General features: G+C 44.8%; 3 protein-coding genes across 4 annotated transcripts; 1 reads left to right on the forward strand and 2 right to left on the reverse strand.

Annotated features, from left to right (window-relative positions):
* Nucleotides 1–668: 668 nt before the first annotated feature.
* CUNH15orf48 (chromosome unknown C15orf48 homolog) lies at nt 669–3898 on the reverse strand. Of its 2 annotated transcripts, XM_055603648.1 has the most exons (5): nt 3834–3898; nt 3653–3714; nt 3403–3488; nt 2539–2599; nt 669–1056 (listed from the first exon to the last, which is right to left on the reverse strand). In XM_055603648.1, the coding sequence occupies exons 2-5, from the start codon at nt 3686–3688 to the stop codon at nt 988–990; spliced, it is 252 nt and encodes an 83-aa protein (XP_055459623.1). In that variant the 5' UTR covers nt 3689–3714; nt 3834–3898; the 3' UTR covers nt 669–987. The 2 variants fall into 2 exon arrangements, with proteins under 2 accessions (XP_055459623.1, XP_055459631.1); XM_055603656.1 differs by lacking the exon at nt 3834–3898 and having other exon boundaries at nt 3653–3827.
* Nucleotides 3899–7535: 3637 nt separating this feature from the next.
* On the reverse strand, nt 7536–19739 carry Afg2b (AFG2 AAA ATPase homolog B). Its single transcript, XM_055622893.1, has 8 exons — nt 18588–19739; nt 17575–17760; nt 14977–15135; nt 12808–13017; nt 11845–12037; nt 10260–10390; nt 9543–9668; nt 7536–8831 (listed from the first exon to the last, which is right to left on the reverse strand). The coding sequence occupies exons 1-8, from the start codon at nt 19737–19739 to the stop codon at nt 8667–8669; spliced, it is 2322 nt and encodes a 773-aa protein (XP_055478868.1). The 3' UTR covers nt 7536–8666.
* A 21238-nt stretch (nt 19740–40977) lies between these two features.
* Nucleotides 40978–56679, forward strand: Gatm (glycine amidinotransferase). The gene is made up of 9 exons (XM_055622997.1): nt 40978–41115; nt 42256–42474; nt 48319–48514; nt 49389–49579; nt 51278–51415; nt 51554–51718; nt 53070–53133; nt 53794–53910; nt 55606–56679. Exons 1-9 carry the CDS (start codon nt 41047–41049, stop codon nt 55716–55718), a joined length of 1272 nt encoding a protein of 423 aa, XP_055478972.1. The 5' UTR covers nt 40978–41046; the 3' UTR covers nt 55719–56679.
* Nucleotides 56680–70624: the final 13945 nt, after the last annotated feature.

Here is a 70624-nt window from a genome sequence, read left to right on the forward strand (position 1 = left end):
GGTGATTGCTCAAAGGGGCCCATGGCTCCTTTGAGAACAACGCAAACGCTCTAGAATTAGATGGAGGTGATTACACAACTGTGTAAACATAATAAAAAACACTGAGGTTCAATTTAGGAGGGTGACTACTATAGGGTGTGAATTAGATCTCTATTTTACGTGCAATTTTTCACATAAAAATTCTCAACCCCCTACTTGATCCCATTTTTAAGGGCAGTCAAGAGACAGTGCTGGGGAGTGGGCAGCAATGCTGGATACAATCAAACCATCACTGTCAAGTCTCTGTTTAGACAGACTCTACAGGATGCTGGCCAGGGCTCCCAGTCTCCCTTCTCCATCCTCCAGGGAGCAGCGGAGTTCCCGCTGGCTTCTGCAGGGCAGATCTCCTGAAAGCCTGGGATCCCTGCTCACCGGCCATCCTCATGCAACTCTCTCACCTGTCTCCACTTCCCCTTTCTCCCGAACTTACCGTGCTCACATCCTTCCAAATTTTGCACTTGTTCTTTGCTTTACTGTGAATGATACATGCTCAAGAAGCTTCTGGGGTAAGTGACCTTGGAAGTAAAACTTAGGAAAATCTGCACTTGACGATGTTTAAAAGATGACGTTTTATGCTTTCAAAATGTGTTTTTTTTTCCCCATAAAAAAGATGTTTTCCATTTGTTAAGTAATTTTTTGAGATTGCAAAAATATTTTATTACAGGTAGTAATCTAATTTATACATGTTTATACATTTTAAGGGATAAATCCATGCATCACAAACATAAATTTTCAAATGTGAAAATTAAAATTTACACCACTGAACACAGAAAACTATTGTCAGACTATGGGTTACCTCCAATTGCTCATGCAGGACCCAAAGAATGTAGGCAAACCCTAAAAATGTAGCAGAAGCATTTCCGCACACTGGCTCCAAACTCTAGTTTGTGCAGAAGTGTTTCCACTAGATTTATAGAGTGTTCTTTGGAAGAACAGGGAGGAGAGCAATCATCGCGTCGCCCTTCGGACTTTCTGCAGCTCCTCAATGGGCTTCCATTGCTGGTTGATGGTAATGAGCTTTGAAAACAAAGTAAGACACTGTGTTAGCCGCAGGCTCTCCGTCCTCGCCCTTCTTTGGGGATCTGTCCATACTCCCGAAGGAAAAATATTACCATAGTAATAAAAGAATCACCTCTCCTTATCTCTGAAACAAGCACAGACTCTCAGACTGGGCCTATTTCTACTACTCTATCCCCTAAAACCCTTGGGTATGTAGATGCCATGGAATCAGGGGGAGCAGACACACACTTATACCCTATTTTCATTAGCAGTTTCAAGAATTTTCCTTCTTTGGTTTGGTTTGGTTTTGGTTTTTGGTTTTGGTCTTGTTTTTGTTTTTTTGAGACAGGGTTTCTCTGTATAGCCTTGGCTGTCCTGGACTCGCTTTGTAGACCAGGCTGGCCTCAAACTTACACAGATCCACCTGCGTCTGCCTCCCTGAGCGCTGGGGTTAGAGGTGTGCACCACTGCGCCTGATTTTAATTTGCTAAGATCGTGTTTGAATGCAAGAGGTACATTCAGTCCTTGTGAGTGGACGTACAATGTTCCTAGCACAGGGCAAGGCACACGGTAGGCTCTTAAAAAAATCCCTTCATTGTAATTGCTTCATGAAGGCACAAATGATTCAATCAGTTCTCAGTCAGACATGCCCGTTGGTCTTCACCAGTGAAAGTTACAAAGATCCTGAGCAGCCCTAGTTGGCTTAAGTGTTATCAGGGGTTTGCTCTGTGTGGCTTTGCTGGCCTCCTAACAGGTGTTCACTCTGAGCCCACCCTTCTAGCTTTAAGAATATTTAAATTACAAAGACTAAAACCTAGGTTAGTGAGATGGCAAGACGGCTCAGTGGGTAAATGTGCTTGCCACCAAGGCTGACAACCTGAATTCGATTGCTGAGAGCCACGTGGTGGGAGAGGAGAACTGATGTCCTCAGTCGTCCTCTGACCTCCACACACGAGCCATGGCACAGGCTTAACCACCCCCTACAAGTAATTAAAAATAAATGCTTAAAAAGTAAAGCCTTTGGAACAGTCTTTTAAAAGTAAATGACAGCTAATTCCACTGGGAAAGAACCCACTCCCATTTTCAGGAACTCTTATTGTTTATCAAACCTTATAGCAGGTAAGTAATATGTAAACAAGGTCATATATTTCGATAATGAAAAAGGTTTATATCTGGGTGCTAAACATGGCCTGGGCACAATGCTAAAAGGCTCTGTAGGTTCGGAGCGCTGTACACCCATTTACAAGGAAGGAATGAACCTCTTGAATTTAAATGCTATCAGGGCAAGGTTTATTATCGTGCCCTTTTCACAGATTCGGGAAGCCAAGGCACCCAGAGTCCTCTCTGCAGAGCAAAGCAAGGACCTGAGCTAGGTCTCTAGAACACTGTTTGCGAGGGACGGGGCGCTGAATGTCATTCTGAAAGGGCAAGGACTGTCATCTGCCTGGCTGAACAAGGTTTGGACTGGATGCCAATCACACATTGTAAATGCAGCGATACCTTTTGGGGTTGAGTAGGATCCACCATTTCCCAAGGTTCTGGGTTTTTATTTCGATCAAGTCTAAAAGTAAAAGAAGATTAGTTAAATGAAGGTCAATTCATCAACGAAGGCCCTGAAAAGACACTGGGTCTATAAACTTTCTGGAGACAGACTCTGTCTCCACACCAGAACTGTCAACTTCAGTCACCTGGTGCTAACAGCTGAAGTTAGAGAAGCAGCCACTGAAAAGGCAGTTTGTTTCGCTCTTTAAGGCTCCCTTCCTCCACAGGGCACGGTGAGAGGTCTGTTTGCTTTGTTGGGCAGGACTAAAAGGCTACTCCCACAAACAGGCAGCAATGGAGGTGAAAGGATAATCAGGAAGAGCTATCAGGGGTTCGGTAAGGGATGGGGGCGGGGCGGAGGGCTAGGCTTGAACGGGGTAGGGCAGGCTCCAGGCACCAGCAGTGACTGTTAGAGTCACTGCGCTCGCTAACCCTGGACAAGGCTTTTTTTAATTTTCCTTCAGCTAAAGCTGAGACTGGAGTTTATTGCAGACAGCTGAATGTATCAACGCCACCACTCAGGGACAGAACTTTCTAACAAGTTGAACTCTTGAAACCTAAAATGATCCTGCGCGGTGGTACTTCAATTTCATAGCTTAAATTTAAAAAGAAATCAGATCTGACTTCACTGCAGGAGAGTAGAAGGTTCAGACACAAGAAACAAAACACTACCGTCAGTCTTTCTGGTACCAGCATTGTTTTCAGTCCCCACTTTGATGCTCTTATTCGCGGGAAAAACCCAGACACTGACAGCATGTGTTTCAGAATCTGGGGGTCGGAGAAAAGCTCCCCAGAAGAGCCACAGGAGGCGGCAATACTTACACCACATCGGTTTTTTTCAAAGCATATAAACCAAAAGAGAGGGCTCCAGTGGCAGCCGCAGATATGAAAAACGCCAGAGGAATGAGCTGAGAGAAAACAAGTGAGAGAGAAATTCAACGGGAAACTGAAATATAACAAAATAGTATAAAAGTTCAAAAGTCTTCCCCATCTTTTCCCTCTCCTCTCTAAAGAAAACAAACAAAAACAACTCTCAGAAGTCAAGATGTACTTATTGCTTTAAAACACTTACTTCCTTATTTTTCATCAGTGTCTGGAAAATGCCCATGATGACTTTAGCGTAGAATTCCAAATCTAGAAGAGGGAAAAATCCAAGATACCGGTCAAAACCATCTTCCCCTGGACCCCGGTACCCAGTCACGGAAGGCCCGGCGAGGGCCCGCTCCGCAGAACTTTCCGGAGAGGAGACGCACCTGGGGCGGCGGCGGCCAGGAGATGTTAACGCCCAGCAGCGAGCCGGCCTTATAAGCAGCCAACCGCTCGCGAAGGGCCGCGTTCTGGTCACGCGGGGACCAGTTCCAGCGCACCGCGCCGAGCCAGCTCACGGGCGCCCCCTACAGGACAACAGCGCAGCGCGGCCGCTGACCGCGGTCCTTAACCTGCGCTCCTCTCTCATGGTCCCCATCCATCACCTTCTGACCCAGTCCTGTGCCTCCAAAAATCTGGGAGGTTCAGGTTCCGGTGTGATGGCCAAGGCCTGGGTGAGAGACGCCCAGCCCTTCTAAAGTGGAGGGGTGGAGGGAGGGCTGAGGAAGGGCAGGGGCCCCAGCGTGGCTGCCCCCTTCACCCTGAGTACCAGGAGAGCTTGCCAGAGGCAGAGCAAATTTGGACAAATTCGACCACGTAAAAGCTCCAAAACGCGACACGTCGCACACACGGAGATTATTTAAAAAATAAATAAATAAATTGTAAAGCTCAGATGAACTCCAACAGTGTCCTGGAAAAAAAAAAAAAAAAAAAAAAAAAAAAAAAAAAAAAAAAAAGCTCCAAGCTAAGGGAAACAAAACAAACTTCCACTGCAAAAGATCCCAAGTGCCCATTGCTGCAGACTCCGACTGTTGGCTTCTGTCTTTGGGTCCCTCCTAACTCAGCAGCTTTGGCTCTCCGTTTCTTTGGAAGCAATTCCGCTAGGCCAGCGGCTGTGCACCAGACGCTGAGATGGATTCCTTGGATGGGGTGGACAGGGGTGTGGTGGGGGCGGGGATGGTCCCTCTTTAGACACAGAGCTGTTCGAGGCTCACAGCTAGGGAGTGTAAAGATGAAGTCGGAAAGGAAGCCTGGCTCCTAACACCAGAACTCTTAGGGCACCCTTCTCTTTAAGTCAAAACAAGGCTTGTTTCTTTACTTAAAAACACACTGAAGGGCTGAAGTTGTATCTTAGTGGGAAAACCCTAGCCTAGCGCGTGCTGATGTGTACAGCCTATGGCAAAGTTGGATGATCCTGCGACGGGGGTCAAATTTCCAGTACAAAACCCCTTTTGCAGTTATGAAACTTTTTTTGGAGTGTATGTGGGGGCCTGGGGGAGCAGCATCTTACTACACCATAGCTGGCCTCAAACTTAAGGTTCTTTCATTCAGCTGATGAAGTGTTGGGATGATAAATGGGCACAACTATAGAGAGCAAAAAAGAGAACATCTTTTAAAAAGTTGTTTTACTAATTCTTTGAGAATCCCATTTAAGGTATGTCGGTCATATTCCCCTCCACCTCCTCCTCCAACTCCTCCGAGATCCACTCCTACCTCCTTACCCTCCCAATTAACTAGTTTTGTGTGTGTGCTTCCCCTCTGACCTGGGGTGTGGGCTCATCCGTTGAAGCATGGCCACCTGCTGAGGGCCACAATCTTAGAGAAAGCCAATTCTCCCTCCCAGGAGTACCATCAGCTGTCCAAGGCTCTCAGTCAAGGGTCCAGGTTCATGGGCTCCCTCCCCTCCCATGCTAAACTGTTGGCTGGTTTGATCCTCAGGTCCTTTGCAGGCAACCAACTCATGCAGCCGTGAGTTCATGAGTGCTGTGATCCTGTCATGTCCAGAAGACACCGCTTAGATCCAGTCCTCCCGCAGCCCCTGGTCCTTATAATCGCCCCCTTACATGGGGATCTTTGAACGCTGGGGGCAGGTGTTATGACATAGATGGCCCGTTTGTGGCCGAGTACTCAAACTGACAATTTAGTGTCTGCGTTTTAGCTGGTTGTGGATTTGGGCACTGGCCGTTATCCACTGCACGAAAAACTCCGCTGAGGTGCTGAGGTCTGGGAGTTGCACTAGTCTACCAGTAGAGAGAGAGAGATGGATTTAACGGGCAGCGATGTCTGTTTCGAATAGATATCATAGTAGGCTCACCCCTGGGGCCTGTGAACCTCCCAGCTCTAGGCTCTTGGCCAGAGTTACAATATCAGACGTGGGTTTCCTTCTGTGGAGAGGGTCTTAAATCCAATCTGTTTTCTAATGATTGGCTAATTCCATAGCCACTACTGCACCTATGGGGGCTGGGGAGCAGGATCTTACTACAACACAGCCCAGGCTGGCCTCACCCATTGGTCATTCTTGTAGTTCACAGATGGGTAAGGCCGTTCATGACCCCCACCCCTGTCCCTCGGCAGCCTACATAGTCCCCTCCATTCAGGACACATCTGGGCACATGTCCATAGGACTCCTTTTTTCTCCTCCAGAGACACGTGGTCAACCATGTTCATAACTGCTCTAGTCACAACAGCCAGCAAATTTACCTTGATAATCACTCAGAATAGGTGCCAGAGAGTGAGAGTTGTTATTCTACTTTTGTACCCAAGCTTTCAGAATAAAACGTTAAATGAATTGAAAAGATATATGTACATTTAGAATGTGCTCATATAACCTGTAAAATGCGATTTTTTTTTTTTAACTTAGAGCAATGACAGATCTAGAAAGCCACTCCTTGTCCTTTTACATTAACTCCCAGGTGTGCTGAGTTCTGGAAGATGTAGGAGTAACCCCTTAGATTCAAGGAATTACAGCAATTTGGGGTGGTTTTTATTTAACAGCTAATCTCACTATCTCACTTAGTAAAGCAAACGCAGCAATGTAAATAGTAAACTATTTGCTCAGTAGTTACAAGTCAGGAAAATGACTAAAGAACTATCATGTCATTTGCTCTTCTGTCTGAGGTTGCTGTGGGCTGAACCATCCAGAGCTTCTCATCACCTAGTTCCTCAGAATATAAACACTTCCCCACAGCCTCAGGGTCACACTAGCTGGAGCACAGATGTCCCCTTCACTCAAGCACTGGGTACTGACATCCACGTGAGGCACCAGGCCACTGCTGTCTGGGAGACTGGGGTGAGAAGCGGGTGTCAGAGCTCCCACTAGGCACTAGCCAGTATCGCTGTACTCTTGCCAGTTCTCTGAGGGAAGCTTTGTCTCCCCAACTTCAATGCCAGACACTTTTAGGGCCTTCCCTAGCTACTGTGACCTGACTTACAGGCACATCAAGCCATGGTTGTTTGGCTCTCACCCTCGGCATGTAAACTTCATCAGCCCTGCCCAGGCCTCATGAGAAAAATAGAACATTCTCATTACTGTTTGAGATTCTTTCTGACCAACCTGGGCAGTGGGCTACGTTGAACCTGTGATCTCATCCTTCAGTGGCTGCTTTACCAGGTTTGACAATGGGACTCCCAGGCATTCTATATGCTCGGATCAACTACTAAGGCTGGAGAGCAGTCTGAGCTCAGCACAGGGGGGAAATACACACTGCCAACTCACCCATGTCTTTGCAGGCCAAGTATTTGTTTTTCACAAAGGTTCTGGCATGAAACGGGAATGGGGTCTGTTTGACCATTGAGAAAGAAGGGGTGGAAGAAGGCAATATGAACAGGGCACATGTGTGTGGGAATGTCATGACAACCAGTTTAGTACACCATAAAACATAACTGAAAATTAAAAATATGGTCTTGGAAGCTGTCCAGAGCGGTCTTTTGATTATGGAAACCGGGTCAGACCCTGCCATCTCCCGGGCATTTCGGTGGCAGGCACGTAGACGCTGCCCTGAGTGAGGGATGGCCGTACACTGCTACAGTCAACAGCGTCTGCGCTACTATTACTATTTTGGGGTTAAAAGAAATCAAGGACTGGAAGGTTCAATACCAAACAGGTTTTTTTAATTCTTAATTGCTTCTATAAAAATACAAACACAGACAAATCTATTGCCTCAAGTTACTTATACTTACAAAAGGGAAAAGATAAGGGTACAACAAAGAAACCAAACAATACGGAATGAAAAGAATGAGCATCACCAACAATGCGGAGAGCCCACGCCTCCAGCCCGAGATACGGAGAATGGAGCCACCCACATTGACAAACACAAACCCTGGGGCTGACCGTTCTACAAAACAAAACAAAACAAAACAAAACAAAAACTGGTCTGTTTTTCAAAGATATTGAGGCCAAGAAACACTGACAACTGTTCCCAAGTTAAAACATGTTGACAACTAAACTCAATGTGTAGATCACCTGACAGAAAAAGATGCCCACACAGGACATAACTGGGACAAAGAGAAATCCACTGAATACATTAAAATACTGTTGACGATGCTAAACTTCCCGAGCTTGTGAGCGACTTGTCGAACCAAGGCAATGTTATTTGTGAGCACGCACACTCAACCCTAGCTATACCGGAGCACTGAGTACAGACAACCACGCACCATATGCTGTTTGAGAGGCATGTATGACAGTGAACTCCCAAGATTTTCTTACCTGGTAGTGCTGTCACTGTCTTGCTGGAAAAACAACACTAATACGTGATGACATCCACAACAGAGCTAATGTCACACTTCTCAGTGTCGTATCCAACACTGAGCGGTGAATGCATGACTGCATTCTAGTCTCAAACAGTTCAGAAAACAATGTGTGTGTGAGCAACCGCATGCAGGGAGGGGGGAAACAAATGAGACAAAATGCTAGAGTGGAGAATCTGGGCCAGGGAAAGCCGAAGTCCCCTCTTCTATCCTGCAACTTTTCTGCCATCGTGACAGACTTCAAAGTCACAAAAAGCGATCAACCAAAAGTAATTACCTAACAAAGTCACAGCCACGCTTTTCATTATGGTGTTTAGAAGTAAGATGGTCCTTATCAGGCCAAGTTTATCAGTCTCTCTGTCTCTCTCTCCCTTCTTCTCTTCCTCCCTCCCTCCATCTCATGAAAGTATGAAGTTGCAACCACAGTCAGGTTCACATCCCAATTCATGTAAAAAACTGATTAAAATAAAAATTTAATGATTTTCCAAGTTGGGAAGTCGTTTCTTAAATAAGTTTTCATAGAAAGTCAGGTCCTTCACACTTAAGGATGGCTTCACGGCCTTGAGTGACCGCACGAAGTGCTCCCGTTTCACTGTGGTGGCTTCCAGTCCGTTTTCTTGCAGAGCCAACAAGGCAGCCTGCAGGGGACAAGCAGCAGGGAACAGTTAATCTGCTTCATATTAAAACTACCAGTAATGACATGTCAACACTACGGTCTGGTGACAAATCCCCAGTCTCACATCAAAGGAGTTCAGTGCCATCAGAAACACTAAGTGAAGGTGACCAAAAATCCACCACAGATCATAACTTCTTGTATCTTAAAAACCTGGCCTTAAATGGGTAAACTTCAGAATAACATACACATTTGGAGTCCACATACAGTTTAAGATGAGAGGAATCTTGACCCCAAGGTAGAAAAATATACACAGCACTGTTCATAAAAGAAAAAAAAAAAAAAAAAAAAAAAAGACATGTTTTATGACCCAGCAATTCTCCTTGTGGCCATGTACATATATGGAAGAAGCAACTCCACACTATTTACGACAGGCAAACTGTTCATGGCAGAATGCAGACACTCAGAGCTCAAAAGCTGCAAAACTCATCTCCAGTGGGCAGAGTGGCTACCTTTGAGGGGCAGCAGGGTCAGGGAGTAGGAGGGGTCCAAGGAAGATTCGGGGATGCCAACAATCTCTTCCTGGCACAAGTGGTGGTTCTAAAAGTGTGGCCACTTCACAGTCCATCAATATTATACCCCTAAGATCAACGCCTTCTTCTCAACGTTACATTCAGTGAAGCTTACAGAAAAAGAAAGACCTGCACAGACTCAGAATACAGCAGTGCACACTCACTTCTTTGCAGAGGTTTCTAAGGTCAGCTCCAGAGAAAAAACAGGTTTCTGCTGCTAGGTTTTCCAGTGAAACATCAGGTCCTACAGGCATGTTGTTTGTACAGACTTTTAAAATAGAAAGCCTACCCTGGAACAAAAGCAAAACCAAAATGTTTATCATCTTCACATTTATGTTCAACGCGGACACGATAAGCACCTTAAGTTCCAGTTTTCTTATCATTATTACAAAGTGTGTGTGGTGTGTGTGGCACGTGGTATATATTGGTGTGTGTTTGTGTATGTGTGCTCTATGTGTATTTGTGGTGTGTGTATTTGTGTGTGGTGTGTGGATAGTGTGTGTGTGTGTGGTATATTAATATTCAAACAATTAAAATCACTCTTGCTTCTGAAAGAGACTGAGTCATCCATGATCCACACAGCAATGATAAAACCAGTGTCATAAAAAACAAGTTTTTTCCTAATAAATTTTGGAGTAGCCGATCATAACCATTTCTCCTTATGAGACAAGATGATTCTTTTGGGAACAGAGAGTGCTATGAAAAGTTTTAGAAACAAATGCATGAACTATCTGATACATTTAGAAACAGACATTTACTTTAAAAAAAAAAAAAAAAACCTCTTTAAAACATGATTTAAAAAAAAGGAAGAAAAAATTAATTGTGAGAGTCCTTCGCCATTTGCCGGTTGCCTGGGTGCCGAGGAAACACGCGGGGTTTACCTGTTGATCGGGAGGGGGCACATAAATCATGGCGTCTAATCTTCCAGGTCGTAGCAGGGCATCATCCAGCACCTCCGGCCTATTTGTTGCCACAACAATCATGACGCTTCGATTGAGAATTTCTTGACACTCTGAGGGAAAGCAGGTGGCACAAGGTACTGTCAACAAACCACTGCTTATTAAAAATCAAGTTAAGTCACGCATGGGAAAGTGCTGTGCCTGAACAGGGACAACCTTCCCTTGGAACCAGGATGCTTGTGCCCCATCCCAGCCACCGTCTTGGTTATCAGGCCACCCCACAGATAACTCGTTAATCAAAAAGCTACCCTGTGTGTCTGAAAGGCTAGTCCTGCTGGGCGTTTCTCCATGTGAGAACTGATGAAAGGCCAATGGAAGAACACCCGGCCGTGCCCAAATCCACCCAGACACTCAACTCTCAACGCTCACTGACTGACAGCGTCAAACGGGCTGCTTGCATGGGCAGAATGCATGACTAATGAGAGACAGGTATTGTTTTACCAACTCTGGCTTCCAATATCCCCAAAGATGGAAATTTACTTTTCAGTCTTCTTTGCAGAGGCAGAAATAATGACAATCAACCTGACCTGTGGTTAGGCAGACCCTGGATGAGAAGCAACATTTGTTCCAGTTTGAGGCAGGGTCCCCTGTACCCTAAGCTGTACCAAAACTCTTTACCCAACAAAACTGACCTTAAAATTCTACTCCCCTGCTCACACCTCCCAAGTCCTGGGCACACCAGCACACCTGGCTTATACGGGACAGAACCCAGGCTTTGTGCATGCCAGACAGTTGCTTTGCCACTGAGCAATCCCCAGCCCAAGGGAGGAAACATTTAAAAGCCAGACAGGGAGAGGCCTAAAAGTCATTGAGTTGAATAAGCCAAGCAGCTCTCCAGTGGTCACCCCTCAAAGCAGCAAGCTTCCCCACAAGCTAACGGGCTGCTGTATACTGAATCCCTACATCCTGAGATCAGGTTGTTGTGGTTCCCTTCTAACCGTAGCATATTTTCGTTCTACTGAGCGGCTAAACCGCTCCTTCTGGTTTTAAAAACATAAAACAAACGAGAATATGATTATAATAAAAAGAAATCAGAAATGGCCTGCTCAGGAAAACAACAAGAAGCCACCCTCTCTGAAGAAGAGGCTCACAGAGGCAGGTGACCCCAAAAGCCACCCTTTACTTGCTTTCAACCACCAAAGTGACCGAAGGGCTAATTTGTTCTGTAATGTCTCACACACACAAAATGAAGATGGGTAAGTCCTTCTTCAGAACATACACACGAGAATAAATTCTCTACTAAGTAAAATATATTTCTCATTCTTAGGAAAAACAAAATTCACATCTAAGATAATTAGAGAACTTTTCCCTTTTCTGCCCAAATTCATAATTTTTATTAGTCCTGTAAAAGTCCCAAGAATTCAAATGGAATCATATAAATCCCTCTGTAATATGAATCCAGCCCAGGAGAAGCAGACGTGCAGAAATGCTTTTTAACCCTGGCCAGCGGTTCTGGGGCACCCTGGCCAGCAAGCAGGGCTCCGTGGTCCCAGCGCCTGGTATTTACCCTGTTGGTTTGATTTACTCCCTCTTCTCTCTACCGTCCTAACTCCCACACCATCGAGTTCATTCAGCAGAGCTGAGAGAACCCGCTCCCGAGCATCACATCCCAAGGTGCCGACTGAGCGAGACCCCAACACTGAGTCAATTTCATCCAAAAACACAAGCGCTGGAGTATTGGCTCTTGCTTGTCGAAATACCTTAGTGAGGGAAGAAAAACATAACGTCACACGCCGCTCCGGTGACTATTTTCACTTTGCTATTTTTAATCGTTAAAACAGAGAAGCGAAGATTCTAAGTGCTTAGGAACTGGGGAATAAATAAATAAAACAAGGGCCAAAGATAGACAGTCGTTTAAAAGATGGTCTTCTCAAAAGATATTTAACAAGCATGGTGTTTCAGAAGCGACAATGCTAACTGTTTTCTTGTAAGGCAGGATTTCATCATGTAGCCCAGGCTGGCCTGAAACTCAGAGATCTGCCTGTCCCTGTCTCCTGAGCATAGAATTAAAGGCATATGCCACCACACCCATCTTGTGACAATGTTTAGCTTTAAAAACCAAGATAAAAAAGGCTGGAGAGACGGCTCAGAGGTTAAGCGTGCTTAACTGCTCTTACAGAGGCCCTGAGTTCAGGTCCTAGTACCCACCCTGGGGGACCCTTAATCTCCTGCAACTCCAACTCTAGGGAACCCAGTACCCTCTTCTGGTCTACGTGAGCACCAGCACGCAGGCGCATACACTCTACACAAACACACACATACGTGATCAGTAAAAATGAACGAGAAAAAATAAAGATATTATCGCAGACTGATAAAAACCTCACTTCTGCCTTACTCAAAATCAGAGAGAGGAAATTTACCAAACAGTAGCAGCAGGTGGAAGGATTACGGGGGAAGAGAGTTCTTGTTTTAAACGTAAATATGTATGATTTTCACGACAGGAAAAGAGAATACTTAAAAATAAACAGACCTGAGACAAGACTTTCTCTGAATCTCCAACAAACGGTGAAAAGAGGTCAGCTCCGCTCACTGACACGAAGGAACAGTGGCAGCTGGTGGCCAGGGCCCTCACCAGGGTGGTTTTAGCACACCCAGGAGGACCGTAGAGGAGAAGGCCCTTTGGCTGTGTCAGACCCATCCTAATGAACTCCTGAGGGAACTTCAGGGGCCACTCAACACACTGTAAGCAAGCAGAGAGACAGAGAGGCGTCAGCGTGCGAGGCACGCCTCCCTCACCTGGCACCGCCCAGAGCCTGCTGAGCTGAAATAGCCTCGGTGGTGCCTCGGGTCCTCACCACAGCCCGGCAACCCTGCTCCCACTCACTTGCTTCATGCGCTTTCACTTGTGTAACCATGCTGGGCCTGGTCACTCTCCCAACATCTCTCTGTGGCTATTCTTTTAAAAATTTTAATTATCTTTCAATTTTTCTGTTTGGGTGCTTTGCCTGCATGTATGTACGAGTACCATGTACATGCCTAGTCCCTGCACAGGTCAGAAGTCACTGGATCCCTTAGAACTGGAGTTATGGATGCCTGTGAGCCGCCATCTGGGTGCGGAGAACTGAACCCGGTCCTCTGCAAGAGCAACAAGAGCTCTTAACTGCTGAGCCATGTCTCCCGCCCCATGTGGCTATCTTACCTCTCCAGCCTCAGCTCAAATGCGCCTGCCCTAAGGACACCCCCGCACAGGGTAGAGGCCTTTCTGCCAGCCGCAGCTGGCACTGACCTCAGCCTTACTTAGTTCATTGACGGTTCATCACTGTTCCTCTTCCACGCTGGTGGGACACTCAGCAGCGTTCATGCCTAAACTCTCAATACCCAGAATAACACCTGCCTAAGGCAGGCGCTCAGCAGAAGTCACTGAACAGTGAGGAAGTCCTGACCACCTCTAGGCTAGACGGCTTCACCATGGTTTTATAGACTCAGAAGCTCAGGCCTAGAAAAGTTAGACTCGGACCTGTCCACCTTACTGCTGGAGAGGTGGCAGGACCAACACGGGCCTCAGGAAAGAAAGAAACCAGTGTAAGGTGGGGAGCTCTGTTCTGGAGGAGAGAGACTTTCATGCTAACAGCCAGGCGGGAACAGGCACTCTGAGGAGAAAGGATGCTACAAAGAGATGCATGAAATAGCGAGCGGAAGCATTGGGGGTGAAATGGAGACAGACCACAATAGCCCTCAAAGTTCTACCTGACCATGCAAAAATTCGTGGAATGCCCTGGAAGGAAACTGAAGGCAGGGGGATCAGTCAAGGAAGATGGCAAGGGCAGCCTGGCCACCCAAACATAAGGAACGGTATCCCACAAAGTTCTGCTGCCGCACTTCTCACAGGGAACCGTTGGCTGACTGCACTCCCGAGACAGGGAATTCGGCGGAGCCCATTAGCTGCACTCCATTTTTTGTTTTGTTTTGTTTCATTTTTTCAAAACAGGATCTCACTCTGTGGCCCTGGCTGCCGGGGAACTCAGAGATCCACCGCCTGTGCCCCCCAAATACTGGGATTAAAGGCGTGCGCCCTACACCTGGCATTAGTGACCCCGCATTTGACAAAGGCTCCCCATAGCTTCAAACCCCAGCACTGTGGGGGGATAGCATAGTGTCTACATATAACCTATATGTCTGTTGTAAATTATCTTTATCGTTTATAATACCTAAATTATGTAGATGACATGTACACAGTTGGCACACTGCATTGTTTAGGGGAAAATAACAACAACAACAAAAAATGTCAGTGCAGACAGTATTTTGTGCAGCTGGTTGAGTCTACAGATTCAACCACGGACAACAAAGGCCAAATGTTCTCATTTACTGTCTCTCGAACTATGGTGGCAAATAAATAGCTGTGACAACCTGCATGTCTCAAAAATTAAAGCATTTACTATCCAGCTCATCACAGGAATTCTGCTGCTCTCTGTGCTATACTATAATAGAGTCTTCAAAGCAAAAAATTTAAAAGAGGATTAAGATGGGGGAAAAACGAAAACTAGTTTTGATGTCTACAGAAGACTCGCTAAATAAAGACTAAACCACATGACCAGGAATTTGGTAGGACGAGAGTCAGAATTTGATAGCAGCATTTTCATTATAGACGCAGAATGCCACTCTGCGATTCTGCAGGGGTAAGCTGATCCATAACTGTTACCTGCTTTAACTTCAGCTTTACATCTTCAAGTCCACCTATCTGTTCCCAGCCAACAGGCTTGACGTCCATCCGTCCAATGGAACTTCGAAATGATGAGGGCTGAATCTTTTTAAAAGCCTCAAGAAAGTCTGTTTCCTCAATCTTGGGGCTGTTTTGGTTCTGAAGAAATATAATCCAAAAAGAAAAACAGAGCCAAAAATTAGGTAGGCCTTTTCTATCGGATACATGCACAACAAACACTTAAAAAAAAAAAATCTTCTTTTGAACTTACAAATCCAATCATCACTACTCTCATGTTCAAGCATCTTAGCCAATCACATCCTCAAAGCAGAAGCACTGAGCTTACGAGTTCAGTTTTAAATTCCGACAGTCACAGCTGTCAACAGATTGTCCCCTAAGGAAGCCATTCCCAGTCCTTCCCCTTCAGTAACAGGAAGCTCTTCTCCCCCCTGGACTCTAACGAACTTTTAAGTTTTCGATGTGACAGAAAGAAATGCTATGCAACACTGTGTTAATTATACATGCACACACACAGTTGACAAGAGAAAATATGATAACGCTAACTTAGCAAAATGTCAAAAATTATTACTTTGGGTAAGAGGGTTTGGTTGAAATTTTCTGTAACTATTTTGCAACTTTCCAATAAATTTTAAATTACTTTAAAATAAAAAAATATATATATTTTTAAAAACCTTAAAAGGAAATGACTTTTAAAGAAACCAAGAACGTATGTTTCCTGGTGTTTTACTGTTTACTGTCCGTATCTTTTCTCTCGCACTGCTGTCTTTAAAAGTTCTTTCCATAGGAGGGAAATGGGCTTAAAGCCTTTCTCCTGGTCTTAGGTTTGCTTTTTTGCCCATCTCCAATGCTCAAATCAATGCTTAATGTCCTCACTGGCTCTCTTTGCTATACTCAAAGCCCATCTCCCCCTAACATTAGGTGTTTACACTATTTTATGACTTTCTTAATCATTCCAGTGAAGCACAATTTTAAAAGTTCCTTATGCTCATTTCCAGTTTACCTGTATTGTTGTTGAATAATTTGCCGTCATATCAAATTCAAAGCATTGGGCTCTCTACAAATTCTCATATTCAACTATTTTATGCATTTATATAAGACCATGAAAGCGGATACTTACGACAGGCCTAGTGTGAATGGTATTACTGAAAGATATTAACAACAGTAATCCCTAACATGATGTTTTGGGCCAAGTTCACTTTCTTCATGCTTTCCTGTCCTACTTAGTGACAGTCATTTGTTTGCTGGGGACACATTCTGACAAAATATTACCTGCTTACTGGGTTCTACTGTTGACAGAAACACTTATAGGCACATAACCATAATTCTTTGTTTTGTTTCTTTGCTTTACTGGCTTACAATATTAGATCCTAGGTACCCAAACACTAATTAATTTTTAGATAATATCAGCCAGCATTTGAAAAATCTACACGCGTATACTCATTTCCCTCTCAACACCCCTGCAGTCATTAAATCCTTTCTCTTTTGTATTTATTAAGCTATGTTTCTAATTCTTCACTCAAGCTACTTCAGAAAAACTTCAGTGGTTGTCTGCCCTGGAACAGACAGAGCCCCTCATCTGTCTTGTGGGAGGAAAAAAAGCAAGAAGAGTCAGTACCTTCCCAGACATCTCTGTCCCTCCTTTCTTCTACTTCCCCTGGGTTGTTTCTAAACTTAGGTAGGGCCCTCCTCATGTGGCAGAGAGATGGCTGCTCTACCTAAGCCAGAGATGCTTCAGATCAAGCCTGGGACTTCAAAGCAGAAGGAATTCTGAATGTGCCTCACTTCCCAGGGACACTCTGGAATGCTCAAGCTTTCCCCATCTATTCTCCCACCTTTACACAAACAAGCTCATTAAAACTCTAAGCCCCTTGGTATCAAATCCATTAAAATGCGTACTCAGAAGTTCATATACCTTCTTCTCACCTTCAGCATTACAATGAAAAGAACGCTAAGGTTAGAAAAGATATAAATTATTTAGATAAAAACAATTTAGGATGCTATGAAGTGGAAATGTCCCAGAATCCTCAGCTGCTGAAATCATTATTTGCTGAAGAGATTTAGAGACTTGGGTTATCATATACTTAATGACTTGGTTTTCAAATTTGTATTATTGTAAAATATTACATTTGAGATAATCCTAAATATTATTAAAGTAATTGTGGATATAAGATTTGAAAATCAACGACAATCTTTAATAAAATTCCAAGTACCCAATTTTTCTTGGATTATGAAAGTTTATTTCTCCCATATATATTTATCAATAATAATAAAAAAATAGTATCTTGACAATGAAAAAATCTTATAGATACCATCGTATTCTAGAAATCAAAGCTAACTTTGGTGAAGTTAATCATCATCAGTGACTAAAATTCTTGCTGTGGTATCGTGGCTATGGAGTATTCGCAAACGTTTCAGAAACACACAGACACACACACACACACACACACACGGAAATGGCTGTGGGGCTACCAACCATGCCGAGGGATGAATGTTCTTAGCACTTTTTTAAACCCCCAAATCAACCTGCCATACTAACAGGAAGATTAACATGGCTGGTCACAGGCCAGCACCTCCTACCTTCTCATTCCTGAGAAGTGCACACATGGCAGCCTCCCTACAAAGGGCTGTGAGGTCAGCACCGACATAGCCAACGGTCATCTCTGCCAGGAGACCCATATCAGTATGACTGGCGATGGGCATCTTTGAAGTAATCGCTCGCAGAATGGCCTCTCTCTGTTTAAGTGTGGGAGCCCCGATGATGACCTACGGGCAAGGCAAAAAGTAGGAAAGTTAACAGCATCCGGCTTGAAATCTTTCCTTCAAAGCATCCTCACAGATAAGTACAGCGACTCGGCAAACCATTCAGGAACTTGTCTCACGAACTTTTAACTCTTTTAGATTCTGAATATAAGAAGGTGCCAACTGTCCAATGGGGCAACAGTTGCTCCACAATGAAACTATATTTCACTGAAAAGGTCTCTGCTGTTTTTTTGAGAACAGACCAAGTCAGGGATCAACAGGCCAGAGAATCTAGGTTCCTGCTCTTTGGAAAAACTGCCAGCTTTTTAACACATGGTGCAAGAGAGAAATCCACTCAAGTCCTCGAAAGAGTCAAGCAGAAAGCATGCAACTGCTATTTTTATGCAGACCCCTACCCCAAATGTTAAATATTATGTAATTACCAACTATTCCTTAGAAATTAAGGGGGAAAAAAAAATCACTTGCGTACCAAAGTTCCTAAGACAAGGCGGCACTGAATACTCAACTTTCTTGACAACTCGGGAAGTCACCTGTAGAACAGGAAGCTGGGATCTTGTCAAGGAATGAATACATGTTTAGGGGCTAGTGCCTGTTTTTCATTTGCCTCTCTTGATTCTTCTCTTACTGATTCTTACTGATTCCAAAGGCTATTTCAACAGGCTTAGTTACCTCCACAAACCTAAGAACGATCCCGCTTCCCAGATAATTTGACTCTGGAATAGTGAGAGCTACAAATCCTGCCTGACCCAGCTGTCCAAAAAAGGGAGCTTCCAGGAACGGGGGGGGGGGGGGGGGAGGTGGGGTGTTTCTAGCCTGCTCTGGCCATTTACCTCTCGGTCAAACCTTCCCGGCCTGCGCAGCGCTGGGTCTAACTCGTCCGGCCGGTTGGTGGCTCCCACAACCACCACCTCTCGGTCTCCGTGGATGCCGTCCAGCAGCGTCAACACCTGGGCCACCACGCGGCCCTCGGGAGCCCGCTGGGAGGTGGCCCTCCGGGGGCAGAGGGCGTCCACTTCGTCCAGAAAGAGGAGGCTGGGGCCGCGGCTGGCCAGCTCCCGGGCGCGCTGGAAGACGCGCCGAACGTTCTCCTCGGTCTCCCCCGGCCGGGAGCCCTGCAGCGCCGGGGCGCTCACCGCCAGCAGCTCGGCGCCCGCCTCGCGCGCCACGGCTCGCACCAGCTGGGTCTTGCCCACCCCCGGGGGTCCTGCCAGGAGCACCCCGCGGGGCACCGCCAGCCCCAGCGCGCTTAGGGCGAGCGGGTAGCGCAGCGGCAGGAGGAGCAGCTCCCGCAGGGAGTCGGCCGTCTCCGACAGCCCCCCGAGGGTCACCTCCCCGGGGGGCTCGACCTGGGGCGGCGGCTTGTCGCCCAGCGTGATGCGGGTGTGCGGCGTGACCCAGCCGGCCGGCTCCGGGTCCGGCGTCCCGCCCACCACGTGCAGCGCCGCCACCGGGCCCGGGACGCCCGGCGCGGTGGCCAGCACGTGTCCCCGCGACACCGGCCGGTGGCGCAGCAGCTCGTGCGCTACCTCCAGCACCGCGGCGGGGCTCGGGGCTCCCGCCTGCGGCCGCAGCTCCGGCCACACCGCCAGGCGCCGCAGGGGAGGACACGGCACCGGCTGCAGGCGGTCCAGACTGAGCCTCCCCGCCGCCCCCGCCGCCGCGGCCCCGGGGCTCGCGCACTGCGGGTCCAGCTGCACAAAGCCGTCCGCCCCGTCGCGCCGCGGCCACGCCGTGCACAGGCAGTAGCCGCCGTCCGCCAACGAGATCCGCAGCGGCGAGCCCAGGCGCACGCCCAGGCTGCGGAGGGCGGCCGGGCCCAAGCGGCAGCGCTGGGTGCCCCGGTCCCGGGGATCCACCGGCAGCAGCTTCAAGAGTTGTCCGTCAGGGCAGGGCCCCGAGTCCGGAGCCATAACTAGGACGAACCACGCCGGGGAGAGCCCGGCGGCGGCTCCGCACGGCTGCCGGATGCTGGCGGCGCGCATGCGCCATGAAGCAACACGCCTCTGATTGACAGTCGAAAAGGCTTATGGGAAACTGCAAAAAGGCTGGGTCTCCGCCGACTTTGCGGACACCGGGTTGCTCATCCCGGAGTCTGGCAGAGGAGCCGATCCGCTCTGACGTCTGACAGGCATCACAGCGACGCCCCACTGGGCCATAAGGGTTTGCATTTTGTAAAAAGACTTCTCAAGGGAGGAAAAAAAAAAAAAAAACAGCTGAAGGTGTAAATAAGAAACTTGCCGAGTTAATAACCACGATACTCACGCCTTATGAAATATTTTACTCTCGCTCCAAAAAGTTCTGAGCGTATAGACGTTGGAAAGAGGACAGGATAGCCGTCTTCCGTGTGTAAAGGCGTGTCTGCGAAAGTTAGCGGTGCACGTGTGGAGAGCTGTGGTGTAGAACTGACCAGGAGACCGGAGGTTTAACGGGGTGGTCTGAAGAGCTTTGCTCTGCATGTTTTGAGCCTGGTGGCGTGAAGGGGACAGCCCGTGGCCATAGCGAGGCCAGCAGAAGTGAGTACACATGAGGAGCCAATTAGAGCTAATGTAAGCTTACAGATGTCTGCATTGAATGAAAACGGGAGAGTACATGTTGCCTGGAGAGGCTGATACAACTCAGGGACAAACCATAAGGTCTTCCTACCTTAGCCGGGAAATACACAGCCTCCCCACTGAAACAGCCACTCCTCTCCTTACGCCACAGATATCAAGAAGGGATTCTGTCCCTAGGCCCTCAACTCTTGCTCACTCATTCTCGGTAGAATTATCTTTCCCAGCCAGTAAGTCCATCCCGCTCCTTTGAGTCGGATCATTTTCAATGTGTCGTTTCGACCATCTGCACATCCGAATTTATCACACCTACAATGACATAGTCTTGTAGGAAACCGTTCTAACCCGGGTGTGATGGTTTGCACCTGTAGCCCAACATCTGGGAGCCTGCATAGGGGTTATCACAATTTCCGGTAGAACTTACTCCGGTTAGTGACGTCTAGGCCAGCCTGACCTACAGATGGGAAAATGTTTCAAATAAGGGAAAAAAAAAAAAAAAGCTTGGAAAGAAAAACATCATATTCTGTGGTCCTTTTGTTTGTTTCCAGGACCCCAAATTTGGCAGTTCTATGAGCACTATTTAGGGCATGAAAGGCATGCCCCACTAGAGGGCGTCCAGAACCAGCAACTGAAGGCCGCAGGCTCTTAGAGAACCTGGTGTTCTCAACTGACGCTTCCACTGAATTTTCCTCGGGTTCATGCCATTTGTATGAACCAGCTGTAGTCGCCTATGTATCGTCTTATTATATTGCCAGGCTATTGTAACAAAATACCATACGCTATTCAACTTATAATAGGCAGTAGCAAATTGCCTTTTTCCCATTTAAAAAAAATTAAATTGTGTGAGTGCACTGTGTATGTGCGTGTGTACGTGTGTGTGCGCGCGCGCGCAGATGTCCACGGGGCATTGGATCTTTCGGAGCTATAGTTATAAATGTCTGTAAGCTCCATGTGGATGTTGGGAATTAAACTTAGGTCCTCCGCAAAAGCATCAATATATACTCTTAACCCACTAGCCATCTCTCCAGCCCCCTTTAGATTTTAGTTATCTTACTTCATGGGTGCGGGTGCTTTGCTTTCATGTACGAAAGTGCATGGCGTGCGTTCAGATATTTACTTCTTACAGTTTTGGAAGCTTAGAAGACAAAGGTGCCCAGGCTGAGTGATTCAAGACCGAGTGAGGACCTACTTTCTACTTCATGTACCTTTTCACTCTTTCCTGAGATAGTAAAAGAAAGGATCTAACCCTCTTGGGTCCCCTTTATAATGCCACCGTCGTGGTTGTTCTTGGTTGTCACCCGTGGGAAGAGGGAACTCGATTGAGCAATTGCCTCAATCAGATTGGCCTATGGGAGCGTCGGTGGGGGCATTTTCTTGATTGGTGATTGATGAGGAGGGCCTAGTCCACTCTGGGCAATGCCTCCCTCAGCAGGTGGCCTTGAACTCTACGGGAGAGGCAGTTGAACAAGCTAGGTAAAGCGAGCCAGTGAGCTGCATTCCTACCTCTAGGTTCCTGCCCTGAGCTCCTATCCTGGCTTCCCTTGGTGACACTCTATAGCCTTGTAAGTCAAATAAGGGCTTCCTTCCCCAAGCTAGATTTGGCCAGTATTGTATCGTAGCAACAAAAAGCAAACTAGGACAGAAAATGGTACCAGAGAATGAGCTGTTACTGTGACGGGCCCAATCATGTGACTTTTGTGCTTTGTGATGTTTTCTGTGAAGAAGCTAAAAAATTTTGGAGCTTTGAACTGCAAAAGCCATTAGGTGCTCAGAGTTTAATGAGCTATTGTGCACACTTGTGTTGTGGATAGAAACATGGTTTTGTCTTAATCCCAGGTGTGGGATGTGGGACAGATTCAGATAGTTCACACACAGCCTCATGTGGGCTCTAAGGGAAGCTCTTTGCCAGCTGCAGATAGTTTAAGTCTGAGGACTCTGGAGAGAAAATAAATGCCAGAGCCCAGAGAGTGTTTGGGGAGTTCTGAGAAAGAACAAGGTGGCTGCTGCTTCCCCACTTCGGCTCCTGTTGCTGTTGATGCAGTGAGACAAGAAGTTGAAGATCTCCTGAGATAAGGACTGGACTGGAACCTGATGACCCTAACCAGCAGGAAGCAGCTAAGAGAATTACGCCCCACTTTTCCACTAACCCTCTATCTCTCCTACCTGGTGTTGGGTGTTAGAAGGGATCGGAGTGGAGTAGGGAGAAAGAAATATAAATAAGAGTTTTTTTAAAAGTATGCCAACACACTTGGAAGGTAATGCTGAAAGAGAAGCAAACAATGGAGGTCTGGCTGTTGATGTTTCAGAAGGAAGACAAGACTTTTCCTCCCAAATTCCAGAAATACATATGTGTACCACCAAGTGTGATGTTTGTGCTGCTCGGAATAGAACCCAGATCTGCTCCATGCATACAAGACTCTGTGCTCTACCAGCTTTGTCTTTGGCCTAAACCCTTCAAGGACAGAAAAGGGGAAGCTTTTCCCTGGTTATTTTGTGCCTACCACAGAACCCCAAACATGTAAGTGTTAAAACAACCAAACAGCAAAAACCCTATTAAATGAATGAATGAGAGAATAGTGACCAGGCTGGACTGGAAACGGGGATTTCATCGAGGAAAGAACTCGGTGCTATCTCATTGACATTCTGTGCCAGGCAAGATGCTAGGAAATGAGATGGAATGACATGCACAGCACACTAATGACCAAGACAGCAGAGTAACAGAAACCACTCGCCCTAGTAAACCTCTTACTCCTGCCGGTTCATTTAAAAACTATCCACACAAATCTAATATCTTCCAGGGAGATTCCCTCGAGTATTTACTTCAACGATCTCTTACCCTGTGGTCTGGTGGCACCCTACATTTGTGTATCTAGTTTAATTCTGTTTGCATTATTAGCCAGTTATGAAAACGGTTTTTCTGCTGTCTTTCCATTGTTGAGTCCCTCTTTTTGATAACTTGGAATGATCTGCTCCCTATTCCAACACTGAAGTAAAATGCTAGGTGCTCAATAATGAAATCTCTTTGTTTCTTCAATGACTAGTGAGTTCACTTAGATTTGTTTGAATTTAGAGAATGCGTTTGATGATTTTCAGGAAATCTGGTTTGGGTATTATACCTAGCTTTATTAGAGCTGAGATTTTCAGTCCATCAAGTGACTTCTGTATTTCTTGGATGCCTAACCGGACTAGTGGTTGACAGCATTATATACAGTCTGGTCCTACAGGCTGAGCAGAAACAAAACAAGCCTAGAGAGAGTGACTGTCTAAAAATGGCTACTTCAAAGTGATTCAGGGGCTCTGTTTCACTAAAGTTTTCTCTGGTGATTTTCAACAGCCCATCCACATAGGAAATGCAGTCTTGAATTTCTGCTTTCTAAGACAATAGTACCAAGCAGAGAAGGGAGAAATGATCCTTTACCGAACTGTTACGCTTTACTGACCAACAAGACCTCTCTGGATAGCGTATGCCTTGAGGGAGAAGAGAGAAAAAGAAGGCCTGTGACTATTTGGCCTTAAAATGAGAGGGTTTCTTTAGGAAGAAGTTGATTTGTTTGTTCTAAAGTAGCAAGATTGAGTACAAAGGGAGGAAGATACAGGTTCTGAGTCGTCAGAAACTGAGCAGATAGGAGACTTCCTTCAGAACAACCACAACACGCCTGTTATCCTCGCTGCTGAATGTCCCGTTTATCCATTGTAGTGAAGGTCACTGTTTTCCTCCCACACCCAGAACTCTGCAGGAGTGGCTATGAATGCCAGAGGCATTTTTCAAGATTTTCTTGGCCCACTTCTTTCTGCGTTGTGACTCCCAGACCTTCCCATCTTTGGAATCCAAGTAAACACAGTATGTTTCAGAAACTGAAAATAGTGCTTGACCTGTTTCAGAGCCACTGGCTTGGCATCTTGGCAAATGTGCTATCTCAAGGAAGAATTCACTCACATCCTCCCATTCTCCGGTGCTCAACCTGAGCCCTTGCTAGCACTGGGCTTCATTCTGGAAGGAGCTGTTCTTGAGAATTCATTCAACCTCTCTAGACAGAATTCTTAGACTCTACAAAATCATTGTGACCATTAAGTGGTATACCATTGTGGTGGCTGTAATAATGAGCACGCACCTTATGAGAACACTCCCAGATAATCTATTGAAATTTCTTTTGAAAAGCTGAAGCCTTATTGGCATGTGACATGAAGCTCTACTCCACAGTGACAGCTGCGCACATTGTCTGTGTGATCCCATTTGGTAGGTAGGTATTTATTTAGCAAACGTTTCTCGACTTCTGTTTAACATGGACTGGGACTAGAGTAACATTATGATAATTACATTTGCACAATACACTTCTATTGGGTAAAAACTGGGTCTACATTAAAACATTTCCTCCTGGAAGGAGAACGTAGGCTCATAAAATTCTGGGAATAAATGAAACATAAGAGGCCCAGTGAGTAAAAATAAAAATCTTAGGAGCCCCTGAAAGAAGAATCACCAGGCTCTTTCCCCAGGCTATAAGAGCAGTAAACAATACTGGCATGAGAAGACCATGTCGTTGGCCAAGCTGCCTGTAAGTAGTGCAGAGAGCTCCAAGGACGCAGCAGCGTTTAGGAGTTGCCATCCATGCTGAGATGTGCTTTTTGTGACGCAGCATCTTTGAGTCATTCATTGCCCTCTAAATAACCCATCACCCATATTCTTGCAAGCAAATAAACAATAACAACAACAACAAAAAAAAAAACCCAATAAACTCACTAGTTCATTATACCAGGCTTGGAGAGAATCATTTCTTAAGTCTGTCTTAGGTGTCCTACCTAGGGTGAATAGACATTTGTTCACCTCTCTTCAGGAAGATTCACGCACCACGATTGGTGAACAAAGACTGTCAGAACCGAAGTCGACCTGGGGAGGAATGCTTGTGTGGCCCCTGCCATGAGCCCTGATGCATGTAGCCGACACAGATCCATGTGGGGGCAAAATGCTCATGGGGTGACCCTGATATGCCTACCTTTCCCTGTGGAATGGGACGTACTGTTGGACGCACACTCAGGAACCAGTGATAGGCCTTATAGCTGGCACCAAAGCATTCGAGAGGCCGTTGTCCTTACAGGAGCTTACAGGGGAAGGCGAGCGCCATAGTGCTGGTTCGTAGTGTGTCCCAACTGAAGAACCAATTCCAAGCCATGTCCCCTGCTTGAGCACTAGGTAGTTCAAGGTTGCCCTACCAAGATGACCAGGGGTAATGTGCAACAGCTGCATAATAGCACCCCAGGAAGCAAGCTATCTCGTGGGGAACAACTGGGGATTGATTAAAGTTGGCTAATTAGGGTGGTGTACTCCATACATGTTGCTCTACCCAACATATATTTGTCTTTCTGACGAAATAATTGGTAGAAGTGTCAAGATATTTTAGTTCTGTATTGTGTTGTATTCTGTATTGTATTGTTCTGTATTGTATTGTTCTGTATTGTATTGTTCTGTATTGTATTGTTCTGTATTGCTCCTGTTTCATGGTAGCGTCCTCTTAGCTGCTTGAGTGCATCTGGCATGTACTTGGAATGGATGTTGGTGGGCCTTTAGTGATCCTACCCAGTCTTTCCTGGAAAAGATTTCGTGGAGACCCCATGAACCATTAAGACCATTTATTGTCTTGCTGTGGGTTTCATGCTAGAACTACGTGGGTGAGTCACTGTTGCTGCACACACTGTGTTCTGACTATAAGACACAGAGAACTCAGATTGGGACATAGGTGGAAGCCTTTTTCCTGCTGGATGATTTTCGTTGTGCTAGAAGACAACATACAAGATGCTGGGGGGAATTGTCACCAAAGTGCTCCTCAGTTATGAATCCCACGTGTTACGGTACCACCTTGTGCCTGCTGGTGCAGCAGGGGCACAACTGTTACAAATGTTGCTAACTGCTTTTGGATTGGACATGAAGCTAGCTCCCTGGGCAGTCATTCATTTATGGCATCGTGACCACAGCCAAAGCCATGGCTGGACGCCGTAGTCCTCAAAGGAAGGCCACTGCTACTGTTTTGTTAAATGTATGTGGAGTCCTTGCTATATTGCCTTCTAAACATTTGTTTCTATAACCGGACATGGCACTACTGCTGTCAGACTCAGATAGTGGGGAGAGACGTCTTTTTGCGATGGGCTGTGAGCTGCAGAGCCTCATAATCAGTCAAGCTCTTGAAGATGGGTGACTGTGACTGTTGCTCTAGCAGTGGCCCAATACTCAGTCATAGGAGGAGATAAATAATCAGCCATCCATATCACTTTCTCCAAGGCTCCGGGGGGGGGGGGGATGTGAAAGAATGGCTGGAAAGAGTGTAAAAGCTAGAGAAAGGGGGGATGTGTTATGTAGCTCTTTCCTATAAAACGAAACATTCCCTCCTAGAGGGAGGAGCAGGGCTCGTGAGTCTCCGGAAGTAAATAGAACATGCAAGTCATAGAAAAGAAATGAAAATCAGAAGGCTCAAGCCTTCTAAAGGCACAAGATTCACAAAGCCCTTCACCAAGGTTATAAAAGCGCTAAACAGTTTCTGGGATGAGAAGGTTCTTCCGCTGGCCTGGAACTCCAAGGATGCAGCTTTTAAGAGTTGTCATCTTTTGGTGATTCAGCTACCACTGAGTGGTCCATGGTCCTATAAGGAACCCCACAGCCATAGTAGTGTAAAGAACCCAATAAACTCACTATTTCACTGTACTAGAGTTTGATGGACTCATTTCTTTGGTCTGTCTAGCTACAGTGACTAGATATTTGTTTATTTCCTTAGGAAAAGTCACACAATTCCCCATGTAGCCTGACACTTATTAAGTAACCAATGATAGTTATTTTAATTTAATAATCTAGCTTCATTTCTGTTTCTTTGATAAAAATACCACCACAAAAAGCAACCTGGGAGCCAGGAGGTGGTGGCGCATGCCTTTAATCCCAGCATTCCTGAGACAGAGGCAGGTGGATCTCTGTGAGTTTGAGGCCAGCCTGCTCTACAGAGTGAGTTCCAGGACATCCAGAGAAACAAACAAACAAAAACCTTGGGAGAGGAAGGGTGTATTTAACTTATAACCCGTCATAGCTGGGAGGTCAACGTAACAGGAATTTACAATCACATCATATCCACAGTCAAATGCAGAGAGAAATGAGCACAGGCAGGCTTGATGCTCAGCTAGCTTTCTCTATTCTTTTACAATCAAGCTCCTCAAACCATGGTCCTGGCTCTTTCAGAGTGGCCCTCCTAACATCCATTAAGACAGCCAAGCCAGCTACCCACAGTCACATACAGGCCAGTCTCGAATTGAGACTCTTTTCCCTGGTGATGTTAAGTTGTGTGAAATGGGCAACTTTACTCCCACAAGTATCCCGCTAATGATATATCTGACATGCATCTCCTAATTCCCAGCTCGAGATTACGTCCTATGTCCCCTAACGCTATTTTAAATATTTCTGATATATAGAACACTGCCTCGATATCTGAGGGGAAACAAACAAAGCTCAACAACCAAGTGTCTCTTGGGACCAGAGGAAAATGCATTGACGTGGACATCAAAAAAGTAAAGCATTTGTTACGCAATAAAGACGAGATGTACAAAACACGCGTGGCACAACCAACGACCTGGAAGTGTATTCAGTGGGTGTGCACACACAGCTTGGGCAGCAATATGGCACCGTGTCACTTCTCTGCTGACAGGCCGAAGAGCCCAGCAACCATGGCTCTTAATACCCCCGGGAAACAGGGCATGCAATGCTCTTCTACTCTGGATTCTGGCACTCTCAATGGCTGTCCTACACCTGACATGCCTGACACACTCAGAAGTTGTATTTCCTGAGTTTTGTAAAAAGACTTCACCTCTCCAGGTAGCTGGTAATCAAATATGATGGTATATATGAAAATGTACACACACATACACACACACACAGTATTAGCTCCTTAGTTAGTTAGTTAGTTAGTTAGTTAGTTAGTTAGTTAGTTAGTTAGTTAGTTAGTTTTATGTGTGCTGTCCTGCCAGGTACAGTGGTGTGCATAAATAATCTAAGCACTCAGAAGGCAGATAAATGAGAACTATGAGTTCAAACCAGCCTGGGCTACATAATAAGTTTTGTCTTAAAAAGACAAAGGTGCCGTAATGCACGGGAAATGAGCTCTCAGTGTAGGAACCAGACATAGAAAGTATTTTTCTTCCCATTTCTGAGCCTGCTGTCAGCATCTTCTTGTTTCTTAATGCCCCTTCCTGATCTGCCTGCTTCCTCCTCTTCCCCTTTCAGTTCCGAGTAACAACAATACGTAAAGGAGAGTAATGGGTGTTGAAAGAGCTCCACGTGTATTAGCTCCTTCGATCACAACATCTCCATGACTTACAGCCTATCAAATTCCAGAAGTCTGAGGTACGGAGGGATTAAACCGTTTACATACTATCCTGCTAGTAAATTGTAGACTCGGAGTCCTTTGCCACCACCCTGCACTGTTTCACTCTCCACAGTGCCTGCCATGGCACTAAGGTAAAAATGTTCAGAGAGCAGGCAGAGGTTTTCTTCTTTAGTCTTTATAGCTCTCTCAACAGACATAGAGTTCACGTGGACTAAACCTAACTCTAATGTGATATTCATTACTTGCGATGAGAAGTATACTGAAAGTATAATTCATGCCACCAACTTTGTGTGTGCGTGTGTGTGTGTGTGTGTGTGTGTGTGCGTGCACGTGTATGAGTGTATGTATGTGTATGAGCATGTTTGTGCGTGCATTGTGTGTAAGAGAGATTATCTAAGGAAATGAAGAATTCAGCAACAGCTCTGCACAGAATTAACTAAACCGTGGGATAGTTTGCAACACAACATATCCAAGAGATAACGCCAGGGGAGAGGGCGAGCTCGGTCCTGATGTGACTTGATGATCTGGGGTGGTGGGTGGGGGTTCCTCTTTTCTGAGGAATAGGGGAGGAGGGATGGGGAAAGAAGGGGGGAGGGTGGGATCTGGAGGTGAGGAGGGACGGGGCTAAGATTCGGCTGTAAAGTGAATTAATTAATTAATTAAAAAAAAGAAATAACATCAAAGTGTTCGTGTTTTTCTTGTGCTGTTCTCTGGTATATGACACTCCAGTTGCCACTTACTGAAAAATAGGTTATGCATAAAATCGGCAGCAGTTTATGTTATCATAGAAAAAGACAAACGCTTCCTGGAAGTGCAAACGCAATGCCTCTCAAAAGCATCAAGGTGGATTAGTGAAAAACTAGGACTCAGAAGACACCTTGCGATTGACTGGTCTGCGCATCTAGGCCTGCAGAGCCGGTGAGGCTCCTCCCGGGCTAAGCCCAGCGGTGGAGCAGTGGTTAGAACCAGTGCTTGATTGGCTGCAGGCTGCACTTCCTCCAGAGCTCTCAGACCAGCTGCCGTGTACACAGCAGGAAAGACAGCCTTAAAACCGCACTACCTGTCGAGTGGGACGCATACCCTTTACGTTATGCTTAAACGGGTAGACTCCAGATGCTATGAGCTTTACCTGGGTTTAAGTGCCATGGCTTCGATCTTGAAGGACAGAGAGAGCAGGCACAGAAGCTGTCTAATAACATCCGCGTTGATGTAGTCCTCAAACCCTCAGCTACAACTCAGACGAGGACATTCTTTTTTGTGTCAACCGATGTTTTCAAACCAACCGGTTTTTCTTTTTAACTGGATCAAAGAAAGGGTTGTTGAGGTTTGCAAGATTTAAGGGGAAAGGCATAAAATTATAAACAGAGAATGAAAGGTTAAATTATGCTTTGAGATTTGTGATTTTTTTAATAGGTTACATACAAGCTATCTTAAAAACTAGTAACTGAAGACAGGGCTAATTTCTCATAAGCCCACCTTGGGCGAGTCACTGGCCGGCCAAAGCTTCCAAGGTATGCTGCTAGGCTGCGGGAGTGCTCTCATTGTGAAAGGGTCCAGAACAGCTCGCTTTGCCTCTTTTCCAGGGAGAAGACAGCAAGGCCGCTCTACAGCCCTCTGCATTCTAAGCCGAAGCTCCCCGAAGGCACAACACTGCCAGGGGGTACCCAGCTGGCTGAACGCTGTTTGTAAGTCCAAACCTGGACTCTCATATTCACGACGCCCCTCTCCACTCCATACTAAGCTTTCTAGTCCTATGTGGGGTCCAAGTCAAGTGTGAACAGAGTTCGAAGCCATGCTGATTCTAGTAGAGAAAAGGCAAGACCATGGGAGAAACTCAGGTCGGGGAAGAGTGGCTGCCTTCAGCTTATGAACCAAATTATAACCCTGTGGGCAGGGGAAGCGAATTTGCCGCTCCTTTTCCCCAGCCCATAACAGAAGTCAGAACAGAGCGGGGAGCCATGAAGACCCAGGACCCCAGGCTGAGCAAGGAAACATCCTGTAACTGCTGGCCTGTGCTGGGCCTGGGTTTGGAGCTCTCACACTGGGAGAGCTCCTGACCCTCTGCCCCTGACCCTCTGCCTGCCCTCCAGTCCCTTGCTCTCCTAAGCTTTTTGATGTAGTGGACCTCCTGTGACCATCAAAGGAGCCACAGGGTAAGGAATGTTCTGGGCAGTTCTGGCAGTTTACAGATGTGGTTTGGTTTTGTTTTGCTTTTAAGTTTTAAGCATTTTTTTAAAGAGTGAGTAACCAGGCAAACGTTGCAACTAGGGGAAGGGAAAACATAAAAAAATAAAAACCACCACCAACAAAACAACCAAAGAAACAAAAAAAAAAAAAAAAAAAAAATCTAGTCTTGAAAAGACTAGAATAAAACAGGAGACAAAATTTATTTTTTTCTTCGTTAAGCCGTCTTAATGTTTTATGAAATCTCTGGCTGTTGTCACTGACTAGAGAGAGAGAGAGAGAGAGAGAGAGAAAGAGAGAGAGAGAAACTGACTCAGGAATTCTTCCCATTCATTTGTTGTTGTTGTGTTTTGGTTTTTGTTTGTTTGTTTGTTTGTTTGTTTGTTTGTTTCGAGACAGGCTTTCTCTGTGTAGCCTTGGCTGTCCTGGATTCACTTTGTAGACCAGGCTGACCCATAACTCACAGAGAGCCACCTGCCTCTTCCTCCTGAGTGCTGGGATTCCAGGCCTTAGCCGCTGCACCCCACTGTTTTACTTCTTTAAAGAGAGTTGAATTCCTTATTTTTGTCTTTGTTTTTTTACAGTTTTTTTCTGTTATGTATATGGGGGTTTTCCTGGATGTACACATGCACACCACATGTGCTCCTGCCTGGTGTCTCCGGAAATGAGAAGAGACTGTTGGGGCCCCTGGCAATGGAGTTTCACATGGTGGCGAGCCACCATGTAGGTGCTGGGAATCAAACCCTCCAACGTAAGACCAGCAAATACTCCTAAGCACTGAGCAATCTCTCCAGCGATATAATTCTGTCTTTATTTATTTATTTATTTATTTATTTATTTATTTATTTATCTATCTATTTATTTTTATTGTGTAGGTATGGCAAGGAGTGGAGGCACATGCCTCAGTGTGGAGGTCTGAGAACAGTTCTAAGACTGAGTCTCTTCTTCACGCAAACGGTGCGTGATCACACCCCAGCCTAAGAGAAAGTCTCTGCCTCAGGCAGCATCTTACTGGTACTGTGAGCAAGCAGGCTCCCCAGTGCAGGCTCCCTGGCTCATCAGACTTTGCAATGTCAACCATGTCTGGGAGATCTTTAGGCATCCACCCTCTCAGGGTGTTAGAAAGGTTCCCTGGCCTTTATCAACTTCACACACACCACCACCACCACCACCACCACTAAAATGAAAATTTGCAGACCCAGATGAGAACTTTTCTTTCTGAACCACCTGCTTGGATGTGATTCCTGTCTGCTGCTCCGGGTCCGTGTGTGTGAACACCCTGATTGTCTGTGGTTAACAACTAAGGCTGAGACTATAAAAGCAAATGCCCTGGAAAACATCTTAACTTAAAAACAGGTCTGTGAGGGGCAGAGAGATGGTGGAGCGGGAAGACTGCTCTTGCAGAGGACCTGAGTTTATATTGGGCTGCCAACAACCTCTTGTCACTCCAACTCAAGAAGGACTGATACCACCTCAGTATCCCGCATGTACAAGTTCACATGCGTGCGTACAAGTGCAAACAGCCACAACTTAAAAATAAAGCAAATTAAAAAAAAAAAAAAAAAAAAAAAACAAAGTCCAAGTTCTTGGTAGTATGAAGCTGCCATTTTATTAGTTTTATTGGTTTTGTCTAATTTTATTAGTTCTGTCTGGTACTAAGCCACAGAAACAGCTTGGAAGACTCAGACCACACAGTTTAGCTGTCATCACGTGGTGAACTTCAGCGAAATCACCACCCCCACCTCCGCCCCACCTCTCGTCCCCTCTGGAAAGGCTAATAGTGTTCAGGATGTTATTTTCAAAAGAGTAAAAGGAGTTCGGGAGCAAATAAAAGCTTACATCATTTTTTTTTTTTTTAATTCATGGACTAAGGAATTTGCTTCAGTTATCACAGAAGTTTACTGAGGGCTAGGATAGAAACTCATTAAGAGTTTGGTTTGGTTTGGTTCGGTTCTGCTTTTTTACCCACTTATTTCCATTCTTTAAAAAATTTCACAGGTTCTAGCAATGTATCCCTGGCTGACCTGCTTCTCTCTGTAGACCAGGCATCTCTGTCAAAAGCTGCTGCATTGCACACTTACAAATTTAGCTTAATTCTCTACAAACTCAAAAATACTATTTTTTTTAATTAAACTAAATTTTTTATAAGCAAAGGAATTTCATGTCTCTTCTGATTCTGGAAGTGATTCTGAACTCACTTCCAATGAGTAGGGGTTGGGGTGGGCGGACTCTAATTCACAGCTGAGAACCAATCAGAATTACTGTTACCGGTGAGAAGATAGCCTCCCACCTCCTGGGTTACATGCCCCAGTAAAGGCGCGTCATTTATTTCTGAAAGCTCATAAGAAGATCATAAAAAAAAAAAAAAATTAACAAAGAGTACATTACTAAACTAAAAAGAATACGATGCTGTTACAGAGCAGAGAACCACAGATAAGGAATTAGATCCTAAATCAGAAAGGAGCCATTAGAGCTGGCCAAATCCCCGATGTACGGTTGAGCTGATCATTCACAGTGTTGTTTCCTTGGTTTGGACAAATTTAACGGGATCCATGGAAGATGGCTGTGTGCGGAGGTAAGGGTGAAGGCAATGAATCAGGCTGATGAGTAGACAGGCATTGCTTGTACCACCTTCCTAACTTTACTGTAAGTCAAAACACTAAAATAGAAAATAAAACTTCCTGGCCAGGCATGGGAGCTCCTGTCTGTAATACCAGCTACTCTGGAGGCTAAGGCAGAAAAGCAAGTTCAAGGTCGACCTGGGGAACTTAAGAAAACTGTCTCAAAAATAAAAATAGTAATAATTAATAGTAATAATAGGTTTGGGATGTAACTCAGTTGAAAAATGCTTCCTTAACACACGTAGGGCCCTGAGTTGAACTCTTGAAATGAATAAATAAATAATTTCCCACAAACACATGGGAAAAAAAAGTTCATCCAGTTTTCTTGTGCTGTGTATTCCACCTGTAGAAAGAGATCTGCTCCAGGTCTAAAATTTTATGTATAATCTCTCTCAAACAGTTTCAATGTTGTGTTCAAGTGTGGAATCAAGGCAAAGAGAACTTTTGGGTTAGGCAATGAATTCCACAAACATGCCCTAGGTGGGAGTTGCTGTGTTAGCTACAAAATCTCTCCAGAGGTCTGACCCTGCTGACAGAGGTATCTCCACCAGCTCTTACAGCTTACCTGGTTAAGTGCTGCAAAGGGGCTGTGAGCAATACGTGCTGGTCCACAGGAAATGAATTCACTCCCTCTGTAGAAGTTAGAGGAACTTTAGATACAAACCCTAGGGTTACGTGAAACAGTATTTCATCTAACCAGACTCAGTGAAGACTCAGTCCAGTTAACAGCAAACATGTGCCTAAATGACTGGAAACACTGGAGATTCCTTGGGAGTCCCCCCCCAACCCCCACCCCACCCAGCAGCTGAAGAGCTTCCGAGTCTTGACATTTCTTTGCTACAGAGCTAAGCTAGTTTGTAATCCAAGCACATGACGTCACCGAAGCCTCTACTAGGAAGAGTGGCAGGTCTGAAATCTGTCCACCAAGCTGAACTAATTGTCTTCCAGGAAAGGCAGTGTGCCTGCCATCGTAGTCTGTCACGTCTAAATTAGGCCTTCATAATCAAAAATAAAAAACAAGACCCGACCTCTCAGGTCCATTCCATTTCCATCTTGCAACATTTCTGGCTTAGGACTTCCAATAGTTTGTTCTGCCCTTAAGTTTTGAATAATAGTAGAAGTAGAAATTGGGGGTTCCTAAGCAAGAGTTTAAAACTAAGTTTATGAATTTGGAATAACTATTCACACAGGCTTTTTTTTTCTTAAGCCGGGGTAAATGGCAATGGCAACGTTTTGCCGCTTTGCTCATAGGCGGAGAGAACGACAGGACAGCTTTCTTCTTGCGTGACACTGTCCAAGATCAGACGTATGGACCCCTGCAGAACACAAAACCTTATTTTGGGGAACGGTTATTCTGGGAAACTGCTCAGCGGCATTATGTGAGACAGACGAGGGTGAAACAGCAAGCACCGAGCTAAGAGCGTCCGGCAAAGAGTGCAAAAGAGCCAGGCAGAAACGCTTTCCCACACTAATCTGTAAGTCTGTGGGCAGAAGGGAGCCAGGTGGCTGTGGGAGGCTTTCTCCCAGAGCAGGGCCTACAGTTTTGCCTGAGTTGAGCTGCAAAGGAAAATATCACTGACAACAAGGAAACATCTGTGTCTAAAGAAAAACAGCTTTTGGGGTTCTCTTTCTCTGATTATAAATGTAATAATGTCTCTTGTAGAAAAGTACGAAAGATACTTGGAAGCAGAGGGAACTACAGAATGCCTGTTGTATCTCTAGCCCAAGACAGTCACTAGCTTTTGATATTAAAGTTGTTCTGGGTAATTAGAAATCTCTTTGTAAACCTCCTCCTTAAAGCATGCATGTTCTGCCCCATGATGAAATTTGTTTATTCTTAATCTTAATTTTATTCATTCACCTAAGAAACATCCAGGGGCCAACGACATTCCTCAGTAGGTAAAGCTGCGTGCCTCTGAGCCTGAAAACCTGGGTTCCGTTCCTGAGACCTACGTGGTGGAAGAGAACTGATTCCCTTAGGTTGTCCTCTGAGCTCCACCCATGCACACGTTTATGGAGTTATGTGCTCTCTCACACACAATAAATAACAGAGGTTTAACTCTCAAAAATAAATAAATAAATAAATAAATAAATAAATAAATAAAAAATAAATAAATAAATAAATAAATAAGGAAGATTCACTAAGAAGAATGTATTCGATCGTTTGAGAGTCAAGAACTTTGGCCTACATCAAATGTGTTGCAACTCCCTGAACCATTCTCTGGAGCTCAATCATTCCATCTCTTTCCTGCTTTCTTGCGTTTTCATTTAAAGATCTTGATCACAAACAAAGATTGAAGTCAGCTTGAAGAATATTGCTGAAAACGGGGTGGGAGAGGAGTTTGGGCTGCAAGAATGGAATGAGGGAGGAAGCGCAGACTAGCTTCATGCTGTGTGGATTATATCAAATGAAACTGGTATTTGAAATGTTGCCACGTGTCTGGCCGACTCTGCAAGTGTGAGACGCAAAGGCAGTTGAGTCAAGAAATCTGGCTGCTATATACTCTGATAGCAAGATACTACCAGACTGGTTGACATCTTTTTAGTTTACATTTGACTGAGAGAGGAGAAAGAGTCCACTGCTGTCTTCTGATGAGAGCACACTCCTCATTAGGATGCTGAACACTTAGAACATAGCTGTTCACAGTCGATACCAGTCCTGAGTGGATTTGTAACGTTTTAGTACAGAGGCTGTCGTCATGAGCTTTCGAAGCTTCCTTGGAAGAGGGACTGCACCGAGCAATTGAGGGCTGTGCTGTGTCAGGCACTGTGCTCAGGGTACAGCAGAAGATAAAACAGACCGCCTTGTCCCTGAGGATTCTACAGCCTCTGGAAAGAAAAAGGGACAAGTGGGAGACTCCAGGAAAGAATGTTGTGAGCTAGAAAAACATTGTGTGTCCAGTAAAGAGGTCAATCCCATAGCATCCTAGGTACAGAAAAGGCGTTTTTATTAGCTCCTCAAATTGATTAGGCGAGTAAGAAAGACAACATTAAGGAAAACAATGGCCAGGGATATAGGTCAGAGGTCAAGTACTTGATTATCACATATATAAAGCACCAACTTTTATCCCTAGCATCACAGAAGTAGATAATAACAATGAAGAAGAAGAGGAGGAGGGGGAAGAGAAGGAGAAAGAAGAGGAGGAAGAAAAGGAAGAGGAGGAGGAACAGGAGGAGAAGGTGGAGGAGGAGGAACAGGAGGAGAAGGTGGAGGAGGAGTAACAGGAGGAGGAAGAGGAGAAGGAGATACTGTAGAGGAAAGTCTGATTTACATAGAGCTCACAAGATTCTCACAGAGAAGCCCACACACTATTTGATACTTTGCAAGGAGGGCCCTGTCTTTCAGCCTCCAGATCTCTTAGTCTTGGCCTGCTTGGGTGACTCCTCCAACCCCTTCCACGTCAAGGGTCCCAGAAAGAAGGTTGCTTTGTGAGCTCGGAGGAATAATCCTTGTCAACCGGTTTCACTTTTCCAGGGACCTGTCTGTTCTGATTTCACCCTTACCTGGTGCCAGATCGGCAGACTGTGATAGGACATGCCCTTGGCTTCCTTTTCAAATTCCATGTTGGTAACCATATCTCTGTTAAGTGCAAGTATAGTTTTATTTACTGGTTAATTCACTCATACGTCAAAATTCAAAGCTACAACAGAGTTTATTGTGAGAAACTCTCACCCTATTACCAAGCCAATGTAAGCTATCAGCACTCTATGTCTCCTTGCCAAGAAATGTTTTAAATTCATTATAAGTAATACTTTTTAAAACTGAAAATAGATTTTTTATACAATATATTCTGACTATGTTTTTTATTCCACCAACTCCTCCCAGATCTACCCACCTTCCCATCCACTCAAATCCACATTGTTTCTCTCTCTCTCTCTCTCTCTCTCTCTCTCTCTCATTAGAATATAAACAGGCATCTAAAAACAATAATAAAATAAGATAGAATAAAAACAAACTTAAATAGGATGAAACAAACAATCAGGAGAAAAAGCACATATAGATTCAGAGACACACACACTTGTATACACAGAAATCCCATAAAAACACAACAGTGGAAACTAACCTGTGTATATGCAAAAAAAAAAAAAAAAAACCTGTAGGGAGAAAAAAAAAAGAAAGAAAAACAAAAATAATGCCCAAAGCATTATGAGACAAGAAACCTACAAAAACGACGTTGAGTTTATTTTGCATTGGCCATCTACGGTTGGGCACAAGGTCTGTCATTATGGGTGGTTTGTTTACAAATGAGACTCCACTAGAGAAAACTAATTTTTCTTTTGCAAGTGGTTATCAACCAGAGATAGCTTCTAGGTTAGGGATGGGTGCTTGTGTCCACTTCCTCTCTCAGTGCTGGGACCCCGATCTGCCTCAGACCTGTGCAGGTCATGTGCGTGCCGCTCGTCTCTGTAAGTTCATTTGTGAGTCGGCCCTGCTGTGTTTGGAAGGGCTTGTTCCCTTGGTGCCTTCCATCCCCTCTGCCTCTTACACTCCTTCCGTCCCCTCTTCTGCAGAGTTCCCTGAGCCCTGAAGACAGGAATTTGATGGAGATATCCCATCTAGGACTGAGTGTTCCAAGGTCTCTCTCTCTCTCTCTGCATAATGTCTGGTTCTGGGTCTCTGTATTCGCTCTCATCTGTTCCAAGAGGCAGCTTCTCTGAGGATGGCTGTGCAAGGCACATTTCTGCTATAACAGAATGTCACTAGGAGTCAAATAATACTTCAGCTGCAGCTTTCCTTATTTATGTTCTAGTTGTGAAGATAAGCTTTAGTGACTTATTGAACTCGAGTATTGCAATTTTTTTTTTTCCTGATTTAGTTTGGGAGTAGCCTGTCCCCTACACTATAGACACAAACGTGTCTCAGAACGGGCGTATTCTGCAGATACTTGCCTCGCCCACTGTGTGTGGACAGATGGAAACCTTTCAGAGACTCCACAGCTACACACTGTGTGTGATGTCAACCACAACAATGAAGTGTGGGTTCTTATTACAGGTTCTTTTTGTTGTTCATTTTGCTGACCCAGAGACTTTTGTTTATTCCGTTTCAAGCTCAGAAAATACTTCCAAAATTCTGTATTTTATTGGTTGGGATGAAGTAGAATTAGGCATGTCTCCTCAGCAACACCAGTGAGGGAGAAAGGAAAAGCAAGACTCTTTCTCCTCGCTTCTGAGGTCATTGCCTAACCCTGTCCTTTATCTTCCCATACTGTAAATTGCGCCTTTAAATTAATCTACAAAGCACATTACTATTAGACTTTAAGAAGTTGTAGATACCATCACAAGACCTCCAATATCCTAAAAGTTTTGGCTTAGCCACGCTTGATAACTGGTGTTACCAACAGTGGGAGGAGAGAGAGAGCAGGCGTTCACGCTCCATTCTACATCTTCTGAATGGGGCAGCGACTGAAGAACAAGATACTGTCAAGTAGTACCACAAAGGCCTTGCAGAGTTGGCTCAATATTAAGCATACAACCAGTTAGAAGACATGTAATGATTTCAGTTGATGAGGTTATTCCAAAAAAGGAGAGAAAAAAAACTACAATTTTTTTAATATAAGTAATTTTAATTTATTTTTTAATTTTTTTTTACAATTTATTCATTAAATATCCCAGTTGAAGGCCCCTCCCTCTACTCCTTCCGGTCCCATCCTCCCTCCCTCTTCCCTCCTTCACCTTCCCCTTAGTCCAGTGAAAGGGGAAGTTCTCCTCCTCTGCCATCTGTCCATAGCTTATCAAGTCTCATCAGGACTGCCTGGATCTCCCTCTTCCTCTCAAAATAGGGAGCAGGAAGGACAGAGAGGGTGTTTTGATTTGCTTTAATAACTGTAGAACTGGTGTGTGGGGCTCTGTCCTACTTTTTTTTTTTTCTACTGGATGCCAAGAGATAAGAGCGTCTATTTGGCTGTGAAAGTTTCCCAATATCAAAAATGAAATTGCACCCTAGCCTCCTTTTAGTCAGACACTCTTAGACCTTACACTCCCAAAGTGAAATGTCTTTAATGAGAGACACGAGGATGCTCTCAGATCCCAGGTAGAACTGAAGTGAAGAGAAATAAAGGTTTTCTTATGTGAATTTACCAGCCTTTGTTTGGACTCAGGCAGTCCAAGCTGGCTTTGGAACTTGCTGTGTCTCCTGAGCCACTATGCTGGGCCTTATGAAGTTTATGGTGAGGATTTGATTGGTTGGCTAGTTGGTTTGGTTGGTTTTTAAATGCATGCTGGGTGAGCATTTGGTGACCAAACTATACGCCTAGTTTACCATCTTTTTAAATCCCTTTATTGTGAAGGGAACATCTCTGCTGACCCTAAGTTCCCCAGAGATGTAGCCCTTCTATAGAACGAAAGCGCTTGTTTGTTTGTTTGTTTGTTTGTTTTGTTTTGTTTTGTTTTTTTACATCTTGAGAAATTCTTGAGATTTCCCGAAGCCCTCACTCTCAGAATGAGCCTTCATTTGGGAGGTCAAGGGTTGTGAGTACAAGCCACACAGCATTTTAGGAGCAGAGTGAGGTAGGGACCCAGACTCACTGGCTCCTTACACAGAATCCCGACCCTGGGGCCTCCCTGTTGGGGGCCTCCCTGTTGGCGGAGCATTAGCTCATAAGCATACAGCCCTTACAGCTGCCTAGGCCTGACCTGCACCACTTGTTTTGGCCCCTGGTTCGCTGGTGGATCAGAGGCGATCAAGGTGACTGGTCCCAGTTTCTGGAAAACACAGCACAGAGAAGCCGGGTGTTCTCACCGCGCGCACCTTTAATCACAGAATTAAGGAGAATGGAGGACTGCAGGACAGACTGGACTACACAGCCAGGCTCTTCTTCAAAGCACAGAGCAACATAAGAAAAAAAAAAAAAAAGTCACAAGGAGAAGTACTCAGATCTGCCCCTCCCGTTAAGAAACGACGTGTCAGTTCGGAGTCCTCTAGTTGCAGTTCAGACTGAGCTGGGAGGGAACCTGCTTTGCAGTCAAGCAAAGTCGTGTAGAAAGAAACCTTTTAAGACGTGCTTCCTTCGGGCCGGGCTGGGGGAAGCTCTCTGCAGCCCTGCCTTACTGCTGACTGTCTGTTTTCATGACTGAGTTTCTCAAGACAGGAGCATCTAGCCAGAGACACCACACGGAAAAGGACTGGTGTTCTAAAGACCACCGCACAGACTCAAGGGGCCAAAGTTGGAAGCTAACGCAGGGCAGGGTCGTCACACAGGTTCTGGGTCAGTGCAAACACTTGAACTTAAGCCTAGAACTGTCCTTGAGGTTTTTTTTGCATTTCAGGTTGCAAAATGGACTTCCAGAAGGAGAGACGAGCGAGCCATCCCGGCTAAGCGCTGGGTCTCCTCGGGCGTGGACCTGAGCCAGCCCCCAAAACGCAAAAAAAAAAAAAAAAAAAAAAAAAAAAAAGGCCAGCCCTTTTTTCACGTCTGCGGGACGTGACCCGCAGACGCCCGGGCCACCTGCTCCCGGCAGCCAATGGGCCGGGCCCCCGGGGCGCGGCTACAAAAGCAGCGCGCGCGGCCGCAGGCTGGGAGCTGGCGCGAGGGCGGCGGCCGGGACCTTTGCGCGAGCGGAGCAGCGGCGGAGACAGGGGCGATGCTGAGGGTTCGGTGTCTGCGCGGCGGCAGCCGAGGCGCCGAGGCGGTGCACTACATCGGCTCTCGGGTGCGTGCCTCGCGGTCCCCCGCGGGATGCAGGATGGGGAGCCAGAGGGGGACCGGACTCCCCGTTCAGGGGGAGAAGATGCCTAGAGCCTGCAGGCTGACTTCAGCTGTGGCACGAATTCCCGGGGCTTACGGGGTGCGGGGAGTTGGAGTGAGTCCACCCTGTCCCCCACCTGCCGCTCCGCCCTGGCCTCTGCGTCCCCGGGATGTCCGCGCGCATGCCTGCGGACCCTCCCATGCTCCCCGACAGGAATAGCTCCGGCAGTTGAGATCTGCCAGCAACTGGTTCTCCAGCAGCTGTCATTTGCCCTCTCGCTTTGGGTCTCCTCCACCCGTGGGTCCCTCCAGCCCCTTTCTGGAGGGTTTTTAACAGCTCGATGAGAGTTTTGGGGATGGGGGGGTGAGGTTTGCGCGAGGGCCGGGGGAGGGGGAGGAGGAGAGGGGATCTTCCCGCTCTAGGTTACACAGGCCTGCGTTTTTTAAGAAGAGGTTTGACATGCTTAGGTTGCTTTTTTAAATTTAAATTCCGTGCCTGCCAGGGTTAATTTTTGTAGTGGCTAGGGTACCATGGACCATATGTAATATGGTACAGATGACAATTTGTCACTCCCTGACTTGAAATGCTAAAAAAAAATGTGAAGTAGATGTCAGAGATTTTTTTTTTTTTAAATCAGTTGGGGCCGCATATTCTGAAAGATAAGGTCTTTTCAAATGATTCCATGTTATTTACAGTAAAAAGAACCCAGCTTTGGTAAGCTTCCAGACGAGGGAAGAAAGACTTCCTCCCACAGTTGGACACGGCCGGAAGCTATGGGAAGAGGACGGGCTATCTTCTGAGAAAGTTTCTGCAAGCTTATTTGCAGAAACTTCATTATTTTGACATACAGATGGGGAGAGTGGTGGCTAGGAACCAGATCTTCCTAGGGAGTTTAGGAAGTTACAGCGAATAGCAAATGAACAAAAGCAATCTATAGGAAAAAAAGGGGGGTGTTTTTTAATCACCACAAACCCACTATTAACCGGCATCTTAGTATCTCCTGAAATATGTATCTGTGTCATTCTGGTTTCTCACACTTTAGCCCTGTCTTGTTTGGTTCTTTTGTGTGTGTGTGTGTGTGTGTTTGTCTTTGCTTTTTTTAAGCTTGGAGGATCTTTGATAGGATGGGTGCAGCGAACTTTCCAGAGCACCCAGGCAGCTACAGTCTCCTCCCAGAATTCCTGTGCAGCTGAAGACAAGGCCACCGATCCTCTGCCTAAGGATTGCCCTGTCTCCTCTTACAACGAATGGGACCCTTTAGAGGAAGTGATAGTGGGCAGAGCAGAAAATGCCTGTGTCCCACCGTTCACGGTGGAGGTGAAGGTAAGCCATGAACCTGTGGTCTGCAAGCAGGGCCCAGGATCCTGTGGGTCCTCCCTCCAATTCACTTTGCTGGGGTAGGGGGTGTAACTTAAGTTATTTTGCTTTCCTGAGAAGCTATTCTCTGGGTGTTTCTCCATATTTCCCTTCACGACTTGTCAGCCTGTGGCTTCACCTTTTGCCCCATTCTGGTAGCCATTCCCACGGCTTCTGCTCCCCCCTTCACGCCAGTCCAGACCCTTCCCCGACAGGCCGTGTAGAACTCCAGTGGGTAGTGCCACAGGACCTCACGCTTGGCACAGCTAGAATTTCAGTTGCTAGACACCTCTACGCCAAAGCCTTCATTTCTTCCTCCTAACTTTTGACAATCTTACTTAATCAAATCAAAACACCAGAGGTCTTTGATTTCTCCTTCAGTCACTTTCTCCACATCAAGTCTTTGTGGAAAGAAAGCTTGCCCCATGCCCAGCCTCTATCCTAAGTTGGAGCTTATCTCCTCCTGGACGGTGGCAGTTAGCTCCCAGCTGCCTCTTCCTACTCACTCCCCTCTCCAGACCATACCCCAGTCAGTACTGGAGTGACTTGTTTTAAACCCAAATTTGATCATGTGACTCGTTGTGCTCCCATGATTCCTCTGCTCTACTAACGCCTTCCTTCCATGCGTTCACGTCCCCTCACAAGCCGGCTCTTTGCTCCCGTTTTCCTGTGCTCCCTTATGCCACTACCTAGTTCCAAAATGCCTTTCCCAATACCTTCCAGAATTTCCCGGCAACAAGTAATATCTTCCTATTTGAAAATAAACTCCTAGAGCTGGGCAACAGTGGTACACTCTTTAATCCCAGCACTCGGGAGGCAGAGATAGGTAGAGCTGTCTGAGTTTGAGGCCAGCCTGGTCTACAGAACAAGTTCCAAGCCAGCCAGGGCTACATAAAGAAACCCTGTCTTGAAAACAAAACAAAACAATACAAACAAAAAAACTCTAACAACAACAACAACAAAACAAAAACCCTCCTAGTGTTTACTTGCATATTCTTATGGCCACGGTCCTTATGGGCTAGTGTCTAGGTGATTGTGGTGTGTAATATAAGGGCCCCTTCCATTTTGTAGGCAGTGCTAAGGTCTTGTCAATCCTGAGTTATAAATACACCTTGAGTGTACTGGAGCTACCTAAACACCTACATTTTCATTTGTAAGGCAGAGTGAGGAAATAAGTCTGTGTCAGTTCCTCCATCACCTGAAATGCACTGACCCGAGGAAGCTTCATTTCTGTTTGGAGAGATACGATGTATTCATTGATGAAGATTCTAAGTATCTGAGGCCACCCAGCTGGCAAGGCAGGTGAAGTTCAAGGAGAGCTAAGAGCCACCCCAAGCATTGAATGGTTAGAAAGCATTCTGAAAGAAGACCGTTCTTGAGTGAGACCTGGCAGAGACAATAGTTTCTTCCTGTTGCTCTGAATATACCCTTGATTTCGATAATGGAAATTTGATGAAAAGATTAATTTCTATGCTATCTGTACATTAAAAAAAAAAAGACATAATCTTTCAAAGAATTTTCTTAACAAGAAGTATCCCTAACTGTTTTGATTGTGAAAACTCAAACTCAGGTAGTAATTTATCATTTAACTGTCTTTAAGATTATTTACCATTATAAGATTTGACCTTAAATGTTTTTAACTTACATGTATGGGTGTGTATGTACATGCCTAAGGAGGCTAGAAGAGAGTGTTAGATCCTCTGGAGTTAAAGTTACAAGTGGTTCTGAGTTTCTAGCCATGGGAGCTGGGATCTGGATTCAGGTCCTGTGGAAGATCAGCAATTGCTCCTAACCAGTAAACCATACTTCCAGCCCCAATATCATGTGATCTTGTGGAATCAAAATTCCAGACATCATTTGAAGTGCTTTGTCACCTGATTTATGACTTTAGACTTTGTAGCTTAAAGTGCTGGTGGAATGAATGTCATTAAAGTAAGGAGGCTGTCATGGAATGAGTTATTTGATAAAAGTTGGAAATATCAGCTGCTTGGCCTGCAGAACTCCTATTAAGAAGCTGAAGGGCTACCTCTCAGATTTAATTTGAAGGAACGAAGTTCTATGTCAAAAAACACAAAATAGGAGAAAATGACAAGTCATACTTGTATGGATCCAGTTACATCACAAAAGTCCGTCACAAAAGCTGGAGGTACCATATCTGTAGATATCAGTAGCGTTAGCCATATTGATCCCGTTCACTTTTCTGGTCACTTCTCTTTTATGTGACAGACCAAGCGCGGTATTGAGGGAGAAGAGAGTAAGTAGAAGATACATTCTCTAGAAGGGAGACAGACAGACAGACAGACGAGTCTCACAAAGCCTAGGCTAGCCTTAAGCTTGTTGTGTATCCAAAGATGACCTTGAATTCTTGACCCTCCTGCCTCTCTCTCTCCTGATGCTTGGGGGACAGACATGGGCCGCTAGGCCCAGGAATACAGGTAAATTACCCTACTTCAGAATAAGAAGAAATAAAGTAATGACTGGGGCTTGGTGGCACATGCCTGTAATGCTAGCACTCAGGAGATTGAGTCAGGAGGATCTTGAGTTCAAGACTAGCCTGGCCTACACAGCAAAACCTCATTTCAAAAAATAATAATAATAATAATAATAATGATAAGATAACACAGTAGAGTATCTCTACTAATGATGAATAGAGTTTCCAGTGTTACAAGACATATGCATTAGGGAACTTTTTTTTAAGGTACAAAAAAAGACACTATTCAGAAAGTATTATTTAAAAAGCCTAATGCCTTTTTCTTTTGTAAAAACATAGTAAATAGCTGTTTTTGTCTTTTCTTTTTTTAAATAAGGCCCTTGATAGAGGACTTTAAAAATACTGTTAAGGTTAATGGTGATACAAGTTTAATGCTAGTTTAGCAAAAACTTTGTGTCTATTGGTATTTCTTGGCTTTCCAAAGAGGGTGTCTGAAAATTAATGCAGCAGACGGACTCTCACAGAGGGGTTAGCCCATCTCCAGGAGTGTAGCTTCCTTCTGCCACAGGCTATTAAAGACATCACGTGCCACAGTGCAGTGAAATGCTTGGTAAATGATTGCCAGCTCATTTGGCAAGGTTAAAAAGTAAGTGTAAACAATTTCTGACTCTTTCTTGGAAAATGTAATTTACCCTGATCATTTGGACTTTGTCCAATGTTTGCCAGATTATAAACTGCACAGACATCTGTTCAAATAACATTTTTTTTTCTCCCAGAAGAGTTGACTTAGTGTTTCATATCAAGGCCAGGTTCGCTCTGATGCTCACGCCGGACACTCTGGAGTGAGTCTGGCAAGTGACATGGCTGTGTCCGCTACAATTCAGTGTTGGATTATCAAAGGCTTCTTGTCCCTTAGTGGACTGTAGGAGATGTGCCTGGAATGAGAAGATGGGAGCGGTGAATGGATGGGTCGCAGTACCAGGATGTGTCAGAGAGGAAAAGAAAGAGTCATTATTATCCTCTCTTCTAGCTGTTATTGAAGAAATTCCTAGGGGTAGAAACCTTTTTGTTTTGGTTTGGTGTTAGGGTTTTTGTTTTGTTTTGTTTTGTTTTGTTTTTGTTAAGAGTGGATTAGCTATAAAAAATATTCAAATGTTTAGCACTGATAACATTTTTCCTGGAGCAGAAATTGAGCCTGCTATTTGTTCATAGATCTTCAAAAGTCAAGTTAATCAGAAACGGAACCAGCAAACGTTTTTCTGTAGGGGATCAGACAATAAATGACTCAGGCTTTGTCGAGAACATAGGTCTGCATGGCTGCTTTTTGATTCTCAACCTTGCCACTATAATGGGAAAGCAGCCACAGGCACTGTGTAAACAAATTAGAGTGCTGTGCCCCTTTAAACATTTGTTTATAAAAATAGCAGCCTGGCTAGATTTGGCTTGTGGACCTTAGTTCGCCAATAACCCAGCTTTCAGAACGTAATTAGCTGGGATCCCTCCTGATTTTGAAAGATCTGCTTGTCAGTTTCTCCTGTGTCATCCAGCCAGGCCCCCAGCCTAACTAGAGGATAGCTTGCATCCATATATTTTATATTTACCAGACTAAGGTAACTATGGAAGCAGAGACATAGCCTGGATAAAAATGTCTTTGGCATTAAAGATCTAGACATTTAGTCCGGCCCCGATCAACAGAACTATTAGGAACATCGAGTGTGGTGGTACACACCTTTATTCCCAACACTTGGCAGAGGATGGAAGGTCTCTGTGAGATCGAGGTCAGCCTAGTCTAAATAGTGTATTAGTGAATTCCAGGCCAGTCAGGATTGCAAGATGAGATACTGTCTCAAAGCAAGCAAATGAAACCAAAAATCTTGAAGAACAAGGATCATAATAAATAATTCTAGCTTTAGAAGGATTAAAACATCAAGCTGAAAATATTCAAACTTACAGAACGGAGTTGCCAAGCCCCTATCTCTGTTTGGAACACTGTCCAGTCAGACCTTCAGAGGACTGAAGTTCCTGTCCTGTTTACTCAGGCAGGAAGTGAGCAAACAACTTTGCATGTGAAAAGGCCATGTGTTTGAGCACCCTGTCTTTTGGATAGGCTTGCCAGGTGTTACGGATATCTAGCCAAACGAAGCCCACTCCAATGCACTTGAGTCTTTAACCCATCTTTGCCACTTTTTTAAAAATACTGACTACAGATGTCATATCTGAGGTAGAAACCCCATGTATAAGACATGATTAGAACCGGTAGTTGGTTCACCAACCATTAATACAAAGAAACTGAAAAGCAATATGCGCTTTAAATGTGTTTTTCAACTAAAAAAAAAAAAAAAAGTTAAAATGTTATGTGGCTTTTTCAGGGTTGTGATGAAGTTCTAAGAGATTTTCTCGGGGTCTGGATTCTCTGCTTCATCTGTCTGGGTTATAGCTGGCATCACACGCATGCCCGGTGTATTCTTTTTAACTGGTTATAAATAACTTAGACGCATGCAAAACAGTCTTAATAGAAACTCTTTTTCTATTTTTTTGTTTTGCTCATAACCTTTGGAAAGTTTTTCCATACTGAAACTGTGAACTTTTCTTCCAAACGGGCCTGAAATGATGTAAGAATGGATTCAAGAAAGGGAGAGGGATGGGCTGTTACATGTGAGATATGCTGACAGACAAACCCGGAAGCCTGGCTTGCATTGCTGCACAGTGTTGTTAAATGAAAATATTGTCCAGTGGGAAAGTGAGCCGTTCACGTTAAGGCCTAAAGCACACTTGAAAATGTGTCCTAATCTTAACACCGTTAAGATTTTTTTGTTTGTTTGTTTGTTTGTTTTCCTGAAAGAACTCCGGGTTTTTATTCTCTTACTTTGCTATGTTTTCTTGTTTAACCTCACTGAGACTCTATAACAGGGGTATCTATGTCCTGTTTTGTCTGTGAAGCATGGCCCGGAAGATTCCAAGCCTGTACTGGGGACAGGCAAGCTGTGGGTTAGGCATGAGATCTGAGGCGGCAAGATCAAAGGCCTTAAAACATGTATTCAGGGGCTGAAGAGAGATGCTCAGCGGTTAAGAGTGCTTCCTGCCCTTCTAGGGGACCCTAGTTAAGTCCCCAATCCCCATGTCTGGTACAGCTCATAACAGCCTGTAACTCCAGCTCCAGGAATCTAGCACCCTCATTTGGGGGCTCACACACGCAAACGTGCACACGTGAAAATAACAATAAATCTTTTAAAATAGATAACGAGATAACTGAGAGGTCTTCAATCAACAAATCTTGGGTGTTTGTGGTCTGCCTCCTTCTCATGCTCTGTGAATAGCTGTTTACAGCCTATGAACCTACCTTGAGCTGCGTCATTCTTTTGTAATGCTTCTGCTTCCAGGCCAATACCTACGAAAAGTACTGGCCATTTTACCAGAAAAACGGAGGTCTATATTTTCCCAAAGATCATTTGAAGAAGGCTGTGGCTGAGGTTGAAGAAATGTGCAATATCCTAACAATGGAAGGAGTGACGGTGAGGCGGCCTGACCCCATCGACTGGTCAGTGAGGTACAAGACTCCCGATTTTGAGTCTACAGGTAAGTTCTGTCAAGGAGGTAATCTCACGGGGCCTTGATTTCTGGTTTCCTTCTTAGATACATAAGGAGAACGCTTGTAGAATTTCGTGAAGAATCCTTTGTTTTGCTTGCTGTTCCTTCAAAACTTTAGAGATTACTGAGAAGGAGTCTGGTTCCCTTTGATATGATTGAGGGGCACCCCTTCTAAAGGTCTAAGTCTTGTAAACATTCTACATAAGAACAGTGCGCTGTACTTAGTTTTGTTTTAATGGCAGAAATTAAAGGGGAAAGAGAGGGGCTGGAGAGATGGCTCGGCAGTTAAGAGCCATTACTGCTCTTGCAGTGGACCTGAGAGTTCAGCGTTCCCAGCCCTGGCCAGGCAGCTAGTAACAGTTTGTAACTCCAGCTCCGAGCCATCCACAGGTGCACATACTCCCACACAGATACACAGACCAGTATTTCTTTTTGATCGGGGAGTGGAAACATTCCCTCTTTTTAAATTGCCATTGCTTCACAACTGCTCTTGTGCTTGAGTTCTATGATTTTTTTCTTTTCAGAATGATCTTAGCCTAGTTTTTATCACATGACACTGCCCATTAAGAATTCTGTTTCTGTATCTTAAAAGGGGGATGGGAGACCTACAAGTAGAGAAGGCTTGATGATTCAAATTTTCTCTCAGTTCTTTCTTTCCCTTTTTGCTTGACATCACCACCCAACAGGAAACTCTTGTCAACAGTCTAGTCTAGCGTGTATTGCTCCACTTGCCCTGTTTTAGGTAAATATATAGACATGCAGGGTTTTTAGTAAACTTTTTCTATAGAGATTATGCGCGCATACTTGAATGTCTTAGAAATTTGTGTCTCTGAGATGCCCATGGAACTCTTTGGACCACTAGGTTTATACAGCGCGATGCCTCGGGACATCCTGATGGTTGTGGGAAATGAGATTATAGAGGCCCCCATGGCGTGGCGCTCACGCTTCTTTGAGTACCGAGCATACAGGTCAATTATCAAAGACTACTTCCACCGAGGTGCCAAGTGGACAACAGCACCCAAGCCCACGATGGCTGATGCGCTCTACGACCAGGTAGGCCCCTAGGCACAGACCAGCTTGCCAGGAACTGTTCCGAACCACCCACAGGGGACTGCTCTGATACTTCACACACGTTACGAATTTCCGTTTTCAGAGCTGATTCTGTTTAGATGGCTCGAACAGTAGGTGTTAACGGTCGTAACAGCAGTAATAACAGCTAACATTTGCTGCTCACTGTGTACCCAGGTCTGGGCTCGAGCTATATCATCCATCACATTTATTCTTATAAGAACTCTAGAAGGGAGTGGTGTCATTTCATCACAGGGAGCCAAACTTGTCCGAAGGGCGCATTGCCGTTCACCCCTGGAGCCACGAAAATGTTTAGGCTAAAGTCTCTCTCTCTCTTCCTCCAGCAAAATAATCTGGTGTCTAGGCCAGAATCGCAGTAAGACGAAATGCACAGATAGCTTTCCGCCTGCAGGTTCTGCTTCCGTGAATTCAACCAACCACCCATAAATAGTATTTTTGAAAACTGTGTCTATCTTGTCATTCAAGAACAGTACAGCAGTGAAGACTAGAACTAATCTAGTGCTGTTTGAAAGGCTATAGAAGGACACGCACAGGTCCTGTGCAAATGCTCTGCAATTTTATGCAATGCATTTGGACATCCATAGGTTTTGTTATCTGTGGGGTGCTAGAACCATCCCTCCCCCCAGACAAACAAATACAAGGGATGTATATTTTAATTAAGCTATCTATTTTTCATAGAAAAATCACTTACGGAAATAATCTTAAAATAAAAAATTACTCTAGTTCTTTAAAGACAGAATGAAAACTAAGTCCAGCAAATGCAGATTTGGCCGGGGGAAGCATGGCATTTCATTCTAAGAGATGACTTGGGCTCCGGGCCAAATTTCTTCTCTAAAGGAGCAGGGTGACTTCGTCCCGCTGGCTTTCAGTATTGTAACTAGCTACAGGCATGTGTATGTGTGTCACGGGCTGTTTTCAGAATCAATTACTGCCCCATGCCCCTTTGTTTCTGTTCTAGAGTAACAGGAAGTTACTCTAATGCCCAGGTTTACATTTTGTTCTTGTGATGGTTTTATTGCCTTGACTTGTTTATATTACTTTTCTGTCTGCTGTGACCAGACGCTTGAGAGAAAGACTCTAACTGAGGAAAGGACTTATTTTTGGCTCAGAGTTTGGTGATTTCATTGGCTGGCCCCACCCACATGCTTTGGCAGAACAGTGTGTTGGCAGAAGCACGCAGGAGATGTTTGACTTCTTGGTAGACAGAAGAGACAGGGGAAGGGAGAGGGGGACCCAGGAAGAGATCAGAACAAGATAGCGCCCCCTGGAACACTCTCATTAACCCACTTTCTCCCGACTAGGCCCCACCTCCTAACATACACGCCTCTCAATAATGCCATCATATGACGACATCAAGGGATTTATCCATCCATTAGCCTAGAGCCCCTCATAATCTAGTCGTTTCTGGAAATGCCAAAGGGATATTCTTCACTAATCCCTTAGGCTTTCCTTAATCCAGTCAGCTTGGCAGTTAGAGCTGATCATCACTGACCAACATTTTTTCTATGGGTGCTTTCATCTAGAGTTGAATGGTACTATTTTTGAAAAATAATTGTGTTCAACTAATTTTTAAATTTTATATATATATATATATATATCCTTGTAAATAAGCTCCTTAAAAAAATAATTTCATTGTGTGTTGTTCATTCTTGTTCCAACTAGAATTACCCCATCCACTCTGTGGAAGACAGACACAAACTGGCCGCTCAGGGGAAATTTGTGACAACTGAGTTCGAGCCGTGCTTTGACGCCGCCGACTTCATTCGAGCCGGGAGGGACATTTTCGCACAGAGAAGCCAGGTTGCCAAAGGCTGGCTCTGAAATCTCACACCACATTATTGAATTCCTTAGCCCTCAATTAAAAGCTTTAAAACCCTACCTACTTTCGGTTTTCCAATCTTAGAATGGAATCCTCTGAGGGTTGTTTTTATTTTTCAGGTCACCAACTTCCTGGGCATCGAGTGGATGCGGAGGCACCTGGCTCCGGACTACAGAGTGCATATCATCTCGTTTAAAGACCCCAACCCGATGCACATCGATGCCACCTTCAACATCATTGGGCCGGGCCTCGTGCTCTCCAACCCTGACCGACCATGTCATCAGGTAGGAGAGCTCTTAGGACACCAGAGAAGTTGGCGAGCCCCAGCGACTTCATTTCAAAGAGAAGGCTGGCACCCCTCCCGTATTTCTGGGGTTCCTGGTGCTACTGAGTGACAAATTTAGCAGTGACAGGTGGCGCTGAATTGCTCATGGTGGATTTAGGAGATAACCAACAGGCAGAGAGCCACCCTGCCGTTGTGATGGTTAGCATAGTATCGTCAGACTCCCCTGCCAGCTCATCAAATATGTGCATCTGGCTACGTTATTCAACAGTGATTTCCTTCCCCTCTGCCTGCCCCGCTCTGCAGCTGCCCTCTCCCTCACACCCTTGGCCTCCCGTTTTGCCTCCTGCCTCGCGGTGCAGCTAGGCAGTGACTTCTTTGTAAGGCTTCAGGACACCTTTTCAGAGGCACTTTCATACCGTGCCCGGTTCACTCCTATCCCTTATTTTCACACCAAGGTGACTGATTTCATTTTAGTGGCAGGATGACACACTGAATTGTGTGGTCTCGTGTGGAGGTGGCTGACTTGGAATAGATATCCAGTGGCAACTGTGGTGCCCTGAGACCAAATCTCTGACACTTGTCTTTACTCATGGCAGTGCAAAATGGTAGGACTGTGGAGCATATTGTGAGTCTGGCATCCTCACAATGCCGTTTTCTTTTAACTAAACAGGACATATTTAAACTTTCTCTAACGAGGATGCCTTGGGAAAGTATCTTTGGTTATTTTAAATTTTGAAACTTGAAGAGCTTTAAACGTTCTGTTGCTTTCTAGTATTACTGGGAGGGAAAAGCATCACACACACACACGCACACACAGCACATCATTAAGTTTGTTCTTTGACAGTTTCAGACATAGGATGCATTCTCTCGTCAACCCTCTCATCCTCGCACCCCCACTCCTCCCGGCCAGAATCATGACTTTTGGGTTTGATTTTGTGACCCAGTGAGTTTACCCAGGGCCATCTGTGTGAGCACTAGGCACAAAGTGACTCTGAGATCCTACGAATAGCAAACACTCCATTAGGGAAGGGTGGGACCCCTGAGTCCCTCCTCCATCCCTGGCTCACTGTCAACAAGCCCATTCTTGTACAGACCCAGTGGCTGTTTTAAATTATAACTTGAACAAAGTCATCAACTTAAAAAAAAATTTTGTGTCCTTATTTTGCCAAAATATAGTTATTAATGATAAAGACAGCTGAGCGTCATAACACATGCCCATAATCTTAGCTACTTATGATGCTGAGGTAGGTGGGTTACAAGATCAAGGCCAGCCTGGGTTACATGACAGACCCCATCTTAAAAAAGTAGCAAATTTGAATTGAGGTCTGTTGGGTTGTTTGGTCTTACAGATTGATCTCTTCAAGAAAGCAGGATGGAGCATCGTTACTCCTCCAACACCAGTCATCCCGGATGGTATGTCTGCTTTTACCTCCTTTGTGATCAAGGATCTCACCTGTAGGGGTAGCCAACCTTTGTCAAACTAGAGATGGCATTTCCCCACCCAGCGGTAAAGTGACGGCTGACCTAGAGTAAGGCTGGGGTATGTGTTTGTTTTTCTTTCATAGAAAATGAAAAGAGAAGAAAACAATTTAAAAATATTATATAAAGCAAGATACGACTTCTAAAATAAGACAGGATGAATCTCACACGTCTGATGAATACGGGCTGATTTGTAATATTTATAGATATGTTGTTTGACAATTGAATTCTCAGAGCTGGGAATGTGGTTCGGTGGTAGAGCACTTGCCTAGCATATTTAAGGCCTTGAGTTTGAGCCACAGCGGTACAAAACCTAGTTAAAAACCCAAACAAAGCAGAACATGGCGGGACAGGCCTGTAACACCAGCACAGAGAAGGCTGAGGCACGGGGATCGCAAGTTCAGCGTCATCTTGTGTCACAGAGAAATCCTGTCAGAAAGAACGGGTGCTGTAAGGTGGTAAAATGAGTTTTCATGCGGGAAGTGACGCAGGAAAGGACTGAGCTGCCACTTCAGTGCCCTTCCCCTGGAAGCCCTCGCTCTAATGGAGAACGGGCTCAGACATGCGTGGTTTAACAGTCGTTGCTATTTGCAGATCACCCCCTCTGGATGTCATCCAAGTGGCTTTCCATGAATGTCTTAATGCTGGATCAGAAGCGCGTGATGGTAGACGCCAACGAAGTCCCAATCCAAAAGATGTTCGAGAAGCTGGGTACGTATGACAGACGCCGCGCAATGTCTCGTGCGCAAATGTTCACCACTAACCCACGAAAAGGCATGCTGGTCTAGCATATGGTTTGTTGAGTTCATATGTTTCCTTTGAAGGTACCAGGGGGTCATTTTATAACTGTGTCTAATAAGCACAGCCTTTAAAGGTTGTTAGTACATTGCGAGTTTCTGAAACATCCCTTGGCAGTAGTTAATATGTCTGCCGCTCTGCTGGTTTCCTGATGCCCGTGCGTTGAGCGTCGCCCACATTCAAATGAGTTTTTCCGCCTCCTCCAAAGAAGAACTTACTGAAGGCTCTTTAGAAGTCATCTAACCGGTAATCACATGTTTCAGGGGGCTTGTAAGGACATAACTAGAAAAGTGACATACATATACAGTAAGAACTGTTAACATGGTTCCGAAATATGATAAAGGATTCCAGCCAGCCGTTCTACTTTTCAAGAGCAGGATTGGAGCAAAGTTTTACTTGGAGCAAAGTTTTCCTGTTCTGATGTTTAAATTTTAGACCAGGATTCTAATACTGTTGAGGAAAATAGCGAAAGGCAGGATTTCACGTGAGCTGAAGGTACAGCTCATGTGTGTGAGCCTTTGGACACACCCTCGGTAAGAGTCAGGCAGCTTACTTGTTGGAACTGGGTTTTTAAATTTTTGCTCAACATTTCAGATATATGCCATAGAAGGTAATTTTCTTATTTGCCAAATCTGTCCTTAATGTAGAGTCTATTAAAAAAAAAAAATAGCTTGACTGTTTTGAATCCAGCAGAATCTGATGGTTGGGCTCATGATACCAAGGTCTTTCCTTGGCTTTCATTAAGTAACAAAATTACTTGGATTCCACTTTTTCATCTATTATGATTTTTTTTAACTTAAAGTAGTAAAAAGTACCAAGCAATCTGATTTGATGGTTTAATTTTGTAGTTAACATCTTTCAGACATGGAGAACTTCTATACATTTCATCCAGCATCCTGATTTCCCCAGTTCAGGATGAGTATGATATGACTAGACAGGACTTGGAAGCTTCTTATCCCACATTCAAACCTCACTTCTAGTCTTCGAGGGGGAGTCTTTTTCCTCCTTGTTCTCTCCACCGTCCATGAACACTGCAATGACTCTGTAGCTTGTCTGCCCCCTCAAATAAAGGAGGAAAAAACAGATTTTCTATTTTAAGGTCCTACTGTGTCTAGTATAACACATTCTTGCTGATGCTACTAAGTAAGTAGCCCGTTCACACTGCAGACATGTCCTAACAGACGGTGCCAGATAAAGCTAACTGTCCGGTCAGCTCCGACACCTGAATAGCCACAGAACGCAGATAATAAGCTACAACGCCGATGCACCATTTGCTTGAGGTGGCCTGGCACAGTTAATGTGTAAAGGATGAAAGTGTCCTTTGTCTCGTTGTGCTCACGGAGAGTCAACCTCTCAGCTCTTCGTTTTAGTACTCGGTAGGTGTATCTGCTCATCCCAGGCCGGTGGTCTGGATTTTATTTCCGTAGACTACATGTCATTTAACCCAGCCCACCGCTAATACACCATCTTCACCAAAAAAGTGAGTGTTCACAAATCAACAGCTGGGATTTGAACTTCGGTGTTACTCCGGGCGTTTGGGCTTACCCTCTGTAGGGGTGTCTTCACGTTAGCCTGTCCAACTGACCTTGTCTTTCTCTTTCACCGCAGGTATCAGTACCATTAAGGTTAACATCCGGAATGCCAATTCCCTGGGAGGAGGCTTCCACTGCTGGACCTGTGACGTCCGTCGCCGAGGCAGCCTTCAGTCGTACTTTGACTGAGCAGGCAGGGCCTGGCTTGGGGCACAGCCTCACACACACCCAAGAAGCGCAGCAGCAAGGCCCGCTCTCTCGCTTTAGTCAACGCATGAACTGTAGTGCTTTGAACAATCAACCTCCTTAACAGGGCTCCCAAGCCGGGGTTACTTTTCGTTGACATAAGGAAGATAACTTTTGCTAGGTTTTACTTTCTTCTCCTACTATTTGGCTTCAAGTATAAAAGCTGAGTAAATGTATATACCAAGGCAAAAATTAGTCACTCGAGCAACTTGGCCGCTAATATTTAACCATCTACCTCTTTTTAATTTTCTTTCCGAAAGGCAGCTTGAAATGTCAGTCCTAACCTTTTTTTTTTTTTTCCTCTTTGGTAGACTTGTGAATGTTCATATCACTTCTTTTTTCCTAAATGGAACAAAGACTTAGGGGAAAAAAAAAAAACCACACACAGATCCTAAGTGGAGACAAATATTTGTCTTTTTTTCTAAAGAACAAATTTGGGTATTTTTTTAAATTGTTTTTTAAATAACTTAGGCTATGCAAACACTGAAAAAAAAAAAAACCCGAAGTGATGTTTCCATGAATGCTTTTTAACATTCTTGTGTCAATATTTGGTACTAAAATATCATTCTGCAGCTTACCTCATCTCAAGTGGGTTATTCTTATCTTCTTCTTATCTTCTTCCTTCCTTCCAAAAAATGTAGAGCAGTGCTCAGTGTGATAGGGTAGAGCTCGGAGCTCCCTTTCCTGAATGTTGATGTTCAATATCTGACAGGTATAATGGCATCTTTGGTAATCTAAGACTTGTTTACATATGCGCAAATTATTTAAAGCATAGAGTTTTAAAGCTTTTTTTTTTTTTAAAGAAACTAATGCAGGTAAAAGGTACATGTGACGTGAAATAATTTTAATGTTGGATATTATATATGTATTTTTATGCTAATAAACTTTTGTGTTCAAAATTGGATTTTATTAGAGTTTGGCTTTAGTCTCATTACTTTAGTGTAAGTTACAGGAGTGAAGCTGTTGGATGAGAGTTTGTGTGTGTGTGTGTGTGTGTGTGTGTGTGTGTGTGTGTGTGTACTATATGGGTAGAGGAGGGAGGCACTCACCTGTGTGTGTATGCATGTGGAGGTCAGAGGTCATCCTCAGGGGTCATTCATTAGGCACCACCCACCTTCATTGCTGAGACAGGGTCTCTTTTGCACCGGCCTGGAGCTCGCCAAGTACGCTGGGCTGACCGGCCCAGGAAGTTTCTAGGATACCCTTGACTCTGCCTCCTTGAGCTGGTATTCTAAACATACAGCACCATACCTGGCTTTTCTACTTATGCTCTGGGGGTCAAATGCAGATCTCATGCTTGTATGCATACTTTACCATCAGAGCTTCCCGCTTAGCCTGCTGCTGTGGGTATTTAATATTTACTCTTGAAATATCTCTGAGTTTAGCAGTGGTTAGTAAAAAACCAGTTGTATACCCAAATCACCACACAGAGACTGAGATTTGTTTAATTAACCTAGAGCACAATGCTGGGCAATAGTTACTCCATCCTAAACCTCCAAGCCCGCATAGCTTCCTCCCATGCAGATTTCACCCATTATACTTGCTTTGAGTCATATCTTAAGTCCGGTCCATCTCTCCACGTGGTTCCAAGACCTCTCCTGCCAGATTTTGCTCTTCTCCTCTTCCTCCCACTCGCTCTCTTCTCCTACTCCCTCTGGACCAGGATGTCCCACCCTATTCTTACCATTGCAAAACATTGGGCCTGCTGAGGTGACTGGATAGTAAATAAAGGAGAAGCAACTGTGAAAAGGGAGAGAGGTGGGTGGAGATGTAGAGCACACACTGACCTGTGGGGTGGGTTCATTCTCAGTGTTCCTTCCCCGGGGACCCTTTGTGATGTTGGCTCACAGGTTGTCCTGGCTAGTTTTGTGTTAACTTGCCACCCCTGGTCTCATGGTCCTGGCTTCTATAAGAGAGCAGGCTGAGCAAGCCTTGAGGAGCAAGCCAGTAACAGCACCCCTCCGTGGCTTCTGCATCAGCTCCTGCATCCAGGTTCCTGCCCTGTTGTAGTTCCTTTCCTGACTTCCTTCAGTGTGGAAATGCAAGCCAAATAAACCCTTTCCTCACCAACTTGCTTTTGGTGATGGTGTTACATTGCAACAATAGAAACTCTGACTAGGACATAGCTACTTGCAACCCCCTCTCACCTCCAGATCTTCCCTGAGGAGATCAGGTTCAAGATCCTGGCTGGGCCCATGTGCAGTGCTTCACAGATCAAGCCTCAGGTGTTGGGTTTACCTCTAGGCAATCCTTCAGGGATCTGTCTGCAAATACTGTCTGTTTTTTTTTCTGTACTATCTTGAATGTCTGTCATGCTGCTTCAAGTTTATCTCTAAGTTCCTTGTAGACTCTTGTCTTTGACCAGTTTCCAGCTTGCTGAATAGTGCATGGTTCTGGTTCAAAGTTTCTTCTCTGTCTAGCAGTGTTCTATGGACCAAGTTTCAAGGTATAGCCTTATGACACTTTCCCTGGGGTTCTCAAAGAGTCTCAGGCTGCTGAGACTCCAACACAGCAAGGTGCTCTCTCTCTCTCTCTCTCTCTCTCTCTCAATCTGTGTGTGTGTATGTGATCGTGTGTGTGCATGCACACATGCATTCTGTGTGTATGTGACTTTGTATAGTTATGGAGGTCATAGGTCAACAGAATGTATTACTCTATCACTCCTCTCAACTTCATCATTTTTTTTTCACTTGTGTGTGTAGTGTACATGTGAAGTGTGAGGTGCTTGCACATGCATGCCGAGGCCAAAAGATGCGTTGGGTATCTTCCCCTCGCACCCCGCCCTTTGCCATTACTATATGGGAGAGGTGCCTATGTGTGCATGTGTATATCTGGGTGGGTGTCCCAGACGCTCATGAACGGAAGGCAGAGGAGAACATCAAGGGCCTTCTTTGCTCTCTGCTTTATTCTCTTGAGACAGGGTCTTTCATTGAACCTGGAGTTCTCCATCTGGGAGCAACTCTGGCAGCCAGAAAGCCTCAGCACTCCTCTTGTCTACACCCCTATGCCACCATACCTCAAGCTCTGGGGTTACAGAAGCACATAGCCTCGTCCAGCTTTTTAACTGGGTTCTACGAGTCTGAGCTCAGCTCCTCATGCTTGCCCAGTGAGTGTTCCTATGCACTGAGCCATCTCCCCAGGCCATATTTTCCTAGACAGTCTCTCACTGAACCTGGAACACACCAATGCAGCTAGACTGGCTGACCAGAAAGACCAAAGGACTCTCCCTGCCTCTGCCTCCTCAGCATGGGGACTATAGGTCTGTGCTGTTGTTCCCAGCTTCTAGTGGACACAGAAGATCTAGAATCAGGTCCTCAAGCTTGTGTGTCACATCTTTGAATCCACTGACTCTCCAGCCACAGAGAACTTTTATAAATGGCATCGCATGGCTGCTGCATAGAGTGCCGTGTGCCACGCACTTGGCTCAGAGTCCTGAGAAGAGAGAGTTTTCCTGGCATTTCCCACCAGCACCGTGGACAAGCTGGCCTACCCCTCCTTTTCTACTCTTTAAAATACCCATTGCTGTTGCTCAACTCTCTTTAGTTTATTTCCTGGAGACTGGCAGGCCATGCCTGCATGTACCCACCATCTTCTCAATTCTTTTCTGTTGTCCAGTCCCCTATTGGTCATTTGCTAGACCAGCTGCACTGTCAGTGACCCCCAAGGATCATTACACATCCATAGATATAGCATGAGGGTTTTAATGTTCACGTTTGTCAAACCTGGAACACAAGTCATTCCAGCCCATCGGCTTGGCATTCTAATCTTCTCCACAAATGAAGGTTTTGTCACATGCTGAATTTATTGCAGCTGTTTTCCACACTGAACCATGACCCTTGATACGAGAACCATCATCTTTAACCAAGATGATTGTCAGGGTAATTGCTAGATAGGTTGAGTCTGTCAATAATACTAATAGTCAACTCTTCCTGCTTAGAAGTCCTACAAGAAAGGGGCCTAAAGTTCTCTCAAGGAGGCTCCCAACTGAATGTTCCTGTATATACTATTTCCATTTCAAAACTGTGTCTCTTCAATGCTTTGAAATGCTTTCTGATCCCACCCCATAATATGTGTGATATTTTGAGTCTTGACATGGCCATGCCCTTTGACTACTGGGGCTATTGCACAAATGCTCAATAATAAGATTGTTCAGTGTTTTTCAAAAGGAGAATAATGGAAGCATTTGGCGCCTTTCTAGTTCAGAGGCCGAGAAGAGTTCTCATTAAGTAGGGCCTGTGGACTCTTGCCAGAGGCTCCACTGGGCACTGGTGCCACTGGCTGACATTTCCAATCAGATTGCATCATTGAGATTACACAGTTGTAATGGAAGAACAGACTGCAGACATCTGCAGTTAGGAAGAGCTTATTCCATACTTACTCCATGCTCAGCCTTCTGTGAGTGATTTTATGGATTTGATTTCTCCAAATCCCAAATGGGCCCAAGTCATGAGCCCTGAGTAGGTAGGACTCAGCCTCCTACCTGTGCTGTCCAGGGCAGACGACAAAGGTTGATACGACCTAAACATTAACAGGGTTCACAATGCTACAACAAGATATATGTCTATTCAATTAGAACTGACCTGGCTACACATTTTCCAGCTGTGTCTTAGTTTATAGCGAGTTTAGAACAATAATTGTACCTGCCTTTCATGCCAAGAAAAAAAGTAAAATTTATAATGACAGTATATTATGCCATAAGCGAACAGGTATAAGGAATTACAAGAGTTTGTATTTATTTATATCAAGATTTGTACTTAATTTAGACATTTCTTGGTAGCCCCATTATATTTTGGGTTCGCAGGAAGTTTAAACCAACTTGCCTGTACTTATGATTTATATAAGGATCCATGGTGCCACAAGCCTGTCTCCTAGTGAGGCATGTGGAGGTCCACAAAGGTATTTATTGTAGCTGTAAACTTTCTTTCAACTCCTTAGCCTTTACTTCTAAAATAGTTTAAATAAAATCAGGAATTCTATAATCAGAAATTAATTCATCTGAACAGCAGTGCATCTTCATAAAGATCCTGTAGAAAGATTGCTCAATCCGAGTAGGTAAATACCTAAAAAGTGAGGGTTCACATCATGCCAGGGTTTTGGGAGATGCAACAGTGCAGAAAGGAAGGGGTGTCAGTCTGGAAGCAATTCTGGGGGTGCATCATGGTACAGACCTTGCAAAATACGGAATTAGCTTCCAGAAGCCAAAATGCCTGTTCTTTTATTTGTATTCTCTTGCCCCAAAGTGATCCCTTCCTATGACATTCAAGTATAGCACCTTAATGTGCATTAGAACCACTTGGAATATTCGCTGAAGCGCAGGTCTTTAAGCTCCATAGCCAGATGTTCTGTGTTGGTTTGTTTGAGCGCTCAGGAGACTTTTAAAGGCAACGCTGGGAGCATTAAGCACTAAGTAGAACACATTCAACTCATGTAGGTTTCCTGAAATAGTTAAAGAGGCTGATGGGAGCATATGACACCAGTCACATGGCCTGTATGCAGGATGACAGACCTACCAACATTTTTCTGTCATGTTAACATGAAGCTATTCCACTGTAACTCCCTCTAGATGCATTCTGGGACTAGCCCCTCCCTTTTACCCTAATCACACAGAGGGGAAAATTGCTGTCTTCCTACTGTTCCTCTGTGTATCTGGGTTCCAGAGATACAGAGATTTTGACACAGGGTCAAAATCTACTCCAAAACTGGAAACGTGATGAATCAGCTGAATGCCCATTGACTATAGTTCAGCCCTTTTTCCTGAGAGGGACAAAGCAGCAGTTTCTTGATGAACCAGTAAGACAAGCAGAATATGCCCTTCATCATTTAAAGTGTTATTATCTGGGCAAGGAGCTAAAGGGCTAGCATGTGTTGTGCCCAGCAGCATAAGGCCCTGGGTTAAGCCACTGGTATCATAAAAATTAAAAATATGTATTTTTATTTATGAGTGTGTGTTTGTATAAATGTATGCTCTGTGTGTGCATGAGCACACACATGAACACATACACACGCATGCTTGATAGGAGAGGTCCTCAGAACCCCTGGAGCTAGAGTGATAGGCAGTTTAAGTCACTCACAGTGGGTTCTGGGCACCAATTCCTGGAAGAGCAGGAAGCTCTCTTAACTGTAGAGCCATCTACTTCGGCCCAAAAGAAAATATATGGCACTATTAAAGTATGGACTGTAAAATTCATGTGAGTTTTAATATTTAAAAAAGAAGACTTCAAAGAAACGTTACTATTTCATTGGCTTTATCTGACTGAACTCTCATTCTCTCCATTCTCTTTGCTCTTAGGGGTAATTTGGCAATTTTAAAAGATTGGACAATCTTTAAATGGAATGAGTCCATTCTCTTGCTTTCTTAGAGTTGTCAAAGACTCCTGTGGATCATGCCAGAGGGAAGAAGTATTTTTCTTGTTTTTTATTTTTATTTTTTTAATTCGGGTCCAGAAGAATGGCTCTGCAGGTAAAAGTGCTTGCCATGCAAGGCTGGCGACCTGAATTCTATGCCCGCATCTGGCGGTAGAAGGAAAGAACCAACCCCTGACCTCCACATGTGGCATGCGTAGACACACGTATACAAGGCTGTGCTTGTCTTCCTCTTGAGAGCCTCTCTGTGCAGCCCTGATACGAACCATCCTGCCTTAGTTTCTTACGTGCCAGGATTACAAGTGTCATTATGCTCAATAGTACCTACAACCTTTCAAAATGTTGAGTAGAATTTCCCATGTAATTTTGTGAGCAGGCTTAACCTTGTACAAAAAAAGAAAACCACTTCCATGCTATAAAGAAATCTTTTTCTCTCCCAAACATCAGAAATGCTACGATCTGTTTTTGCCTATATTACAAATAGAAGCTTCTCGGCTGGGTTTTGTGTGGAAGCCCAGGAAAACGTACCTCCGGGTCAAATCTAAAACACGGAAGCTGTCATTTCCATCAATATGCACCTTGCCCTCGGGCATACATAGTGGGCTTGTGGCTTCCCTAAGGACCTTGAAACCACTTTCCACAGTGAGCATTTGCATAACCAGAACTTCGGGCGTTATGTCTAGCCTAGAATGAGACAAATTAGACACAAAGTTACAACAGCTTCACAAGACATTCTAAAGCAAGAGCTGCCCTCAGCAATTCCTTTGTTTGTTTGTTTGTTTCCTATTAGTCATTTCCCTCCCAAATATACAACTGTGCTATCACTTTCCCATTTAACAAGAAGAACAAAGAAAAGCCCTTGGCCTCACTTCCTCCTCCAGCAACTGCGGTTTCCACCCTCTCTACAGAAAGGCTCCGGACTAAGAACCACCCGTCCTCCCTGCTCTTCTTCTGAGCCTCCTCACTCACTCCTCCTACCCACTCCTCTCCCCCTAACTAATCTTGTCACTCTTTTCCCTGGCACACAATCATCACAAGCATTGCTGTGTACACGACCCAGAAAAATGTGTATTTTCAATCCTGTCTTGTCTGCACTCACATAGTCAACTGCCAGCTCAAGGTGTCTGCCCGGCCCGCTCCAAACTGGATTGCGGGTCTTACCTACCAACCCTGCTCTTCCCTGGCTCCTCCTCTGTTGATCTGAAGCGATCCTTTCCTTACAGGGTACAAGCCGACATTAGTAGATTTGTCCTTGATTCCTCTCATTTTCATACCTCACACCAAATCCCCCGTGAATCTGTCTACCTTTAAGCTATCTCCAGAATCCAACAACTTCCCAGTACTCAGGAGACAGAGGCAGGTGGATTTCTATGAGTTCAGTACCAGCCTGGTCTACATAGTAAGCTCTAGTCCGGCCAGGGCTACACAGTGAGACCCCATCTCAGGAAAAATAGCAACAACAAACCTTCAGTCCCTTGGTAGTTTCATTAGGGATGTGGGGTCTGTTTTCTTCTGCCTGGCTGCTTTTAGGTCCATGGCGGTGTGGGGGTTGGGGGGAAGACAATGTCAACCACTTAAAGCTCTCTCTTCCTTGTTTTTTGAGACAAAGTCTCTTGCTGAACGCAGAACTCTTGGTATACCAACGCATACCAACTTGGTATGACTAGCTGGTCTGCAAACCCTCCAGGCTCTGCCCCCTCAAGCTAGGACTATAGGCAAACAACGCCCTCCTTTGTGTTTGTTTGTTTTGTTTTTTGTTGTTTTGTTTTGTTGCACAGGTGTTAGGGATCTTCCTGCTTGCACAGCGTTTGGAAGCTCGTCACCTGCTGAGCCACCTGTCCAGCCCCATTAGCTGTCCTCCCCACCCCCATTCCAAGAAGGAGGAGTAAGGTGTTTTACACGTGGTTGGTGGGGTAGAGGGGGAAGGGAGGGCGCTGATCCTTGTAAACTTCCGTTCCACCTACTGAGGACCCAAATGGATCCTTTTCCTCCCTTGTGGCCTAAATCCTATTTCTGAAGCAGCCTCTTGCCACTCCACAAACGGAAGACTCACACAAGAGTCCTGCAGGGAAGAGCTCCGTGGCAGTTTCAGAAAGGTCATAGAAAAAGCCACCATAGGCTATAACAGAGACTAGGAAAGCATTTAATGGGCTCAACTGCCCTCCATGCAACCAGCCAATCAGAAGAGAGTCTACAGAAATTCTTAACTCAGCACTATTACCACCTAGCATGTATTCTGCCATCATTCCTGTTATTACTCATGTAGCCTTTTCAATCTTAAATTCACTTAAATAACCTTCTTCTTCCTCTAAACTGTATCCTGAAAGGAGGAGACGAGCACGACCAAATCGGTGTTCTCAAGGCTTACCATAGTTCTGAGAGTGCAGGCTGCAAACAATGTGAAACAGCCTGAAAGAATCACTCTGTGCTTATAATATTGTTATGCAAATGCTCACTTATTGGGGGCCCTGTATTTGTAACTTGGCATTACTTTCTATAAAATGTAATGGATTTTATTTTATTTTATTTTACAAAAGATAAAGTAATGATAAGGCTTCAAAAAAAATGAGGAGTAATAAACAATAGAACCCTGTGAGAGCTAAGGAAACCCACAAAGCCCCAGAGAACTTTTTACAAATAGATGCAAGTGTTTGAAACCTACTGTTGAAGGAACCAGGTTAATAGTGATGGTACAGGGTAGAGTAGAAAGTTTGCGTTCATCGTGGTTCTCTAGAGAAATGAACCCGAGACTTGTAAGGAATCGGCTCAGGAAGTTGCTGGATCTGGCAAGTCTAACACTTGCGGTGCAGCTTGGTGGGATGGAGATTCAGGTTCGGGACCGTGGTTGCCAGTCGTGAATCCAGCACTCACGGGGCGAGGCCGCAGGCTGCTCACGCAGGGTCTTCATGTGGCAGGCTTGAGGATTCTCTCTCCCTCAGACACTGTCAGTTTTGACGTGTTAGGCCTCAGCTGCTTGGATGAAGCCTGTACCCCGAGTCCACTGATTTAAATGCCCGCTAGCCACACTTAAAGGGCCCTCTTGTATCCTGTAACATCGGCACTGCCGTCTGCCCTACTGCGCGTGGCAACCTAACCGACCTGAGGCACAGTCACCCATGAAAAGGTTCTCAAGGAATATTCTGCCTCATTTATTCTCCCATGGAGGAGACGCCAGGACGTAAGCAGGGGCTCTGGGAAAGGTAAGCCAAAGTTTATTTGCAAGCAACAGACATGAGTTTAATGCTGTTAAACCTCTACAGGAGAAACGTGGCCTTGCTACCTGGCCCTGATGCTAAAGTTTCCAGAACTAGGAGTCTGGCCATTAAAGATCAAGTTCAAGGGGAAAAAAAAAAAGCAGTGGCATAAAATAGCAACATTTGATCATTTGGTATAATCATTTTTCAGTTACTAATGATACCCACTTAATACTTAGACCCATAAAGTAAAAGATAAAAAAAAAAAAATGGAGTTTGCAACAGCAACAACAAATTAAATAATAAAATTAAATTACAAAATTTAGGTTAAAAAACTAATCCCATAGGCTGAATTTGGAAAATTTATTTCTGAACTAAATATGTTGGCACAGATGTCTGTGGTCCCAGTATTGGAAGGTCTGAGGCAGGAGGACTGCCATGAGTTCAAGGCCAACCTGGGTTATATAACAAGATCCTGACTCAAATAATAATTATTTTTATTATTATAATTATGATAAAATTATGACTACTGTTGTTTCATTCTACTTTCAGCATGGATAAACATGAAGTCCATAGGGTAACATTAGAATAATCAGTGAATAATAAATAACATTCAAAATAGCATGAAACATAGGTTATTATACCTCTGTGTATTTTTTTTGAAATATCTAGCTGAGTTCAAGTTCTTTGGAAATTATTTATGCTTAGCTCCTTTAGCAGTGCTATGATTTTTTTTTTTTTTAATAAAAAGCATAGCAATCTTTGACCCAGTTAATCTGTCTTAATCTAACAGGAGCTTAATTAATACCTAAGCAAATTCTAGAATGCAAACGTTGCAAACCTAAGCTAAAGACCTCTGGTGGGATAGCAAAAGTCCAAACCAGTTTTTCCACTACATTCCCTCCTAGGACCTAGCTATCCTGTCCACACTTAATTTCCTTCTCTTAGTCAGCCCCCGTAACTCATAAAAATGTCATTGAGACCTTAAGAACTACTCCTTTGTTCTATCTTCAGTAACAAATCCCACGTTAATCAACTTGTCAGATGTACAGGGAAAGGTTGTGATTTCATCCATTCTTTTTTCTTTCTTTCTTTCTTTTTCTATCTTTTCTTTTTTTATTCTTCTCTTCCTTCCTTTTTTCTTTAGCTTTGCTAAACCATGGAAGAATAAAATTAGTGACTTTAATTGAAATTTAACTTACCAGCCACCCCATTTATCTATGAAGTCAGTTCAGCATTTGTGAGAGTGAAAATTGTTACCTTGTGGCACTGGGGGTGGAACTCAAGGTCTGGCGGATGCCAAGCAAGTGCTCTACCACTCAGCTACATGCTCAGCAAGTCTATGTCCTTGAATCTCGTGAATCCTCTGAGATCACTCTCAAGGTTTAAAGAATTAGTTTGTATCAAGTAGTCTTCTAGACTTGGCTAGCACGTCTGCACCTAACTATGCTAAAGCAGTTTCAGACTCATGGACAAAGCTCCTGACTGAGTGACAGGCAGTCTTAGGAATAAGGATAGAAAAAAGGTAGTTTTCACAACACAGCCTTCAGAAGCATCTCTTCCTGGAGTAGCCGTGTCTTCATGGGGTTCGGCTGCATCCACGGACACAGATTAATGAGAGTGTAACTCTGCCTCTGTGGACAGACCAGATCACATAAAGCACCACACTGATATTCATTTCCTGTCTGATCTCCTATTTTGGAGAGAGATGTTTATTTTTACATGTGCATAGCTGATTCATCACAAAAGCGTAATCCCAGGAGCCTCAGTTCCGACTGCTTCCACAGGCTCTGGGTTTACTTGTCATTAGCGTTAGAAGTTCATCTTATGACACATTTCCTGAAAATGAGAAAGGTTACCTTATTTCAAAGATGAACAGGCGACATGTCGGAGGGGCTATGACAGGAAAGAGCATTTTGTGTTAAGGTGAGTTCTGAACGTAAGGTAGAATACGGTGCCTGCCTGGCTCTGTCCGGCTTGCCTGATTTTGAGTGGAATGTGAAGTCTTCCACTTCCCAGTAAAGCCTCTTGGATAAGCGAGGAGCTCAGAGCACTGCCATTCATTTAAACGCAGCAGCCAGCGATGGGAAGACAGCCTGCCAAGGTCAGCGTGTCGCTGGCAGCAGAAAACTCGACTCAGCAGAGCCCACTGCCAACACGGCAGCCTGGGGAGTGCCCTGGAGCCTCCCGGGGCCTCTGCTCAGGTCCTTGACGTCCACCGCGGGATGAGTCAGCAGAGAAAAGTCAGTGAGCTTGTCCACTAAGCAGAAAGATCCGGCTGGCTTAACGGGAGCCAAGTGTGGGGGATAGGGAAGGAGCAGGCCTAGCCGCCTGGGCGGTAGCTACAGAAGTGATATGGGAGGCTCAGAAGTTCCTGAATCTGCAACTAAGTTTCCATACTGGGGATATCATATCCTGCCACCCCACTTGTCCAAGTCCTCAGAACGGTATCCCGGAAGAGGAGACTTTTAAAAGTTACTGGTCAATAATGCTGACGGTTTGGGCAAGAGACATAAATCAAAACTGGAGGGGCATCCTTTCCTGTGATCCCTGTTTCCTAACTATTAGCTCACTGTCTCAAATGGGATAAGGTTTAGGTTTATTGTGCTAAAAGTCCAGGTCGGTACAACTGCTGTGCTGCTCACGATCCTATCCGGGATGACTTATGAAAATACATTGGGGCTGCGCTCAGTAAACATGAGAGGAGAAAATGATAAAACCTGTTTTTTTTAACAAATGTCTTTAAACAATGTGGTGTCACTAGGGGTTCTTGAAGCTCCCTGCAGCTGTATCTAAGTGTGAGCATGTAGCTCCTAGCGTGATGCAGCAAGCAAAAATGAAGTCTGACTTCAGATGGTATGGAATATTGGCCTGAATAACAACCATGCACAGAGATGCCTGTTCATTCTCATCCTTCGGGTAGACCATACATTAACTGGGGGAATGGAGGAAGCAATATTTGTATCAGATAAACACTCCTGCAAAAGGATGAGCATCTTCCGCTGTGCCCTGTGGAACCCACATTTGAACCTCCAGGGAAGCCTCTGGAGGGTGCAGACAAGGGAAACTGGTCTAGTCTGCAGCCACCCCCCAAAAGGTCATTTTTTCTTCAATTAAGCTCTAAAAACTATAATCCAAATGGAATGTTTCTAAGGATAAAGAAATGTCAAATGATCTGCAGCAATTCTGACCCACTGGGATTCTCTGAGAGAGCTAACACAAAAGCAAAGAGAACCTTTTGCTCCCAGAAGCTACTATTCCCCATCTAATAGCAATGAAGCTATTAGAATCCTTAGGCTACCTGAAGTGTGAGGACAGACAGGCAGTCCTGACCCATCCCAAGATTAGCACTGAAGGGAACTGGGGGGTCAGGGTGCATGTCTGTAACTCAGCACCTGGGGGTAGACACAGGAGGATCACTGGGGGTCCAGCCTGACTCAAAACAAAACCCCATCTCACTAAAGGCACCCAGATGTGAGAGCACTCTTACCAAGCAGAAAACTTAGACTATGCTACCTATGGACGGTAGGTTCCTTTGGAAATAAGCATTGATACTCAGTGTTCCAAAGATCATTAGACTGGATTAGAAGAGGGACATGATTATAGGAAACATACGTTCTAGAAATAAGGTGGGAAATTCCCCAGGGTTCTCATGCTCTTACTTGTTCGTCCGCAAAGGACCAAAAAGTGCTTCTTAAGACTTAAAACTGGTAAGGGAAATTTATTCTAACTCCCATAGCTGATACTCTGGAGGGTCAGGTTAGGGTTGGGGAGGATGGGCACAGTTCAGTGTGGGCAGCGCCACTCCTGAGCTGGTGGTCCTGGGCTCTTTCAGAAAGCAGGCTGAGCAAGCCATGAGGAACAAGCCAGTAAGCAGCGTTATGCCCATGACCTCTGCATCAGCTCCTGCCTCCAGGTTCCGGTACTGCTTGAGTTTTTCCAGACATCCTAGGGACCTTCTCTGGCACCATATACGTCCTGCCAGCCATATCAGAGGTCAGGAGACTCAGGCCTCTGTGTGTCCATACTGTCAATTATTGCTCACCTACGTCACAGGCCTGCAGCCAGGAGATGTTTTCTACTCTTTAGAATATGCACGTTTTTACCTGAATCACACTAAGCCACTGAGAATTCAGCTTCAGCAAGAATCAAGACTTTCCCAAAGTTCAAAATCTGTCAAGAGCTTGAGGCGATTGATAATGTCGGAGTTGAAGAGTTTCAGATCAAAAGGAGTAATCCAGTTCAGTGATTAAAGTGGAAACGGCTGCGGAGAGTGTTTTCGAAGATGCTATGGATGCTGCCAGTCTTTAGGGTTTGGGTCTAATGCCCAGAGCAAAATAAAGTTCTTTTTTTTCTCTAAAGAAAAAAAAAAATGAACTAGGTAAAAAAAAAAAAAAATCCAACAATGACTTATTGTTACTATTCATTAACTTCTAAGCCACTGTCACTGGCGGATAGAAGTGCCTTTCTTTTTGTTTTAGCTGAAGGTTTATAGAAAACTGAGAGTTTCGATTTGTGAGAAGCTAAACACCTAGCTGTTGTGAATGTCCAATCCATTTTTAATGTGAAACAGCTCTTTATTTCAGCAATCAACAAGGCAAACACAAATCTGAACGTTTATAAGCGAGCATTGTTTCATATTTTAAGTCTGGAGGAACAGCTTATGCTCTCTGTGACACGCCCCAGCCTTCTTCGTGTAGAAATGCAGAAATGCCTGTTTGTTTTTGCTAAGAGGATATAAATTCCCAGCTTCCTTCGTATAGTCACCCTCAGAAAGAATTTTCACCAAGGGCTGAAGAGCTGGCTCAGCAGTTAGGAGCATTTGCTGCTCTGGCAGAGGTCTGGGGTTTAGTTGGCAGCACCCACACAGTTTTTGAGGATTCGCTGATCCATTCTTGCCTCTGAGGACACCAGACACTCATACATGTAGGCAAAACACTCACACACATAAATAAATCTTAAAAAAAAAAAAAAATTAAGGATGAATGTTTGTAGGATGTCTACATGAGAGAAACTTTATGTCCACCCAAACAAATACACTTTGGAATTCATTCTTTAGAAGCCCACCCACTCACCCCTGCCCTCACAGCCACTAGGGCCCAACTAGTTAGAACCCAGCCTAGCCAATCTCTCTAGTGAGTTGGGAAGAATAACCCAGACTGTATTAATTGGCCCTTTTGATGCACTCCTGCCCCCTGGTGGCCTCCAGTCTCGCTACAGAAAACCGACATTCCCTTCTGACTATCAGAGCTCTATGTTTTTGAAATCTTAATGATTGTGTTCTTGGGTGGA

Source organism: Psammomys obesus, unplaced genomic scaffold (genome assembly GCF_907164565.1).
Source record: "Psammomys obesus unplaced genomic scaffold, mPsaObe1.curated_primary_1811, whole genome shotgun sequence".
Classification (NCBI taxonomy): domain Eukaryota; kingdom Metazoa; phylum Chordata; class Mammalia; order Rodentia; family Muridae; genus Psammomys; species Psammomys obesus.

Coding starts and splice junctions, on each gene's coding strand:
- CUNH15orf48 (XM_055603648.1), bottom strand. CDS start 3,688: ATGGGCATTTTCCAGACACTGATGAAAAATAAGGAA. Junction 3,489..3,652: donor CACTGATGAAAAATAAGGAA/GTAAGTGTTTTA, acceptor GTTTTCTCTCAG/CTCATTCCTCTGGCGTTTTT. Junction 1,057..2,538: donor ATCCTACTCAACCCCAAAAG/GTATCGCTGCAT, acceptor TTGTTTTCAAAG/CTCATTACCATCAACCAGCA.
- Afg2b (XM_055622893.1), bottom strand. CDS start 19,739: ATGCGCGCCGCCAGCATCCGGCAGCCGTGCGGAGCCGCCGCCGGGCTC. Junction 12,038..12,807: donor CAGAGAAAGTCTTGTCTCAG/GTCTGTTTATTT, acceptor TCCCTCACTAAG/GTATTTCGACAAGCAAGAGC. Junction 8,832..9,542: donor TTAGAAACCTCTGCAAAGAA/GTGAGTGTGCAC, acceptor TGTCCCCTGCAG/GCTGCCTTGTTGGCTCTGCA.
- Gatm (XM_055622997.1), top strand. CDS start 41,047: ATGCTGAGGGTTCGGTGTCTGCGCGGCGGCAGCCGAGGCGCCGAGGCG. Junction 41,116..42,255: donor TGCACTACATCGGCTCTCGG/GTGCGTGCCTCG, acceptor GCTTTTTTTAAG/CTTGGAGGATCTTTGATAGG. Junction 51,416..51,553: donor TTTTCGCACAGAGAAGCCAG/GTTGCCAAAGGC, acceptor TTTATTTTTCAG/GTCACCAACTTCCTGGGCAT.